This window comes from Uranotaenia lowii, chromosome 1 (assembly GCF_029784155.1).
Source record: "Uranotaenia lowii strain MFRU-FL chromosome 1, ASM2978415v1, whole genome shotgun sequence".
NCBI classification, from domain to species: domain Eukaryota; kingdom Metazoa; phylum Arthropoda; class Insecta; order Diptera; family Culicidae; genus Uranotaenia; species Uranotaenia lowii.
The window spans coordinates 114,084,097-114,154,781 of NC_073691.1; the positions used below are offsets into that span (position 1 = coordinate 114,084,097).

The window sequence follows — 70,685 nt, forward strand, 5'->3', positions numbered from 1 at the left end:
GTGGGATCAAAGTTTGTAGGAAAAGATCTGGAAGAACACCCACGATCAAAGGCACTCGAACTAAATGCGTACATACATATATCTACGTAGCAATCAAGTACGGTGGACACATTCATTTTGTGTATGAGAAAAAAAACGTAAGGTCATAAGGGCTGAGCATAATCAGCAAACATGCTGGAGAAATAACAAACCCGTTGAGTGTTTTGCTGGATATTTAAAAAAAAAACTTAGTCTCTAATAACAAAAATATTATAAGAAGTTTTGGGTATTGAACATGATTAATCTTTCGTGCACATTAGGAGATCGGGAAAAGTAGGCTTTGATTCCCATTTCAAGACGAGTTCTCGCTTTTTTTTTTTTTTGGTTTTGGTTAACAAAATTATGAATAATTTTTCAAAATTTCAATCAAAGATTGGTAATTGGGAGTGAAATTTTCAGCGAAAGTTGTGCAAAGTGAAGACTTTTTCAAGATATGTTAACTTGTATATATTGAGTTTTGATGGATAAGGTCTGATACCACAAAAGAATCTCGGATCAATTTTTCCAGGAGACAAGCAACAAGGATCCAGCATCCAATTGATCGATTTGACAAAGCGGCCATGATCAGATGGGACTTGATTGACTTTAAAAATTACTGACTTTAATGAGTAGATCAACCTTTGTCATTCTTGAATAGTTATGTAAAATCAAGTGAACTTAATCAATTACTTATAGACAAATGCTCTCAACGGCACAGAGTTAAGCTCGTTCAATAATTCTCAACACCAATAACTTTCTGTAGTGTTGTAGTACCTTTGTTTTTTTTTTTTGTTTCGATTATAGTCGTTTTACCATCTTTATGGCATTCGCAACTCTATCAACGTTGCAGTTGGCGGATCGTTATTGAAAAACTTATCCGGTACACCTGTGTTCGATGTTTACTCTTGGGCTCGAACTCACGGACATCGGCTCAGGAAGTAACAGACTTGCCAACTAAGCTATATCACAAGCCCTACATAGTACCTTTGTGTTGATTGACAAAAGCTCATAAACAATAACCTCCGAACAGATAGCTCAAATGATACGCTACTTCCTGTAAAATACATAGCAGCAATTGTTTTTGGCAAGCATGCCTAGTAGGCCTAGTGAGCAGTAAAACACAACGGCCTACTATGTACCTTCTGCCAACCAATACCTTAGTGATCACCCTGGCGCTATCATCGAATTCCGATCTAAATATAGGCCTACATATGTGCAGTAGAAGCCCGCAAATACACACTATCGTGAGATGAACAACGAGTCGTTGTAGATTTTTTCTTCCCATTTTCCATTCACACGCTCTGCAGCCAGAGAGCAGCAAAGCGAAATGAATTACACAAACGTCCAGCAAAAACAGCAGCAGCTGATCGTTTGGCCGTCATTTGGCTGCAACACTTTTTAATGAATGCACGTGTTGATACGCTGAGCTCGGTACGGTACACCGGCCTCAGTGAGGATCGAGTATTTCGACGCGGCGCCGCCAAATGGGAGTAAAAGTGTCACAATAGAGCATTTCTGTATAAATTATTCACCGAACAAATTGAGGTTTTACACTCGGGCCGTTAGGGATTCTAAATATAGTATCGACGAAAAGGCCAAAAGAAAATATGTCATTAGAGCATTCTACGAAAAGTCAATATGCGCGGCGGCGCTTCTGCATGTTTTCCGTTCAGCAGCTCTTTGCGGAAGGTCCCTCGGCGAGAAAACTGTTACACCGAGTCCCAGTCTCTCGTACATGGCGATCACGCACAGCACCAGAGAATAGTAAATTCCTCTGTCAACTGAGCATGGACCTTTGCTGACGAAATCAATTGGCCATTGCGCCGTGCTCCTCGTGCAAACTTGTCTCGTATACCTCTATAGGATACTTACAGTAGCAAGACGTCACAAGACACGGATCGACACTTTTCGGATCTGACGAGTATACTTAGACGGTTTTGATTAATTTGGCGACTGGCAATTAACCCGCGAATAAATTATGCTACTGTACGTACACCGCCGAAGGTCTAGCTGGTACAATCCTGTGTCCTGCGAACGGACGGACGGACAATGAACTGTGGCAAGTGCGTATTTTTGCGCCAGAGAAAATCTAGCTTGGCGTATTGAACCGATTGAACTACAATTGAGCAGTGAAATTTGCAGATATGTAAGAGCCGATGGATTTGTTCAAATCTAGTAGGCAAAAACTCAAATGTCACCATCGGCATGCAAGAAATTAAGATCAATATTGTTTTGTCCAAGAGCTTAAATTTTAAAATGGTCCAATATGTAAGTTTTTCTTAACAACACTTTGAAGAATAAATCTGTTATAAAACATAATATATAGAAGAACCTATAAGAATACGCAGTTTTAACGCGAAGCACACAGCATTTTGAAGCTAAAAGAACGTAACTTTCTTGTTTCAAATTACTAAGAAAGATAGCTTAAGATACTGTTGTTTATTTCATTACAATACACGTAACCTGTCTAAACAGAAAAATATTTCGCTTCGCTCCCTCTCTTCCCAATAAGCAAGGCAGAATCCGGTTTTCCCAGAAAAACTTCCGACCGAATTCGGAAAAATAAATCTGACGAAGTTCTGAACGCTTTCGTTCAAATAGGTAATGATTGTTTTTCTTTGCCCTGGCACGCTGAGCTACTTATCCCGGAGTCTTGCACAGATTTTCTACCGAGCCTCCCCGTCTCCTTAGAATGTATTGTACATAAGTAGGTTTTACAGGCGGAAGCGTGCTGGCTGGCGTTTGTTTTCTCCAAGAAAATCTCCTCAACAATCTCCTTCAACTTCATTCAAGCTCGTTCGATTTCGGTTCGTTCCGCTATTGAATTCTGCCAAGGCTTACTACGGCGGACGGACGGACGAGAAGCAATTTCTTAGAGAGTTTTTCGCTTCGCTGCCTGCTGCGTGAGTGGATTCCTTCCTGACTATTGAGCCAGCCAGCAGCATTCATTGCCTTGGACGGATGGATGACCCCTTCTTTCCCCAATTGGTAGCGTGTACTGTTCAGGCTAAAACAATAATAACAACAACAATCAACCTTCCGACTGGAAGTTGAATTGAGGAAAATGAAGAAATTTTCCTCTCTGCTGCTGCTGGTATTTTGCTTCCGTTGCTGCTAGGCCGAATAGAATAAGTGGGTAAAAGTTAAACCAACAAAAACTAGGCACCGATGCAAATAGAATCTTAACATAGTAAACCAAACAAACATATTTAAGTGATTTATTATTTATTTTTGTTTTCAATTTAGGGCCACGTCACTGCCAAAAACACGAACAAGCATAACGTCGTCGATTCGGAGCGCTGCGTTGCCGGAGGAAGTGGAATGTAAACGGAAAAAGAGCATTGAAATGAGTGGGTGGATGTGTCATGTAAGATGTGAGTTTATTTGGCTGGAAAAGCTAGCTCAGAAAACTAAGCCGGCTAGACGATTGGATGATTGCGTTCTTTACTTAAAAAAAATAAAAACCGGATTTTAAAAAGAAGTAATTGATTCTAGCTAGTAATATTATTTTATTTTTTAGATGGTCCATCTAATCCGTTAATATGTCGGTGGTGAACCAACCAAGAATTCATTCCTGTGATATGACAATTCTCAGGAATTTTTCCCCGAAACTCGTGTGGAATGCGTTTTAACGTCAGCTCCCTCAAGTTGCCTGCCGCACCACATGCCTCGAGTTGCAGGGCGTCGCTAGATGGAAAAAGCAGAATCTGCCACTACCTCCGTCCGCCCGGAATCTGGTTCCGAGGAAAAACAGAGGACAAACACACAGCATCGTCATGGAAAGAAAAACAGAAGGGACCATGGCAGAAAAATACATGAAAATTTCTTCCCCCTAGAGAGCGCGGCTTAGTGAGGGTGGCTGACTGGTAATTGGCGTCAATTTACTCTTCGCACCGTATTCCACCAAACAAAAATAAAAATAATAATAAAGATAGCAGGGCAGCCAGCCAGCACAAGACGGTAGTCACCACCAACAAAAGCCGGCAACGTTCGGAAAAAGAAGGAAAACAGCCATTGAGGATTGGAAAAGCGGGAAAATAATAACAGCATCTAGGGAATTTTCCCTCTCTCCAAGGCGCGTCGGTGCCAACCGAACCATTCATCCTTACAACACCAATCCATCCGGTACACGGTCTGACATCGAAAAATGCTTGGGATGAGGGATGACGATAATGGGAATTTTCCCCAGGTTGCGTGTACCCTCCCTGCCTCACTTCACCTTACCGTTTCTTGTAGTCTGTGAGGCAAATCCTAGCGCCCGAAAACCTTAAGCGATGCCAACAGCCGTTGTTACTGCTTTATGTGAAAGTGAGAAAAAGGAATCATATTTCATAATTTTGGGTGCCGCGGAGGGATTCCAACCGACACAACACAGCACAGTACAGCATCAGGCAGGAGAGAAGAACCACTTTCACCCGTCGAAGTAATCATTTGCCGCCACCGCCTCAATTGCTGATGCATGCAAGTTATTTCACTCCTCCTTCGTGCGTATATTAATGAATATTATCGTCAGTCAAGGTCTTTTCTTCCGAGCTTCCGAGTTCGAGGGGGTGTGTAAATTTGTTTAGCGAAGAACGCGCGTCAAAAAACGGAGGTTTTAGAAAAATAATTTCTTATTAAGATGGTTTAAATAGACATTCAGACAGTAATTGCTTTCACCGACAATATTGCCAACATTTGAGTGGAATCAACCTAGCCCTACCACCAATCACCAATAGAGAGTGTCATTGGGTAATATGCAAATTGTAGCCCTCAAGAAGCCTTGAAATTGCTATCATATGGATGAATTCATTTAAAACCACTCATTCCAACAAGCTCTCTGGCTGGGGTTACGAAAACCACAAGATACAAAATATGGTAAATGCAAACTTGCAATTAACTACCACAAGAACCTGTAATTTCTGTAATGCTGGTGCCTAGCCTGCCTGCCTGATGCATACCGCTCGCTGGGTTGCAGTCCAGGCGTCCTCAAACAATCAGCTTAAATGTCAAGCTCAATCGACTTTATCCAGATTAACAGCAGCAACAACAACGCTGGCGGCCGGCAACGACGACGACGACATCATCCATCCAGTAGGACCAACAACCGTCACATGCGAGCGGGCAGGGCATGCAACAACTTTGCAAGGGAACAACAGTACTGGAGAAAAAAACGCCATAGCACATGCAACCAGCCAACCAGGACCAGGGACAGTGTGCCACGCCACGCACTGACTGTTTTTGTCACTTTAGTTTACGGTCTCATATTTCACATAATGCATTTTTCTGCTTAATATTCCTCATTACCAGGCTGAGCCGATTGCTAGCAGCAAGACGAAGGCTTAAGCGGTGCCGCTGCTTCCCTGTGTGGATGCATATCTTGGATGCATGACACTCGATGCAAAGACAAGACCTCAGTTAACATTTCGTCCATCACCAAGAGCAATGACTTTTTGCAACCGCTCACCCAGGTCGCCCACTCTGGTGGCACTAAATCGACATTAGGATTTGGACACGTGGCTGGGATATGATATCAAAAGATCACCGTAAACGTAACCGATGGAGGGATTGCCGGAGTGTCCCGTGTGACCGGAATTTCTCATCAGAAGCCAAGTGTAGTAGGTAGGTGCACCGATCATCGACATTATCGTGTGCGTTGTTGCCGATGGGTATGGGTAGGTTCTGGAACAACAATGTTTGGCTGCATGGTCCCTTAAGGTTTTATCCCATGCTATGCGCTTGCATGCTCTATAGATTTTGGTCCAACAGCACTGTAACATGATCTCGTGAAAGTGAATCCATCCGCTGCTACAGCTTTTACATTTTTCAAACTACCAAAGAAAGAATATAGTCCAACTCTCGAATGACGACCGATTCCTCCAGGGAGCATTGTGTGTCGATTTTCGGTTGTTATTCCCTCTCTCGGTAAGTTTCAGCTGGTAAAAGCTCTGGATGCGACATGCGTTGGATTAAAGTTGGATTGAAATTTGATAGCTAATTCTTTCGGAACGTTGTCTCACCCTGTCGGTAGATTTTTGACTTACCGTGTATCAGTGCCAGAACAATAATCATGACCACATATCCGCAGAAGTTGGTCGCAAATGTTCTGTTTGATCCGATCAAATTGGTAGTTTTAAGTTTTGCGAAAACCTTCAAAAAAATACTCAAGAATCTTCTCTGTTATTATTCCAGTGCATCCTGAGTTTACCAAAATTGTTATGAACCAACAGTTCAAACAGTAATGTCTCGAAGAAGGTGTTGATTAATTTCCAAAGCAAGTGTTTTATTCGCTCTGTTAAAATCGGAATGTTTTTTTTGACGAAAAATAAGGCGGAAATGCAACAAGACCACTGGTAAGTGCATAATTCGTGCTACAATTTCTTATCAATTTCTGCCTATCGAACATCAACGATTTTTATTGAAATTTTTGGGGAATGTATAAAAAATCTAAATCTTAACATAAAGGTTTCGAACAAATTTGCTTAGTAAAAAAGAACATTTTAGAACATTAAATTCAACAATAATGTGTTAATGATTGAAATTTTCGGAGACTTTGATCATACACAAAGATTGCAATTATTCCCTTCGGGACCATGATCTTCTGTATTACAGGAAATCACCTCAAAATGGCACTTGAACTGAACTGTCAAAAAGCAAGATTTTTCCTGACCCACGGCGAGATATCTAACCGAATCTTGTGATAATCACTTGATCCTGAATTTCGAAAGAATTCTCTTCCAAATGTTCAAAAAGTCGATCAAATGCAGGAAGGAAATCCAAATCATATGCAGAAATGATAGTTGTGTTACGTTATTGTTTGTTTAAACGGTTTTCATTATCTGAAGGGCCGTAGGTTTCATTAAGGACAACATCGGAAGTGCTCGTACACGATTTTTTTTTTGTTATATCACTGGCTTAGTATGAGGGGCTTGAGATATAGCTCAGTTGGCAAGTCAGTTGCTTCCTGAGCAGATGTCCGCGAGTTCGAGCCCAAGAGTAAACATCGAACACAGTTGTACCGGATAAGTTTTTCCATAACTTTCCGCCAACTGCAACGTTGATAAAGTCGCGAATGCCACAAAGATGGTAAAACGACTATAATCGAAACAAAAAAAAACCTGGCTTAGTATGATTCAAATTGGTGCTTTGGTCTCAGGAGTGGAGCGAAGAGCCAGCCAGTAAAATGCGTATGGCTAAAGAAGTGCGAGTGGCTGCAAGTCGTGCGCGTGGAACATTAGACTGAGTCGATTTGTGGTCATTTTCGAATTTCTCAAACCCTGGGGTCTCAAAAGCTTCGTGTTGGTCCAAAACTCATTCATGATTTTTTGCAGAATTTTTAAGTAACGTTTACATGAGTAAATTTGGACTTTTAGGTTTGTATGGGAAAATTGAATATTTTGTACTGAAAAATCAACTTCATTTTGGTTTCTTCTGTGGAACCGAGCCTGCTAATGGTTTTTATGCCAATTTATAAATTTCTCACAGGAAATTTTCCGCTGAACAACTTTGTCGAAGACCGTAAATTCGTATCTTATTAGACAAAAAAGTTATTAGCTGTTTAACAGGAGTATGTCTTTTGGCATGAAAAGTAGTCATGCAATACCTCGCAAGGCACACAACAGTGGTGTCAATTGAATTTATTGTTTATCAATGCCAAAAGACATACATCTGTTAAACAGCTAATAACTTTTTTGTCTAATAAGATACGAATTTACGGTCTTCGACAAAGTTGTTCAGCGGAAAATTTCCTTTAGGAAATTTATAAATTGGCACAAAAACCACCAGCTGGCTCGGTTCCACAGAAGAAATAAAAATTATGTTGATTTTTCAGTACAAAATATTCAATTTTCCCATACAAACCTAAAAGTCCAAATTTACTCATGTAAACGTTACTTAAAAATTCTGCAAAAAATCATGGATGAGTTTTGGACCAAAACGAAGCTTTTGAGACCCCAGGGTTTGAGAAATTCGAAAATGACCCCAAATCGACTCAGTCTAGTGGAACATAGTTTGTTTCAAGGCATCAACCGACGGAGTTTCAATGGAGCTCAATTGTGTTTAATATGGCTTATTTCGTGGCAAAGTATCCCTGGAATCAGTTAGATGAACATGGCGCATAACCTGATAGTTGTCATCAAAATAAATAAAGAATATTTACATTGACATTTTTGTTGTTTGTTTTCAGGTAAAATGCCACTCAACATCATCGAACGCCAAGATCAGCAGCCATGTTGATATTTTATTAACAACACTTTTACTAATAGTATGCTCCTCATTAAAGTTAATAAATGATCTATTGATTTTTAAAATAAACATTTTTGTAGTTTTCTGCATAATTTCATTCCAATTTCAAAGTAAACATCGGAAGAAAATAGTCCTGAGCGAGCCTACAGGATGGTTCTAACTCATTCGACAAATCACAGGAGAAAACCGTTGCGAACCTACAGGACAATTTTACAGTTGTTTTCCTGAGCTGTTTTACTGTCAGTACGTACAAATGCTAAAACCACCAACCCACAGAAAGAGTTTAATTGAATTGATTACATGAACTTAAAGGAGCTGTTTGCAGTCAATCTAATTATAATGGGTTCATAAAATTCAACATTAAAAACACTATTTGGTATTGGGAATTTTAAATAATTCTAAATTTTTAATAGACATATTTCAGTTTTTTTAAATCCTCAAATTTCTTTACTTGCAAATCGCAATCTCGATCAGTTAGCTCACATTAATATTAAAAAAAAGAAAACTTTATAGCTATTCTGAGCAGAGTTTGAAAGAATCCACGTCAACAGTTGAACAAATGTAAACTATACATTTACCCAAAAATCGAACAATGGTATCTTGTGTCATGTCTTTGTAACAACTAGGTTTTCGAGAAAAAATTTTTTTAGTTTTCCATTCATCACAAAAACTTTTTGACTTTTTACGATCAAGTTTTATTGATACGTTGAAAACCCAGAAATTTTGAGCATTGAAACCTTCCAAGGTACTGTTCAGTTGTTCCATTTTAATGCGTGATGCGATAAAAAAGACCATTACTATCAAGCTGAATTTTTTTTGCAATTCCAAGATTTTCAAGTAATGGTTTTGAAATTTTTAAATATTTTTATTGATCTGAATTTCGATCCATTCCTTTTTGAATTTTGGATTTTATGACTCTCAATAGATTTTGTAAGGCAAATTGGAACCAAAATCAATTTAAAAGATGATATATATACTAATTTATGTAATCATACATATGACCACCATAAATTTCGGGTTCAGTAATCAAAGGTGGACGTCAGTAAACAATCAAGTTATTCTCAATCAAGATATTCTGAATGTCGATCAATATCCCAAGCAACAACTAGATAAAAGACATTTTTTTACGTAATCAACTCAATTTAGGGTTCTATAGTGTCATCAGACTCTGGAAAACCCCCCAATTTTAACCTTCTATAGCTGTTCGGGTTGATGTTGATATGACCCGAAAAGCACATTCAAATCATCTTAATCGTCATTCAAATATACATATATTAAAGAATTGAGATGTTTGAGGGACCAAGTATGTTCTATGAAAATGATCATCAAATTAACGAAACAAAAAACTATAATTTTAGTTTAATAAATCGGTTCATTGAAAAATAAGATACAGTGAAGCAAATTCAAAATTTGTTGTTATTTTTCTAAGTAAGATTTTTTTCTCCCGGACGCTTTGAAATGCGTTATGGATGCTTGGAATGTACCGAGAATTTATGTTTACCGTACCTACTACTACAAATGCCGTTAGATACGTCATAACTTATGAAACTTTTCAAGGATCGAACCGTTTCAAACGCACACCTTTCATCAGGTCAAAATATTTTTCGAGGGTTGTTAGTGAAAAGTGAAATAAAAAAAATAAAAAAAAAAACATCATTATTGAACTGCTTCGCCGGTAAAAAGAAATACGAATTTTATAAGCATTGAAATTTTGTAAAGAGTAAACTTTTGTTTGATGAAGTCAATCTCAAAAATTCCAAATTCAGGAAAATATAAGCGAACGCTATCTAGCTTTCCAATTTAATGTTCGAGTGATTGTGGAATTTAAAACTGAGACTCTAAGAGCATCTGTATCCGTGGTCTATTCTTGGGTCTAATTTATACAAGAATTGAACCAACGAAATAAGATCCAATCCAATCCTGTCAATCGGTTGGGAACTGCGTCAAATTGGAATCAATCTCATCTCAGTTTTAGATCAATCCTTATACCGGTTCTAAAAATGTTGAGATAAAACTGGTATAATGGAACACGGATGCGGTTGCTTGGGTCGGAATTAGAGTCTAAACCGGCTGTTTGGACCACGGATACAGGTGCTCTAAGGGTATCGAACGAGCTTTAAAATATGGGTTTTGTGGGAAAAAAACAATATGCTTGTCAAGTTTTGTTTGTTTATGTGGCATGCAGTTTCCCCAACAATGTATGTTTTCCGGCCTACTGAGACCTGGACAGTAACTAAATCTTTATGTGAAGAAGTTACACAAAAATATTGAATCCTTGATCATTTCTGTTACCACTATTAATGTATGACAGCTAGACTCGAAATAATTATCCTCGGAAAACTCATAATTTTCTTAAAACAGCTGGTTTTAGTCCCTCAGAACTTATAATTTATTACTGTTTTCTATTAAAAACTTTCAAAGTGGTGAAAGGATTTGTAAACTTTTTCTTTCCCGAAAAGTCAACCAGTTAACCGAAAACTTTACATCCCATCAATTGAATCAAATTGAAAATTATGCAAATTTTCAATCATTTTCTTCCGGTTCCTGCTGTTGTTGTAACATAAGGAGGATGATAAAAAAAAACCCCGGTCACGTACTGCAGTCACCACGGGAAAAATACCGGGAGGCAACTTTTTCTGCAAAACATTGATTTTAATGGCGGGTTGCGTCTTACTCTCATTCATCCTTGCCGGATATCCCACCACACCAGAAAACAACGGCCACTGACTGCTGCAGTCCAGAGAACACACCTCCACCAGACAGTTAGACAGACAGACAGACATTCAGCCGGGGACGGGGATTTTTCCAAAGCCAGGAGGAGCTATGAAATTTCTCTCCCGGGGAAACATGCGCCATAAAAAGTGCTCTAAGCGGGCATTACATTTGAATAAAAATTACCATCCTGACTGCTGCTGCTGAATCCGAAGCTGAAGCGTTCATTCGTTTGTTTTGTCCGTATTCTCACGCGTCAAAAGAAAATCGCCCTCAAATCTGTGGCCGCAGTTTTGTGGTCTATTTTCAAAGATTCGCTCCCACCCGGATTGGAGTTTTCGAAGGCCGGGGATGGACGGATTGAAAACGGTATTCTAGGCGTTCTCTGTTTTTTTTTCGCAGTAGCAGCAGCAGCAACAGCAGTTTAGTTCCAGTTTCACACAATCGTCACAATGCCTTCACAAACACTCACATCATCCATCAATGAGTTTGCCTCGGTGACGTGTGCTCTCTATTGTGCTGCCATTGCCATTGTTGGGTGCCCCAGGACTCGTCTCGTCATCCTAATCCGAGATGACGCACACAATGCCAAAGACGGAAGGATGGCAGGCAGCCTTGTGGTGGGATCGAGAAGGATGACTGCAAACCGATGAATTTATAATGGAAACTGTTTGTTGATGAAACAAGAATTAAGAGCGAAAATAATTTTCCGAAAACGGGTAATCACCCCACGCGGGTGGTTCTCACACACACGCGGTATTTAAGAACCTTCCAGTCACATTTGGCACGTGCTGGCCTTTATATTCTCCATGTCCTCCGCGTGTTTTGTGTAGTTTACGACGATTGTATTTATTTCCGCTACGGTGCCAGGCCAAGGATGATGATGTTCTGCTGAACGCCGAACCACAGCAATAGCAGAATTAACCAAATAATCCGTTGCCCTGATGCTGCGTTGAATTTGGGTAGCGTGTGTTGTTTGCCTTAGTAATTGTTTTTAAAACCAGAATCAACAAATAATAATCGACTGAAACATTTGACCGCTAAATTTTCCCCAACCCCAGTAGGCCTCGAGGCATATTCGGTGATCAAGTTATTCGTAGTTTACGACGAACGAGTATTTGTTTGTTATTTTGGCAGCAAAATTTGGAATTGATTGTCAATCAATGCATTCTTGATTGTATTATTTTTATTTGTTTTTAGTTTTGTAGGGAGATGTGAGCATGAATTGGTAAAAAAGTTGAGAAAATATCCGATGAAGAATTAGGAGCAGTGAGCAGTGAGGATATTCTCCCGGAAAAAGTCAAAGACGAAACTTGAACTGGAAATTCGATAGAAGTATGAACCCGATCAGGATAGCATGTAAATAATGACTTGAAAGTTATGCAAAGTTGATTCTTAACTTTGATTTCTGGATCTGAACTATCTGAAATTTACTTTCGATTTCGATTTCTGATTCTGAATTCCGATTCAGAAGTTTGAATTCTGATTCTGATTTCTGGTTTTGAATTCTGATTCTGAATTCTGATTCGAATTCTGATTTATAAGTCTGAATTCCAATCCTGATTCTAAATTCTGATTTCTCATTCTGAGTTCTGATTCTAGATTCTAATTCTGATATTGGTTTTGAAATAGGTCTAAGAATATACATTTCAATCGATATGCCGAAAATAAATTTACTAAAATAAATTAAACGATGGTTAACTTATCTTAATAATTCTGATTCTGAATCATAATGCTGAATTCCAATTCTTAATTTTGATTCTATCAAGAGATTAATTACCGTTATTTTTGTTTGTCTGATTCTGATTTCTCATTCTGAGTTCTGATTCCGAATTCTGATTCTGAATTCACGTTCTGATTTGGAATTCTGTTACTAAATTCTGATTCTGAATTCTTGGATTAAGTACCTACTCTTGAATTTGAATTTGAAATCCGATTTTAATAATGTAATTTGCATTCGGAATTTTTTTATATTTACACCTTAAATTCATCTAAAAGTCTTTCTTTAGTTAATTTTTTTTCAGCTCAAATAATATGGCGATCTTCGAAGGGCTTGCGCCATATTGTAGCACACAAAAGTAAGGAGAAGAAATATGTAGAATTTTTCCCGCATATGTATGTTGTACGTTAAGAGGCCAGATGAAATCCTTTTTTTTTTAAATTATTCTTTTTAAAATTCGTAAGTTGAATTCAATTTAATAAACCTTGACTGAACCTTGGCTTCATCAAGAAACCTTTTTAATTTTTTAACTATTTCACAAACCATTATAAATCTACAGGGTGTCCATAAGCGTTTTCCGATTATTGATATCCGTTGAAGAAAGTGATGTTCCCATTCTTGAGACTGCTATCGATGCTCCGGTGATTTTTTTTTGGCGATCCTTTCTCTCGTACATATGTACATATCCCAGTTATCTACACATTTTATGGGACTGCAGATATTCATTCAATGAAAAGACACTAGACACGCGTGTTTATATTTTAACAACAAAACATTTATTTTGTTAAAAAATAATTCATATATGTTCAATATTTATACGTTACTACTGAATGAGCTCGTGTGTGGTTCGAAGAACACACCACCCGCTGCTTATTTTGTGAATTCATCGTTTTTGTTTGCTTGTTTTAAATTTTGATAAGTTAGTTTTTGCCTTGTATATTAAAATAAAAATTACAATAATCAATAGACAATAATTCTCCAATAATAATAATAATAATAATCATAATAAAAACAGCGTGAACACTAACTTAAAACTTTCTACACACCATCGTTCGGGTTTACAATATCTGAGCGTTTTACCATTTTTGCTTGCTTTTTCTGTTATTCGAGTTTTCCTGTCTGAAAGGTGAAAAAAGAATAAACCGTCACTTGTTTGAAAAATTTAGATGTTTTTTTTAAACATTATAAACTAGTTTCCGTGTGAATTTAGTTTAGAAGTTGTTTTTTATATTCTTATTTTGAAATCAAGTTTAACTTGGATTTTGTATGATAGAAAATATTTATGGAGTCAAAATCTGGATTATTTAAAGAAAATCTAATGAATCGTCATCAAACAAGTGCCGGTCTTTTCTTTCTTTGCTAGCTGCTAATCTAATTTTACACTTATCCTTTTCCTTGATTTTTTGTTTAACTGGAATAAACGGAAGCTTACTATCTCAGTTGTTTACCTTTTTCGGACCTCGCTGATCGAGTGTTATAACAAACACAAAAAAGAACATACATGATTGCCAAACATAATGAAAATTGTCTAAACATCTGTTCACCAGCGCTTGTTTTCTAGCTGTTTTTTCTTGTTTTGAAATTTGTTTGTCCTTTCTGCATTATTTTTCACTAATATTCTTTAATTACAATTCTTACGATATAAAATAAAATCACAAATTTTACTTTCTTGTATACTGAGTATGATTTCTTTGCATTTATTTTGTTTTTTTTATTAATTAAATTATTGTTTCCGAATCTGGTTGATTTTGATATTTTGTTTTGTTTTTTTTTCGTTTATTTTATATTTAAACTTAAAATGCCCATATAGCTTGTTTATCGTACGTTTTTTCCCTAATCCAACAGAACTTTAATTTATTCTTTTTCTTTTATGTTGAATGATCGCCGGAAGCGAGTTTAGCTAAATTACCTTCTGTGTTAATTTAATATTATTAGTTTTCCTCTGGTTTGTCTTACTTTTCATAGATTGAGTTAATTTAAATATACCTTTCTTTAATTACATACTTACAAAAAATATTTTGTTAATAAAATATTTTTGTTCTTTTCCATTGGGTTTTTTGCAGGTTTTGTATGTTGTTTTCATTTTTTTCTTCGTTTAAATATAGTTCGTATACGCTTTTCATCGATTTTGTTTTTAAATTTTATTCTTAACTTATAAACTATCTACGTAAATTGTATATAGGGTTGGATGCGTGGTTGTTTCATGCTTACTAATCGTTGAATTATTTATATAATTTGAGAGACATTGGTATGAATTTTATTCTATCTTGTTAATTTTTTAATCATTTTAGATGCGGTATACTGATGTTTCGTTTGGTAGTTTTTTTTCTGTTTCCAGCATTTCTTGAAAATCTGCTGCAATTTTGATTTCTATTCTTTCTTCCTGCTGAAGTCTAGTGGAAATAGTCAAGCTTATCCGTACAACAAGCCGGAAAAGCTTCTTTGCTTTCACGTTTCTATGGAATTAGCTCATGATTGATTAAAAATGCGTAAATGCTTTTAAGTATACATCATTGATCACGTTCGGGTTGCAGTTTGCTCCAGTATACTATGTATATCCAATTTGCTGGTTTTTACTCAGAAACAAAAGTCGAATGTCATATTGCAGTTTTGTTTTAATTCTCAATAAATTGAAAAAAATTACTGCTCTGAAAATGGCATTCGACTGCGGATTTGCTCCGTTAAAAATCAAGCTATAACGACCTTGGAATAGAGGTGTGTGTAACTTTGTCAAATATCAAAGTCTTACGTAATTCAGGATTTAAAATCGTATACATAATTAGTCACCACCCGCTTTACACCGTTAATAGCGTATTTTTTTTATTGATAAGTGTAGTGGGGTACATTTTGCCTAGTCGGGTTAGATTAGCTTTTGTTTTTGACCAAGCAACGCCATCGGACAAACTTCATTGCTCAGTGAATAACTATTTTAGGGTGAGAAAGGAATTTCAGTCATATTTAATTTACGTATATCGTTTGTTTTGTCCTTGAATGTTTGTTTACTTTACTCTTTCGCTAAGCTTGGTTTTTCCCCCAAGAGCTGGAGGCAGCAAGAGCAAGGATAATTTAAGTAGAATTCAATAAGCAATAACTGAAACAACTAAAAATTTCTGCTAGTTTTTTTTGTTTTAATTTTGGGCCTTAAAATCTACCTTTTCAAAATGCTATTAAAAAAAATATCGAAGAATTTCGATCGAATTTGCAAGAACCCAACCGTTTGTGCTCTTTTCGTTGGAAGCAAAACGAGTGAGTTTGAATAAAATATTTTTGTTTGTTTTTGGTTTAAAAAAATTCAAGTTTCGTTGGCAAGAGATTCTTGTTGCTCGAACAGTATCGCAAAGAAGAAAAGTGATCACAAAAAGAAAAAAGTCAACAAAAGAAGCCCTTTGTAGCCTTTTTTGTATATCATTTTCGCAATGGTCATCGGCAAAGCGGAAAACCCGTAACAAAACGGACGTAGGGGAAAGATAAACAATAATACTACAAATATTAACTGAAAAATATATGTGTTTTCCAAAGTAGAAAAAATAACTAAATACATCTATACATGCAAATACGGAACCATTTGACAACAAAGTTAGTGTGCACTCTTCTACGCAATAGAAGAGCAAATGATTCTCGATCGATATCGATCGCAATTCGCGTAGCTGATATTGCTTTTATCAGTATGTGAGGTCAGTAGAATACTGGTAGTAGGCGCTGAAAAAAGTGACAAAACTCTTTTGATGGGTCTTCATTACATTTTGTTACCTGTGCATAAACCCAATCAATCAATCGCGCGCACATACACACAGACACAGGTACACACAATGTTGTCAAATCGTTCCGGATAATGAGAAATTGGCGAGCTATATGGGCCTCTTGCAAAAACGAAGTATACTTGCTACTTTTTTCTTCTTTATCATTTCCTGGTTTGCCATAACAGCTTGGTATGCTTTGATCTGCTTATTACTTGTTTACTTTTTTTGTTTTGTTTTGATTCATTTTGAAGTAAAATTGAAATGATTTTTACTGATTCAAATCCTTACACTTTAATTACGTATATAAAGTTGCATTTCTTTATCCTTTATATTCTATACATCAGATTCGTACATTTGTCGCATCATTACTGGTTTTGTTTTGTTTTCTGTACTGAATGTACTGTTTTTTCTTCAACAAATATAACTGATCTCACGTTATATTGACTATATGAATTTACTGATGACAGTCAGTAGTTTTCAGTATGTACAGAGTCCGCAAATCATTGAAAAATTAACGATTTGTGCATATTTAAAGTTAGCTCCGTTTCTTTTAATTTTTTGCTTGCTCAGCTAAGACCACAACAGGACTCACGGATCGATGCATCATCGTAATATGCTAGATGAAAAACGAGATTATACATACACACAAAGGAAGCATTGCACCCAAGAGCAAGAGGTGGTCAAGAGTGGTGTGGTGTGTGATTGTTTGCACTCACTCACAGACCTGCTCGCCATATTCTTCTTGTTCACTGTGTCTCCATTGTTTGTGTTGTGTTCTCTCCGTTTTTCTCTTTGCGTTTTACTCACATGCACACGAGCCAGTCCCTGTTTGTCTCAGAAGAGTGGTTGGGTGTTTTTATCCAGACGTGTCTCTTTTTTCACATGGACTTGGAGCGAGGTTTGTTGTGTCCTGGAATGTAGACATGGCTTCTGTACATACTGCAAACTTCATTAATCATCTCAATTCAGCGCTGGTAGCTCTCTAAAGATATTAATGCAGATTTTGTTATGGGTTACTGAGTGTTTTTGTTCTTCTGCTGTTTACTGCTGCTTTTTTTTTTCGAAAAATGACAAATTTGAAACAATGCTATGGTTTTTTTTGCTTAATTTTTGGTATTTTTGTCTTATTTTTAATTTGTTTGTATCTAAAGTAGTACAGTTTTAAGCATAGTCAGCGCGATCTCAAGCGAAGTTCTGGCCATTATCCCAGGGCATTGTGAGCACCCGCTTCGTTTTTGCAAGAAGGTCATAGTCGTACTACGAACATGGGTGCACCACCGCATTGTAGCTCGCCAATATAGGACCATGTGCTCCCGCGAAGGGGGTACTCACAACGTCTGGTGTGCTAGCTCCATCTGTATGTGATGTTGAATCTGCATTACTTCTACCCTCGCCATTGGCACCGCCTAGTTCTGGTGGTTTGGTGGTGTCCCGTTCGTCAATCACTAAATCTATTGGCATTTTACCTTTTAAACATGAAATATATCGATGGCAGAAATTATCGCATAATTCGTGCACCTGAAAGAGAAGGAAAGTAGGAATTTGTCAGTCACAGCGGGTTGAGGTGTCATTCATTGGTGTAATTTTTTTTTTGTTGAATTAAGCTATGTAAATGTGGTCCAGTCTTTTGCGTCTCTTCCAGTACGTATTCTTGTCTCTCACGGTGAAAATAACTTAGTAAAAATATAGGTACACACAGTCACTGCACTTGGGGTACGTGTATGTATGTTTACAAACTTCTTTCACGCCTGTGAACCTTTTTCCTTCCTTGAGCGCAAGGAAGGTACAGCAATACGAACAAACATACAGTATACAAATCGGACAAACATATTTATTGTGTGATTACCGACAAAAATGTACCGTAAGTCATGTACGGCGACGCTTCGAGTACATCCCACGCGTGCACTACACACCAGTACAGGAGATGCAACTTTGTGTGTAGGCAGGCAGGCCGCATTGTACAAGTCACTGGTCCTACCTACTCCAATCCCAGCAGGCTGAACCATAGTTTGCTGCTGCACCGATGCGCTCAACAACCAGCAACAGCCAAAACGACAACGATATGCCACCGCTCGCTTGTTCGCTTCAGGTCGCCGTTTTGCGAGTGGCGTTCGGTCGTGCCGTACCGTACAATGCACAATTTGCTAAAATAAAGCTAATAATAAAGTTGATAAATATGTACCTCTTCGCCATGTGTTGTTGGTTGTCTCGATCGCAGCATATCGCGCTACTAGGCAAGGGTACTTGACTCTCGGTTGTTGTAGTTGCAGAAAATTTTGCATATGATTGGAGGAGCGATTCACAAGAGCCCTTATAAACAAGTGCCTGCATGCCTGCAAGGAAGCAAGCAAGCAAGTGTGTCACTGTGAAGGTCACACAAAAAGTAAGACATCACTGCCGGACTGAACTGTTGTAGGTAATGTTCTGGTTGGCGCATCGGTGTGCTGGCTGAGGCAAAGTGGTTAGTTAGAGGTTTCGTGTGTGAGTTTTTTTTCCCCACATTCAACCCGTCGGCAGTCGAACTGTTTGTCTGTCGATACGTGTCGATGTTATTGGTTTTAGCAGCCCCTTGGACAAAGTCGTCCCCGGTGTGATGGGATGGTTAGGTATAACAAGCGCACTCGTCAGTCAGAAAATCACAAATCAACAGCAAGCAACACGACTAAGAAGTAATACAGGTCGCAAGTCATGCTGCATTTTAAATGATTATCACCACGCAAATATCTTGTGGTGGCTGTTCGTCATTTGTTTGGGGATCGTACGGAAGAAACCATTCCACAGTTAGTCAGCGCACAGTCGGCACAGTCAGTGGTGGGCTTGATGGGGCTTCCGTGTGCTGGTTGGCTGGCTGACTGGCTGGCCGGCAATAAGGTGAGGTAACTTGCAACGCTTGCATTTGTACTAGCAAATAACGTATGCATTAAAAAAAATGGAATTTACGCACTTACAAAATTTCCTATGTAGCGTCTATCATAGTGACCCATGTTTCGGGGGATTTGTGAGCAGCGATGTCATATTTTTGTCTGATAATGATAATGTAATGATTTTTTCTGGTATCGCTGTTTGTGAGCCATGAGTCAACAGTCAAAATATGACACCACTATCATTCAAACTTGGTCTGTGATTGCGAAAACAGTGAAGCTACTCCGTTTTGAATGTGCGCGTTCAAGTTAAGACAATCTGCGCGTCAAAAACAGTGGACCTTATGGCACTTGGTGGATGCCGGATACGTCAGCTTTGACATCTACAACGTCTTGACACTCTAGGATAACAAGCTGAGTATCGAAAAAAGGCCGGTTCCGGATGGCCGATGACCCTGAGATACAAGCAGCTTCAAAGGATTCTGAAGAGGAAGACCGAGGGAAAAACTGAAATAATTCTTCAGGTACTTGGCCAGGACTTGGCCAAACATTCTCTTCCACTGGTCTTGTAGCTACAGGCAAAGTCGCAGCGGCAGCGGCTGAATAAAATGATCAATTTTGGCGTAAAAATTAAGGAAAAATTGAAAAATTGAACGAGGGAAAATATTCCAAAAGACGTTTTCACCCATGTTTTTGCGCAATAAACAGAAGGTTTCGGTTATCTGAATATTTTGGAGGAAATTTCGATCGATAGCTCTCCCGATATTTCAGTAATCCTTTTCAGAATGACAAAGACTTAGCTGCACATTTCGATGTGCCTTTTCCTAATCTAAGGTTGCCAGAATTTTTTCCACTCCCATCCGGGCCTAGCAATTCCGGGCATTTTTTCAAAAAAACCTGGCAAAATCCGGGCATGGATTTCAAATTTTCAAATCCAAAAACCGGGCAAAAACCGGGCAAAATTTAGGTGTAATTATACATAAAAGTAAAGAAAAAATGCAAAAAAAATTGAAATTAATATTTTATTAATGTAATTGCAGACTTCCAAAAACTTATTGGAACACTTAAATATTTAAAGGTTTATAAAAGTAAATCAGCTAAATTATTTGAAACAACAGTTGAAAATGTCCATACCGTTAATCGATTTTGCTGAAACTTACTCAAAAACTTTGATTTGTTTGGTTTCTTTGTGAAAATTGTGAAAAAATCCGGGCAATATCCGGACTATTTTCACGATATCCGGGCAACCGGGCCGGACCGGACTTTATCGAAATTTTGCATCAAATATCCGGGCAAACCCGGATAAAACCGGGCAATCTGGCAAGCTTATCCTAATCGATATCAAACACTTCTTTTTCGGTCGTCCAACTACTGGTAGCCACTAGTTTCGCTTGTTTTGATAAAATATTAACGGACGAAAAAAACAAACGTAGTGCGTAACAAAATACTAGCCCTCTTACTAAGATACTCGGTGAAGTCAATCTAGGATAACGTTTTTCGAAAAATCAATAGCATGAACGATAATTGTGTGGAATTTTAACCTTTTCCGCTACAGTAAACGGCCGAATGAATCGAGCGTGTAGCAAGCTAGGATAATCTTTGAGAAAAAATGTATTCTTATATTCAAATATGCTCCAAAAACCGGTTCACAAGGTGAGTAAACTGGTTGGTTGGTGTCTCTGGGCACAAAGAATGATCTTCCTTCGGCATTTTTGTCTCCCTCGCGGCCGGCGGGTGCGAATGCTTCTGTCATGTTGTAGTCGACCTGGTGGATGGTCGACGAAATCCAACAAACAACAACAAAAAAGGCACAAAACCTGAAACCATGCGTCGTCGTCGCCGTCGTCATCTTTCGGTAACAGCGGCTGGCTGTTACTGTGGACTTAGTTCACGGAGGACCAGCGTTGCCAGATTGCAAACCACTCAAATCCGTAGGTTTGACGAAAAACGGAAAATATACTGATTTCGGTAGAATGAAACATGATAACCTTTTTTGTGGTCGTCAGTTAGAATTTTCGTATATCCGCAGAATCCCTATTATTCTTTTCGATAAGCCGTGGGAAATCCGTAGGAAATGCTCAAAATCCGCGGATTTCGAGGATCGATCCGTAGATCCGTAGAATTGTTAAAATTCGTAGATATATGGAGAAATCCGTAGATTTTGGCCACGCTGCGGAGGACTTACGCGTAAAGGCCCGAAACTCGCCGCCGCCGACGACAACGCTCAACTCAAGTGGAGGAATATATTTTCGTCTTCTTATAATACGGTTTTTGTTTGCCTCTTCTTCTTTTTTTTCTACTGTTCATCTCCCCGCGCAGCCTGTGATGAAAGAACACTGTGTATAGATTAACCTTGCTTAGGTTTCGTTTCGCCTTATACGCCGCTTTAATTTTATCTATTACAGATTCTAACATTTTAAAATGAATTTCTTGTTCACTCTGATTTTCAATTCTATTTTTCATCATTCCTTGTGTGGTGCTGTGTACCCTGCGGTTTCTCAACCTGCCTCACACTGTCTTCTGCTGGGGCGCAGTGTCAGATTTTTAAGGAGATGAGAACCAAATTTATGAAAGGGAGAAATATTTTTTTTATTTGAATTTATTCAACGCTCGCTCGCTGAGAGGCAACGAGCTATTCACATGCCACGCGGGACAGAAATAAAATTAACGAAACTTTAATCGTATTTTTTTTTCGTTTTTTTATATTCTCAGTTCATTCGTTACAAACGATTTTTGTCTTTCCTTTTTGGCCTTAAGGCAAACGTAGTTTTTTTTCTTCTCCCCATATACTCAGCATCAGCTCGAGCAGGTTGGGATTCTGCGATCGACCAGAAAAAGAAGAAGAAAAGCGAGCGAGGGGAAAGACTAGTACTCAGATATAAGATATCATTTGAATTTCCCATAAATATCAATATCCACCAAATTCAGAAACCCGTCATTATGTTTCTTCCCAAGTTTTTTTTTCTTCTTTGTAATAAAAAAAAACGCTAGTGATCAAGAAGAGAGAAAAAGACTATCGAAATAGATTCACGACGACTGGATGTATACGAAATTTACGAGTTGATCTTTGACAATTTTTCAAAAATAAAACCCCAATGTTTACCGCTGCGTTTTGAGCTACAGTTGAAAAACTAAATCAATGGTGATCCCGGTCTGTCGGCTCCATTGCCGCTTACTCAGTGGACCGGCTGGGTCTCGAGATTAATTCGGAATCAGTCGGTATTTCCCTACACTTGGGCGCGCACACCGTTTTCTTCTTCTTCTCCCAAAGTGATAAGCGAGCGAGGGAAGCTTTGGATATACCTAAATGAATCACCTGATGACAAAAAAGCGTTCAGCGCGCGATCGATTGGACGTGGATCGGATCGGATCTATAGGTAGATGATGGCGGGCGGGCGTAGAGGCAAAGAACCCGACGACGAAGAAAAAAAAGGAAATTAAGCCGCTGAAATTTATGTTCCCCGAAAAAAATGACAGGAAAATTAAAATCTCGTAAATGTGTGTCCCTAGGCTGCTGCTGAGCGAGCGATGTAAGGAGCTTTACCATGGCAGAGAGTCTCAACTTCACCAGCATTCACGTAATAAACCGAGCTATTTTATGATCTTTCCCACTCTTTTGCATCGGGAAAGATTTGTTTTTCTTCTTCCGCCCGGCCTGGGTTGCATTTTTTCGCTGTCACTCGAAAAAAAACTAATAGGGCACCGCCACCATATGAGTTATTAAATTTACATCAAATTAAGACCGATCGCCGTTCGGAATGATGTATCAACTTCCTGGCGTGAGCTTTCATTCTTTGTCCGGGCTTCTACATAGTTTATGTTAGTATGTTGGACCACAAACCCACGTGTATGCAGATCTGATTTATATCACATAATTCTTCTATCGGTCAGCCTATTTTTTCATCGACCTTCATATCTGGTAAGCGATCTTCATGGATCATAAAAAGATGATCTGAAAGACAGATAAAATTTTCAATCTGATTTTAACAGGTTGCAATCGAAACACGGATCTATTGCACATGAACTGCGTTTGAAACGTTTCTGGTCTAACATGGGGAAACGTGGTTGCGTTGCGTTTTCCAGTTCTCCGGACTGTGATCCAATTGTACTTGTCAGTCGCTAATTTTTCATTTTTTTTTTGTAGAGGATATCTTTTTGAGTAGATAGTGTTGATACAACGGCTTCTAACAAGTTGAGAAAAGTCATCCATATTACAACTTGGTGTTTCGAGTTACCGTATACAAGTAGTAAAAGAAGATGATAATGAGTTTCCCATGTTACATAAGGAACTACATCAATCAATCTCGAAATGAGAATTGAAGTCTGATCTTTAATCACTACCATTTCATAAACAATAGCAAAACCTTTTATAACTTCGACTTTGACTTGCGTTACAGTAAATACAATTTTGATTTACGAGACTTTTGCGGTCTTACAATGTTGTTACAAACAACAGTATCCGTGCGCCATACATAGTTTGTTCTAATTGATTCCTCTTCTAATGGCTCTGCACTACCCACCAATTTACCCTTCGCTCAAAAAATTAACGAAACATGGTGTGAAACAATTATCTTTCGACCATCATCAAATTGCGTGTGCGCATTCTAAAACAGACACTCACACGAGGTAGGTAGTTTCGTTAGAGGAGCCCAGCTCACTTGGATTGCACCGCGCACACTTGATGATAATTCATGTTATATTAATACGATAAAAGGGATAATTATAACATTGGAAATAAATTAGCTCTAAAATGAAAAAAAAAAAACTAACGTCGTCGTCGTCGGTGGAGAAAGTTGGAATCGTAGCAGGCCAGCTGTCCCAGTCCGTCTAAAACGGACGGGAACGTCCCTCCAATAAATGGACGAGCACACCTTTTTTCGAGCCCGCCAAGTTTTCCCTCATCGAAAAGAAATGTTACAATTTAGTCAATTGGTGCGGCGAGCATACAACATTCTATTCCTCATTTGTGTTTTGATCTTTCTGCAATCGAAATGAAACCGGTGGTCGCTCCCAAGAAAGAAGGAAAAAAGGAAACGATCCAATAGTGATTCGGGATAAAAGATAACAATACAAACATCCAACCACCCGAAAACAGGTTGCGGAAATCGAGCATTCTTTTCAGTCGAGCATTTTTTGTTGTTGTTGTTTCGGGAAAAGCATACCTGAACCCGATAAAACATTTTACGTATCATTTCTTTAATATATTCATACATAAAACTGCTTACCCCCTTCCGTTGGTTGGTTAGTTGGTTGGTATTCCTGTTGTTGGACTTCTCAGCTCAACTCATACACAAACAACACATTTCGTTCTTGCTTTTGGCAACCTCCTCTATTGTGGTGTGTAGAGCCTTACCTTCGCATTAAAAATATTATACCTACTCTCTCGGCCTACTGCTCAGCCAGCCAGCAGCAGAGCAGTCGAATCGCTATTGGCGAAACTCATGACAAATTATGCTAATCAGCAGCGTTGATGAATTAATATATGCAAAGGGCACATATTATTTTTGCCTTTTCGGGCCTCTTATTTCTGTGCGCTCTTCTTTCACTCTTGCCTTGCTTTTGGGTTGGCTTGGTGGTGCGTTAGTTCACTCACTACCTCTCTATTCCATCCAAATGGATTCGCTCCACCTCGCGTACATCACGCCGAATATCAACAACAACAATACACACTGAAGAAGGAACCACAACAACACTAATGGCTGTTGTTGGATGGAAGGCTCTCAGACCTCACACCATAGCCGTATACCATATTTAGATTATAGCCAAGATGGAGGAAATCTTTTCCGCAAGTGTTCTTGATCTTGGTTTTGTTTTCCAAAAAAAAAAAACGAAAAACTAGCATATCAAGACAAAAGAATGTTCCTCCCGCGCCATCTTCTTGCTTTGGTGGGGCACACCTTTCCAATCTGAAATCAGGAATCAAATTCACATCATTTGTCGTCGTAGGCCCACAAAACAGAAAAAAAGCTAACTAACAGCAACAATTAGAGTCTCCGTTTCCATTGTGAACCATTTTCCCTCGAAGCAGAACGGGTTATTTAATTGTATTATGGAAAATCATATCAACTAACAAAATAGTTGGGATCAAACAAGAAGAGAAATAGTGGGGGCCATAAGCTTTATTTATTGCCGGCATTCACACGTCACTGATCTGTCTTGAGAATTTTCGGGAGCTCATCTATCCACCCTAGCGAAAAAATGCTAATGGCTAACAACCAAGTGATTAGTACCGAAATTTGTAATACTAAAATTAATTTGCATTTTTATTTTCATGAAAATTGACCTCAGTTGAGTTTTGGGCCTCTAATCTTATTCTCATGTGCTCTCTCTGCTTTTTTTTTTGGAACCGGCTCTACCTAACCGAAAAGTACGAGGGGGAAATCGGCTCATCGCACCTGTTTTCCGTTGTTAATCGAATACATGTCCACGGTCAAAGCGAGGAGAAGAAAATGTTTTATTGATAAAGCAGATGCACTACACTAAAAACAAACTGGCTCGACGTATTGACCGGAAGAGAGCAATATAAAATTTCAACATTCCAGCGCTTTTCCTACCGAATTTTTAAGCAAAAATAAGACGAACAAAGCGTTTGGGCAACAGTTTTCCTATTTAATTCAATTAGTGAAATGAATTTATTTGCCTACAACAATATGCGTGGTAGGTTATACGCGCTTTACGTAAACATTGTAAACAAAGGCGCGACTAAGAAAGTTGTACGGGTTGTAAAACTTTATGACATTCTTCTCTCTCCCGCCGCACGGTGTAACCGTGGCGTGTGCGCGAGCGTCCACACTGAACTGAACCACATTATTGAAAGCCTCTAAATAAGAGGCTTAGTCTCGCGGCAACATTTATATTATTGGTTCGTAGGTTCAGAAGAGGAGGAATCGGGGGAAGAAAACGGGTATCAGCTTGCATTTTACCTACTACTACAAAAGCTCATTTAAATTCCTTCTGTCAATGGCTATTAATTTGTTAATTACAGGGTCGTCATTGTCGTCATCGTCATTGGTAAGAGGGCTCTATCATTCCTGCCTATCGTAGCGTTGCGTTTTCTGTCATACAAAAATATAGAATTTACAAGTTTTCCAAAAGTGTTTCCTATACTTACTTTTTCAAGTTCTAAAAGGTGAAACCGTAGCACCTGAATAGCTTGCACCATCTGAAAAGTGAAACAAAGGAAAAAAAGATTAATATTCAAAGTCTATTTTCAAGGGTTTTACACGATTCCAAACTATGAATCGCTGGATTCAATAACAAAACAATAACATTTAAAATCGGTTATACTTACTAGGGAATCTACTTCAGGGTCTGCCACGTAATAAGGTTTTTCTTGCCGTATCTGGATGGGTGAGAAAAGAAACAGGTTCACATATTAGTACACTTTAACTTATTCGTTATTGATAATTTTGTACATTTTTGGACAATCTTTTTAATTCTTATTTTCTAAGTTGATTTGTAACAATCTAAATTGACTTCTCAGGAGCGTAAACAATCACGTGGGCTTCGTTGAGTCAATGCCTACTTTTACCAGTAAACTGCTATGATCAAAATTAGGCGGCTGCGAGAAACCCGTTCAAAATTTCATCGCACTTGAAAACTGTTATGTTAAATGACCATTTTCAAACCATTAAAAAAAGGATTTATTTTAACTTTTCAAATAAAAATCTGGAATTATCAATTCAGATGCAGCTTTCAGATTCAGATTTCAGATTTCAAATTCAGATTTCCGATTCAGAATTCTGGTTCAGATTTCTGATGCAGATTTCAGATTCAGATTCGTTAATAAAACGTTCAAAAAAAAAAAGATTATAGATTCAGATTTCAGATTTCATGAAACTATTCAATCGGTCAAATTTTGTATTCTTTGAGAAAAATCCCAAGAAAAGTTGTTTTAGGTTAGGTTTGAATGACTCATTACTAGGCAACACTATCAGCTTATCGGAGAAAATTTTTTGGACCTTTCAGCGATGTATCCTTAGTTTTTCGCTTAATAAAAATTAAAAAAAGCTGATATGAGCATTGACTTCCCAGATTACTCTTAACCGTAGTTGCCGATCATGTGCTTCACTCCAATGCTTGATTTGAACTTTGTGGACATTTTTGACAGTGTTTCCATACTTTTCCACCACTTACACACAGTAATTCTTTGAATAATCAACGGTTTTGTCAGCTATCAATTTAATAATGATGTATTTGAAGGAAACTGTGCAAAATTATTTCAGATTCAGATTTAAAATTCATCTTTCAGATTTAGTTTACAAATTCAGATTTCAGGTCAATATTTTATCAATATTTCATTTTGACTTGTGATTTTAGATATTAGATACCTTATTAGGTACTAATGAAGAAAATTTAAAATTTTTAGAAACACAACCAAACATGCGTGTTTACTCGCCGAGTCAGCGCCTACTGCTATTATCAAAATTATGAGACTGTAAATCAAAAATTCATAATTTAATCGCAGTTTCTGTGTTCAGAATCCCTCTAAATGTTCAATAACAATAACTTCAGCTTGAAAGGGTATTTATGTTTCATATCCACATTTTCTATTTAAAATTCAGATTTTATACAGACTTTCATCGGCACTTTTTCAATAATTACATTTATTTCATTTGACCAAAAATTATAATATATTAGATAACACTTATAAATGATTGCTTGAAAATATTGCTTCCTTAAACGACTTCTAAAAGCCTATCAAACTGATAGTCTGTGCTTTAAAAAGTATGTTATTTTCTGAAGGGCACATTCGGCGAGAGCCTCCCCGCCTTTTTTGGAAAAAAATAGAAACGATGCCATGCTTTCAAAGTATGCATTCGATAAACGATTGGGCGCACGTGACAACTGTCAAAAACAGATCCCGAAAAGCAGGCGCAGGCAGACACAAGGCATGATTCGCACAAGAGACCGTCGTGATACTCCCCTTTGATTTTCAGCTGGGTGAAATAATTATACCGATGGCTAACCTGCTATTAAATTGTTCCACAGCTTTATAGCTATGTGATTACCAAATATACACAAAATAAACATATTTTCCTGCCGTGGCATGCAATGGTGCGCTTCGGATCACCGCCATTGCTATATGTATCTTTCTCTCTCTCGTGAGGGCCCACCAATCATTATAAAAATATAAAAAAAAATCTCGATGAATGGATAGCCAGAAGAGCGTTGCGCTGAAATTATGATTGAATGATGATCAGTTATAATGACCCACCATGGATGGTTGAGAGTCCAATTATAACTCTGGAATTTGAACCTTTTGCTCCGGTACGCCACCACACAAGCCTCCCCCCGTCTTCTGGTCGGGTCGCACGGAGCCCTGTTTCTCGATGCTCGCCTGAGCATTTTCCACGAAAGACAACATTACCATCAACCAGACCGATCGAACGTATCGTCATCGTCGTGGATGAAGTAGAGTAAAGTTAGAGCAGAGTAGAACAACCAAAAGCCAGCGTTGAAGAAAAACGTGCCACGCGTTGAATGAACCAGAATGGGAGAGCTACAAAAACAAATCTCTCAAGATAATTTATGGTTGCTGGTTGATAAATATTGTAAAATCTGCTAAAATTCTTCATAATTTATGGTCAACTTTAAAGGTCTGCTGCTTCAAAGGGGAAATTTTTTGAACCGATCGCGCAGCAGACTGACTGGCCCAGACAGTTTGACTGACAGATGGAACTTTACCGTACAGAATAGGAACTGTATAGAGAAAGAACAGAGGAAGATGCGAATTTTCGGTTGTGGTTAATTCTTGAACCATCCAATTCAGATTTTTTTAAGGGTGGATGTTACACGAACTCTTTTGTTTGAAAATGGCAATATTTACGTACTTCAAACATTTGATGTAAAACTGAGCATTAGAGAGCACACCGCTTAAATATTTTTTCAATCAATTGCAACAAAGTATCACGACGTTGTGAAAATACTTTGAAAGAAATAATTGCTTTTTTTACTGCCTCATGCAGAATCGTTTACGGAGAAGAGAAACCCACCAGTTGGCCCCCAATTTTTAATGTCTTAGCGATGCTTTGTAGTAGCTGAGTGACTCCTCTTGGTCGGTTGATTTGTTGTGTGCCCTCTTGTTTTACAACCATTGATTGCGAATCCTCAACATATGCAAGACAACTTATAAACTTAAATCAAGAACAGTGTGCCCCGTTGGTTTTCCCCTTTTGGAAACGATTTTCAAACTAACACCAGTTAATTTGCAAAGAAAACTCAATTTTACGACCTTATTTCTCCGAAAATCAAAGTTAGAAAGTCACCTCTCGAATTAATAGCCGGAAAAAGCTTTTTCAAAAACTACCACTTTATAATATGTATGCTTCACAGATCTCTTCTTGGGGACCCGGGACGGTTTGTTTTACTGTTCACAAGTTAAATAAAGCAATAAAATGCTGTAAATTGCCCAAAAAAGATAATATGCGAGAAGAAAGTTTTGGTGGCAATAAAACAATTACATATTTGGCTTCAAAGAAAAATATTCGACCTAGCAGATTTTATTTTATTGCAAGTCGAAGATCAACAATGATTTTTTCCTCCAATAACATTCTATCGAATATAATCCTCAGCAGTGGTCCTGTGGTAGCAAAATAACTAGCTAGGGGTAGGTTCAGGTAGACCAACGAAGATATTTTATACCATTCTTCAAGGACTATCGTGTTCACTTGTATGCTATGCTAAACCGATGCGTGCATAGATGCTCGGTCAAATCATTCCTTTAGAGAGGCTTATAGAAAAAGGGGCACTTCAAGGTTTCTTTTCACGTTGAATTTTGTTGTTTTCACACAGCCCCTTTCCAACTAAAACTCTGGTTGGCCAATGTCTCCTGGAACCAAAAAAAAAACAATTGTGCTCTCTTTTCCAAGAGTTTATTTCAAAACGATTCTATGGGCCTACAGCTACACACACACGAAACGCCGAGTAAGGCAAAATCGTATAAAATTTCAAATTCCGATAATTGAAAAGGTTTCTCCGTACTACAACCGTCTTCCTATTTGGGCCTAGTTTCGATAGTTTTGGTAGGTTTAGGATAAGCGAGATGAAGCTACGGCGAGCGCACAATTCCCGGTATTGGGTTTCTAGTCTGTTTTCCCCTGTTCCATGATCATCACTGAGCTATGCTCAAAAATATCCCAATCATCCTGAGTTTAGAGAATTTCGGGTGTAAAGCTGCTGCTGCCACGAAAAAAAAAATGAATCCCGGTTGATAATACGATTGTGTGACAATACGTTCGTCGTCATCTGCATTTGTTGCTCGCTTTTGAGCCGGAATGTGTTTCGTTATAGCTTCATACAACACCATGTGTGGTGATGATCCTGTCTCGAAATCAACATTTCTAAACTCGACATTACAGCCACATATGACCAATATGCCCTTGCAAATAGTTTGAGACTTGAAAATCTCGGTTGAATCTCATTGATTCAATTTCGACATTTTCGCAACATTAACAACCAAACATAGCAAGCGTCGCCGTGTATGCTTCTGTTGATTGATGCGGGATCAACAACGACCACCAGAAGTAGAAGATGTTTTTCGGGTAGTGATGATGGTCGACAAATTTTCTCATGCTAGAAGTGAATATTTTCCTTCTAAAATTTCACTTAGTTTAAATGAAATAAATACTAAGCACCAGAAAAAGTGAGGTGATTGCTTTTGCTCGAATGCTGCTTGCTATTCGGTGTCATTGGAATTTATCTTGTCGATATAAAATCGAAAAATTATCTGGAAAGTTAAAATCAGTTTCAAATTTTACGAGATTCACGAATTCCAATTGTTTGTTCATGTTTTAAAACAACAAATCTAGTCAGTTCCGATATTTGAAAATGTTCTTAAAAGCTGCTTCACTTATTTTGAGAAACAGACACCCGGGTAAAAATAAGGCCAACACAAGGGCCTGGGCCATTTTTGTGGTTTCCCTGCCTTGACCTATATGGTAGGCAAAGAGCTATGGTGTGAAGGAAAATCTGTCTGCTAGAACTTATCGGTAAAGATTTACTAAATGATTAACGCTGGTAAACTCGGTAGGATCCAGTTGTTGCCGGTTACCGTACTCCTCGGTACCGCTAATTAATCATCTGGAGTGCGCACACTCATATGTGTATGTCTACCTAAATTCGTTCCTGTGTATACACAGTTGCCATGTGGCCCGAGACTAGGATTGGGACAGTGCCGGCCGTGAGAAGTAGTGAATATTTCGAACCATCTGAGCTGTTGACAGATATACGATTGATGTAGTGTTGGAAGACGTTCACCGAATGTTCGTTAGACCCGTTCGCCACCAACAACACGTAAAATATGCTTCCATCAACATCACCATGTTAGGTTGGCGGCATCTGAGCGGCTTGTGGTTAAATTACTATACGCTCATGATAAATTTGCCTACCTAGGGATTGTCTAATTCGTAGTATCATCTGTTTTCCAGTCGGTACCTACTACTTGTGGGTGCATGCATGGGGTGGTCAGTTCTCCAGATTTATATTCATATGCACAGGAACTTCTCCTCCGTCCGACCAAATTTCCAAACATTGGACCGGACCAATCAGAAATTTATACCACAATGTTGGTTGGCGTCAATATTCGCGCTCCAAGATCGTTCATCTTGTTGGCGCCTAGTGGAGTATAAAATACAACGATGTGATCGTAATAGCAGTAATAATAATTTTAATGCCATATGAAAGTGCTCGTTCTCTGCCCTACTCGAATCTTTGCTTCCTCGTTCCTTCGAACCATATCATATATCGACGGGTTTCCCTCAGTCCGTGCGCACACTTATGTATGGCGTATGGTTATGATCCCGCCTATGAACGAGTTTGGCTTCTTTTGACCGATCCACGAGCGATCGGTCGGCCGTTGGTTGGTTACATTGGAAACAAATAAACAAATAAAATTTAATTACATGCTTAAACTAATCGTCCGAGATATGCGCCCGCCCCGGAATACCTCACTTTGCTGATAATCAAGCTGAGATTTGAAGAAGAAAAACTTCATCTCCTTAACCTAATGCTATATGGTATTGAGGTTTTTAGAAAAAAGTTTTATCTAAGCAAAGCATTGGCTCTAGAACTTCAATTCTTTTTAATTTTGGTTATTGTGTTTATGGAAAAATCCCATTTGGGCGAGAAAAGGTTAATTAAATGGAGACATATCTTTCAATCAATAGGCAGATTGTAAACTCGCAAAACACTTTCACCACTCTAATCACATATCGTTTAATGTACATTGTAATGCCCAACAACAACAGTAAATAGATATACCGGGCAATAAAGAAACAAATCTAACAGCACGGAGTAACAAACAATCGTTCATAGTAAATACAAACAACAATGTGACTTTTTCCGTACAGAGCATGTGACGGACTATTATGATCGTAAATCAAAACCCCTGAACCCAGTGACGTACCTACTGGCTTTCGTTTACCACACTATAAACTTGGCGCGGGATCGGAAACGGATCGAGGTAGCGGGGGTGCTGCTTCGATATCAGTTCCGAATGGCCCTGCACACGTACTACAGAGTTAACATAAAATGTGGTGAAAAAAATCAATCCAACAAACGGTTTTATTGGCCTGGGGAAATTAACATATTTTTTATTGGGGGCCTAATAATTGCCAATGTTTAATATGCACATATATGAATCATTTTGTCGCTTCATCGAGCCAACCCGAACGAACCGGCTACGATAACGGGTGGTGGTTATCGTTTTTTCGGCTAAGCGCTCGAACACACTACTAAATACCTGTCTATAGGTAGATAGATCCCAATCCGAATCCAATTTACCGCCTTGGCTAAGTGACTGCACCGGCTCGAGCTTTAAGTCGATTCCGAAGAAACGCCTCGCAACATTTGAAACGCAATATCGCATGTTGGAATGCAAAATTTTGGAAACACTCTCGTGTGTTTATGGTTTTTGGAGCAGCCGATGGTGTGATCTATCTAAATTCGAAGGCGCAGAAAAGAAGAACATTTTAGATTTCTAAAGGATACCGCCAAGATAAGGTGTTCCCTAGGGCAGTTGATAAAGCCAAGTCAAGAGTTTTTTTTCTTCATAAAACCGCAGAGTTCAATGGCAGATTGATATTTGTGTCGACATGACACTACACTTTCTGCCCGAAGGAAGAATTGCCTGAACTCTTAAAAAAAAAATTTTTTTTTCAAATTCAGTTGTCTTGGTCCTGGTGTGACTTTATAGATTTAACATGTTCTATTTTTCAGCGTTTTATCGAAAAAGAACCATACTGGATCTCGGTACATGACGAGCTCGGCGCTACAGATCATCAAGTAAAACACTATGCATGAGTTTCGATTTCACACTGAAATGCTGGTCCATTCCCTAACAACACGGCAAACACGGATCTAAAATAATTCCAACATGTCTTTTGAACGTTTTTTTTTCGCACAGTGGGATACACGTACAGTTTTTGGTATTTCAAGAATGTTTTCTCATTTTTATGTGAAATCCTTCGATCAAACATAAATATTTGTAATGACCTTTAAAATAATATTTTCAAAGGGCAAAATGAGATAAAAACACTTCAGATTTTTTTTTGTACCATAGTCTCGACCTTCCCGCGAAGACGCTGGTTTGATGATAATGAATCTCCCGTTTCTAGTCCTCACGGCAAAGCACTTCTGCGATGATACTTTATACATACATGTCTATGGCAGACCACAGGCCGTCTCCTACATGCGAGAAAGCGAACAAAATTAAATATACGGTTTTCGAGCACATCATCATCATCGTTACTGGTTAGGGGAGAAAAAAAACCTCAACTGTAACGAGAAAGGCATCAAATATAAACCAACCATCCGTCAATCCATCTATTAGAACCCAAGTGCGTTTTGAACAACTTTGTACATTTAGGAAAAAAAATATTTTAGGTAAAATTTTAGGCGTTATTTCAAATTTCACTCGATGTAAAGAATATTCTTTTTAAAATAGTTCAAAAAGATTACAATACTTGTTCAATCGACATTTAACGATCGTGATCTGATACAGAATGGTGGTACGTTTAAATATGATGAGCGGCGGCGCGGTAACATAACTTTTGCCTTTTTGCTGCTGCCGCTGACACGAAATGATCTCTGAAGATCGTGGTTCTATTTTGGTGAAAATATTTGGTAGAGTTGAGTCAACAGCCAACAGCCAACTTAATAGAGCTCAAGCAAAAACACCAGAAACAAAATCCGACGAATTCCTCATCCAAATAAGTGGGAAAATACAGCCTTTCATGATATTGTACGTAACGTGTACCTATTAGTAATCTTCTTCTAACTATTGGTGCGTCTTCTTCCACTCCACGGAGACCATTAAAGCACACGTGAAATTAATTCAATTTAAATTATATTCTTGACACTCTTAGGTTTAACTATCATTTTAATTTAAATCTCTAAAACAAACACGTGCTACGAGGAATTACGATTCATAAAATGTGTGTGAGTGTTAATTTTTACGACAAAGACGCGAGCGCATGATCCAGGCGATTGTAAACATAAAACGACGATACCGCGTCGTTGCTAGAATCGGTTGGTTGTTTTTTTGGTTTGGACGTCTGCGAATGAACATGAAAAAAAGTCCTACATCAAGTTAGCATTGATATTTGTTGATGAACTTTCATTCGAGTTAGCATGTATGTGAACTTTGATTCAAAACAAAGTCAAGAGATTGAAACTTTTTTATAAAAAAGTTGTAGTCAGCATATTACTTTCCGAATGACTTATTGAAAAACAAACTGAGTATATCTTGAATTATGAATGAAGAAATTGCGTTCGTTTCTATCAAAACGTGATTTCAAATTTTATTTCCCATAAACAAGCAACAAAATTGGTAAATCGAAGCTCGGCAATAAAAAATAGCCCAAAAAAAGAATTACACTTCACCTAGCAATGCGCTAGATTGCAGTGCTCACCTCTCCCTATCAGTGGAAATGATAATCACAATAACATGAATCTAATATTTGAAAAAATCCAGTGATTCACAGAACAAGCGATAAGAAAGTACAAGGACTGTTCTTTATCATTGTTAGTTAGCGTTGACCAAAAAAAGGTGCTATCGTTATCATCGATTTCGTACTCCAAAGTACTGCTACCATATTTTTTGATAACATTCGGTTGGTGCGTCGTGGCGACGAAAAAGAGGTAGAAAATTGGAAGCTATGAGCCCCCGAATCGAATCGAATCGTACCACAATCGCTCGGTCACCATGGAAGTCATCGAGGTGAACAATATCTGTCCTATTGAATTTGATTGATAATGGCTTTTTTTATACGAAAGCCCCAGGATTTGTTGTGACGAGATAGAAGAACCACTATGCAGCAACACTATGATATTTAACATCGACATGTCCGTCCATTGATAAAAGTTTCGGGGACTAAGTTGGATCAGAGTAAACAGATTCATGAGTGGCATGACGTTGTCAAACACGGTTCATGGCACACTTATTTCGCCAGTATTTAAAACAAAATTCAAAGCCTACTTGTAAACTGGATTTATTATCTTTGCAGACTAGAAAGTCGTTGAATCACAAAACAAAAATTATACCATTCTTCCAAAAGATGGTAGGCAACACGAAAATCAAAAGGTAGGGAAGAAGCCGGCTCAATATGTGCGTCTATTTAGCGGAATACTGATTTAATAAAATATTACATCGAATATGTGTACAAAAACTTTATACACATGAGCAGGCATCTGTTTTCTATACATTGGAGTATTTTTTATGTTGAAATGTTCTTCAGTTTTCGAGAAAACGATTTCATTATAACTGTTGTCTAAAATGCCGAACATCAAACCTTACGGGCTAAATGCGCCAATTCATGTTTCGGGCGAAAAACATGATGGGAGCATACAAAAACACTCTTTTATTCCACTTTTTTATGATTTTTTTTTGTTTCGATTATAGTCGATTTACCATCTTTGTAGCATTCGCGACTTTATCAACGTTCCAGTTGGCGGACAAATATTGCAAAACTTATCCGGTACAACTGTGTTCGATATTTACTCTTGGGCTCGAACTCGCTGACATCAGCTCTTTTATGATTATCAAAACCTTCATAGAAGCTTAAATTTGTTTAACTTTAAAAAAAAGTTCATTTGAATAAGAAACATAAACCATCCAAGTTTTTGTGTTGAGCTGCTTTTCGTGTAATTTTTAAAAGTCAAAATATTACATGAAAAGATATCGAAACCTTGTATGAATTTTTAAATTATTTTGTGTTGGTAAATTCATCAAATTTTTCAGACGCATTTAGGAAGACTGTCCCCTGAATTATGACTGAAAATCAATAGCATGAGTGGTTGACTTCGAGGCTGCGCTAAACACAGGGAAATCAAAAGCTCTTGATATATTTAATGCAACAGTTATCACCAGTCAGTCCTATTTTTAAAACATGAAAATAGAATAGGGGTTGCTGCTGCTGCAAGTTATTGTTTTCCTACCTTTTTATGAGTGTTTTCATAACGATCCTTCATCTTTTCTGCTCATCAATGCCACTAGCAAGCGAGCGATGCTTGGTGGTAATGATGGCGATGAAACTTTTTCCTCCCTTGTGTACGGGTAGTAGTAACCCACGACATCTGGCCGGATCAAATCGGAACACTGCGCGGCGAATCTTGGTATTTCTTTTTTTACATATGCGTATCACGAATCTGGCACTTTGAGGGTTGCGATATATTGTTATTTTAGTACCAGTCGTCAGAGTGCCAGGGAAGCGCATTATCCGTTCGAATTGAAACGACTCCAATTATGAGGATAAAAATAATAAACGTTGAAGCTCTCTGGTGCAACAGGTTTGGAGGACAGATACCAGCATAATTGAATTGGTGGACACCGCATACAGTTTTGATGCAAGTTTTTTTTCAGTGCAATCACAAATGGTTTATTTGCGTCAAGCATGCTAGCAAATTTAAGTTTGGTATTACAGAAGATTTCGTTCGAATGACAGAGGTTTCAATTAACAGCTCGTTGTTCCGGGGAGTTTTTGTGTATGGGAGAGTGGGGATACTTGATCCCATTTTCTTATTTTCACGATATCTTTTTGAAAAAAAAAATATAAACTCACACCCTTTCACATTTTCCGCCAACGTGTAACTTCAAGTTTCTATGCTCCAAAAATTAGAACGATACTCGAATCCGTAGATGAACTAGAAGTATTTTCGTGGGAGTAAAAAAAATTGCGATATTTTTGAAGTTAAGGAAGACTTGATCCTCTATTGAGCGAGACTAGGTCCTTTATACAGGAAGCTCTTATCTTTGGAAAGAAATCAACAGATCCCCAAAATAAAATGTCAAAGGACTATTTTGGTCATGTTTATTCTCATATCTCAATTTATAACTGTCAGAAGAAGAAAATTCTATAACGTTATCTCAACCCTATTGACATTGCATACTTAAAGGCGCTATTTTCTATAATTAAGAGAAAACTTAATTATTTCAGCCATTTTCTTCAGGCAGTGTTGTTTAAATATGAGTTATTGGATAAATATTAGTAATCTCGTAATCCGCAATGATCACGATCCATTCAGAAGAAGAATATACCGTTTTGAACTCTAGGGATCAAATGTACCCATAATCAACATTTTAGAAAACTTTTTCTGAAAAAAGTTGAGAAAATATGGTATAATGAAGTTCATATTATACTCTAACGATTGATATATTGGAATAAATATTTTTGTTATAATTTTTTCATGTAAGGAACATTTTGAAGCGATGAAGAAAGATCTTCTAGTCACATTTTCTGAAATTTTTCAATAACTTCAACAATTATTGTGTTAAAATTTTTCGAGCTTTAAGTATTGTTGGCTTATTCCATTTGGCATATTTTTCCAGAAAATTTCATCTTTGTAAGATATTCCAGTTACGAAATATAGCTAAGGAATCAAATATTCCCAGGAATATTAGAGTATATTAGAGAACTTATATAAATAACTTCATTAGGCAGAACTTTATCGGTTGATTTTAGCTTTTTAAGGCTTTGCTGAACGATTTACGACAAAGTTCGAGTCATCTTTTAGAGTGACGGCTAGTTTAAATTTTCGCTCTTAAAAATAATTTACAAACGAAATGTTTAGCATTTTCCCCTTATGTTTTTTTTCCAAAATAACACGTAACAACTTTCCCGTCACTTCGTAGACCGTTTGGTGGCGAGATTATGTCAATCGATTATCGAATACCGCACTGGTCCAATATCGTTCGTAAATATTTCACGTGCGCTTGCTTGAATAAACAGAACGAACCAACAACTCCAAACATTGTGGTATCGATTCTTATCAATTATTCGTTCCAACGACAAAAAATCGTCCATAGTCGTCGATATCAGTGAATACATCCATCCGATGAATGCGGTGTGATAAGTTGCCATGTTCCCCTGCATCCAATCCAGAGCAGAGCAGGGCCTGGTTTGAGTCCAGAACTTACCTGTTTACTGAATACTGCCACATCTTCGCTGAAGGAATCTGACGAACAGACATCACCACCTGCCACACCTGGTTCTCGCGGGGTACACGTCGCTAGTTCACACTTTTCGAATATCAGTGCCAATAGCGGGAATAGCGGGTGACTGGAATTAGAGCGAGAGAGAGAGAGAGAGGAATAAAATCGTATTGATTACTAACGTCGAAAAACAATAGATAATGTGTTGAACGAACTGTGTAATATACCCAAAAACAACGATACAAGCTCCTTTTCAACTTATTTCATAAAAGCCCTAGAAACAAAAACAAAAATGGTTATGTTTCAACCATGGAGAGTTCAATTAAATGAGCACGCGTGCAGATGCCAGGGGCAAAATTTAAGATCGGAATGCCGCGAACTATCTTTTCTAACTAATCAAGGAAACAGCATTGAGTGTAGAATAAATTTCAATGATATCCGTTTGTTCAGATCAACGATAACAAGCGCCTTATTCTCTATTAAGATATTATAGATAAAAATACTAGCACGTAGTAGGTGTTCCGGCTAAGTTACAGTTTAAACATCATCCCAGACCTGTTCATAATCAGACCAGCAAACTGTTTTATTTTTCCAAACACTGAAATCATCAGATAGGCTGTGTCTTTCTCCAAGGTTCGGATTCATTCAAGAATGAAACCCAACCAAATCACTCTGGCGCATTTCAGAGTAAACAAACCATTCCAGCCGCACAACGATGTGGATACGAACCACAAAGAAGAAGACGACGGGCCTAATATAAAACAAACTGACGCCAGGATTTGTAAATATTTTGGTAATGTCACTAAATATTGTACTTTTACCATATGTTTACGTAATTTGCGGGATGGTTTCGTATAAATCCCAGAAGTGCAGTGGTCTTCTCGTAAAAAAGATGCCCAGCAATGCAGGAAGTATGTGGATAAAGAATAGCATTCATTTATAGTAGAGTGCCGGAATAACATTTACTCAACACAGCAGCGGAGGGCGAGAAAAAAAAACCAGCGAAACTGTTGTCTGCTGTCTGGGCGATTGAAAGCATCAACAACCTTACATACACACACAGACAACGTCTTAATAATTTCGGTGGCGTCTGGATGCTACCGCGCGTTGCGCATCAGAGCTTATACCTAGTAGTTAAGGGTAACTTAGTGACAGAAGATCCAAATCCACGTCACTCGGTCAGCGCCTTGATCGAATTTACATCTATTCCCATCGTTATTCTTCAGCGGCAGTTGTCTCAGCTTGACAAACAGCTAGCGCGTGATGAAATAATTGATACCATAAAATATATATCATCTCATCTCGTTAACTGTCGTGATTAAAACAAACAATAAAACTATATGATCTCTCCACCGCTTGGGTCTTGTTCTTGGTCTGTTCTTGATTTTATGGCATTTAAAATCGAGCCAGACGGTCTGCATGGGACGATTGTAATTTTTTTTAAAGGTGAAATCTTCCCATCCCAGCCAAGCCGGAACAGCTGCATTGTTTGGCTGGCCATCTCCGGGAGAACACCAAAACGGACCAAACAATTTTCATCTCTATATCTCGTTTACGAACTGTCTCAAATGACGTTAAAACATTCGATATAGTTTGACTGATGTTTTCTCCTCTCTGTGGCAACTCGAGACTGTTTCAATGTGCAGCAGCATTTCACAAGAGCTTCAGATGTACATACTGTCTTGTCCTGTATCCGACACTCTATAGGACTGCACGATCCCGTTCTTCTACTCTCGTATGAATTAAAATAAAGCGATATACACCGGCAAGGCAAAACACGCGTTAAAACAATGATCGTAAAAATTTTATTACCATTTTTTTACTCCTTCAGTTTTACAACGCGAGGATGCGCCCTCTTACCGTTTATGTGGTTTTATCTTAAACACTTCAACCGACAATACACACACATCGGCCGGCAGGATGACGGCTTTGTCCACGTCTTTTCGCGCCCAAGCTATTTAACTGGTGGAAAAATCGGTCACGGAACGGAATGCCCCGTCGTCGTCGTCGTCCATAAAGGTAAGGGTCTTTGAGGCTTCTCCGTCCGTGAGACAACGTTGAATGGAAATCGCTTACCACACTACTTTCCAGTAGCCGACATGCAAAGATCCAAACAAACCGTATCAACTCGAAGTATGGAAAATTAATGACCAACTACTAATGAGGTGGTAGTTGAAAATACAAGATTTTTCAAAATAATGTTTCAATGAAAATGAAGTTTTTTTTAACTATGTCAGGGTGGCCAGCGAGTTTCCATTTTCATATACTCGATTTTTCCCGGTTTTTTTTATTGAGATTTTACGATGTTCCCAGTTTTCAGGGTTCAGGGTTTATTTTACCAAAATAAGATTTTTTTTTTTGAATTTCAAACGTAAGGTTATTCCTGTTTGTTGGGATTTCTACAGAAAATAGTTTCAACAGATTGAAGTTCAAAGGAGTAAGAAAATAATTGAAGGCCTTAGAATCAGAGGGGGTAAAGGTGCCAAAATAATCAATTCTGAGTTAAGTACCTACATATACCAATCGATTCTTCATATCTCAATCTACATTTGGTACAAAACTCTGATGATTTTGTCAACATTTTTTCGAATGACTTAAAACGATGATGTTCCAATAAAATATCGCATATAGAATTTGACTATTAAGCTCTGGTTTCTCAATGCTGAAATATAATCATCAACAATTGATTTCAGGTGGATTACGGATCTATAAATCAAAACTTTACTGTAAGCTTTGATTCATAATTCGAATTTTATTTTTATTTCTTAATTCTATTCCGCTTAATATTCTAAAATTTTGTTTTGATTCTTGTTTCGAATACTGAGTGAATTTTTTTATTGAGTATTATAAAATTTATGTATAACCTGAGTTCTGGGTGCTTGATTTTTAACTTGGCATGTTTATCTAAATTCTGAGTTTGAATTTGCAATCCTTCCAGAAAAATTGAAAATCGTAATTGAAATTTTAAATTTGAAGTCTTATTTAAAATTCCGAAAAACTTCTAGGACTTGAGTTTGCTTTTCAAATTCGCTTTTTTATGTGATAATTTCTTAATGTGATTCGTAGCCCATAGAATTTGACGTTCTGGATTTTTTTTACATTTTATTTAATGAATAAAGAAGGCGATTACCAGACAAAATGTATAATAGAATCAAACTTAAAATTGATATCTCGATCTAACTTTCGTGGATTTAATAAATGAATCTAACATGGTGGACACTCATTTTCAATTTTTCTGTTTTCTTGCATTTTTTCCCGCATGTTCTCATGAATTTCCGACTTTCAAAGGTTAAAAATTGAATTTAATTGTAAAAATATTTTTTTAAATCATATGAGAGATAAGTTTTTCGCGCCTTCGCCGCTTGTCAAAAGTTTTATTTTTCATTTTTTGACAAATTTATTGAAAGTGTATGACACATTATACAAACCAAAAAAAATGATTTTATCAGATTATCATATCATATTAGATTCAATACATTTATTTAGGGGAAAAATAATCTGTCAAGAATTTTCCCAGCTTTGATTTGGAATTCCAGGTTTTTCTCCGGTTTTCCCAATCCAATTTTCAATTCCTGATTTTTCCAGGTTTTCTCGGTTCGCTGCCCACTCTGCTATGCCTTCGGGATCTGTACGGTCTATCACCGTTTTAATTGTTAACATTTAATCGATCCAAGCATGCCGGGAACGTAGGTTTACAGACGAATAAAAGAATTTCAACCATTTCAAAGGGCTCGTGATATAGCTCAGCTGGCAAGTCTGTTGTCTTCTGAGCAGATGTCCGCGAGTTCGAGCCCAAGAGTAAACATCGAACACAGTTCACACAGTACCGAATAAGTTTTTCAATAACGATCCGTCAACTGCAACGTTGATAAAGTTGGGAATGCCATAAAGATGGTAAAACGACTATAATCGAAACAAAAAAAAAACATTTTAAATGATGTGAATGTCTACAGGACTCGAGAGGGAAAAACGGAACCCGTCAAATGGACGGTTTCTCGTAAACTAAGCCTGCCAGATTGCCCGGTTTTATCCGGGTTTGCCCGGATGTTTAATTCTAAATTTGAGAAACGTCTAGTCCGGTCCGGTTGCCCGGAGTTTGTTGAAAAAAGCCTAGATTTTTGCCCGGATTTATTCACTTTAATTGCCAAATGAAACAAAAAAGAACAAATTCTGCTAAATGTTTTTTTTTATTTATTCGTCATATACTTAATTTTCTGAGCTTGTTTTATAAAAATTATCATGAAAGAATTTTTTGAAGCCGTAAATGCCATTTAAAATTTGCCAATAAGTTTTAATAAAAAAAAAGTTCTAGTTCTATTTCTTGGTTTTTATTGAATAATTTCTGGGTTTAACGAAATTTTTTTCCAGGTATTGCTCGGATTTTTGGTAGATAATTTCTAAATAAAATGCCCGGATTTTGTCAGCATTTTAGACATATCTCCCTCTGAGATAAGCTTGTCAAATTGTCCGATTTTATTCGGAAAAGCCCGGATATTTAGTAGGTACACATTTTAGGAACAGTCCGGCCCGACCGGATTGCCCAGATTTTGTTGGAAAATGGCCGGATTTTGCCCGAATTGTTTTCACTTTATGTACAAAAAGTCAAACCAAGTAACTGTGAATTTTCATTTTTCTGATCAAAAACGAAAATTTTTGGATTAGTTTTGTCAAAATAAAAATGAACGATTCCATGGAAGCCTAAAATCCAATTATGTGTTATGATAGAAATATAATGTTTCAAGTGGTTATTTTTTCTTGATTCTTATTCTTTAATTTCTGAGTTTTTTTCACGGATAATGTCCGGTTTTTGAGTTGAAAATTTTAAAACCAACTTGCCCGGATTTGTCAGGGCCTGATACTTGCGGGAAAGTTTATGACAACCATACTCTAAAAATGCGTTGTAATTCTACATACAAGTTTAGGAAATCTGAGTTTCCCTTAATAGACCCCTTAATGGATAATGATGGACCACTAAAGAATAGTAGATATACATATGTCCAATCACATCCTTACAAGGGTGCAAAAGCAGTCAACACGAATCGTATCATCCTTCATACGAAATTTACAACCGAAATGAAGCAATATAGGTACTCGAAGTTCAAACCTATTGAGACCGGAGGTACGCTTCTCCAGTAAAAAGTAATGCGTAAAAGTTAAATATTTGTTGACATAAATTGGTCACTTTTGAGGTAGGCAGGCAGGCATATGTTTGCTTCCAAAAGCGGAAGGCAGAAATCTCGAGAGAGAATGGAGAATAGAGAAAGCGAAGTCCAGCAACCTGAGTTTGCTCGAAAAAACTTGTATCGGCAAAGAAAATTCAGACTTTTTTTTATCATAAACACGGGGACCACAAAACAAATATCGAGGCTTCGGAAATTCATCTTGGGTATTTATTTTTGTTTTATACACCACCACCAAGCGCTGCACAAACATGCTCCCGTTGTTAAAAGTCAAACATCTAGACAAAAAAGAACAGTCGAATGAGCATTCATCGAACCAACAACCAACGACGACAACAACAGGGGGCAATAAAGGTTTGTTTATTCTTATTAATTTTATTCCGAAAGGTGTCACACATGGGACCAACAAAAAAGTAAAAACCTTAAAGAAGATTCCCCTTACACATTGTGCTCATTCGTCTGTCGTCCGTCTTCTGCAACAACCTGACGACCTGTTCATCGACTGCAAACGAAAAATAAAACATGATAATAGCTCTAATGACTGCAGGTCACTCCCCAATGTTTTATTTTATTTCGTACTTTTTCCGTGTGGCAGAATGCAACACGAGAGAACAGTTGCAAGAAAGTCCAACAAAAAAAGGGATGATGATTGAATAAAATTAATGGGAAATAAAATTACGATTATCCCGAACATATTGAGTGAAGTTTTGGACTTTTGTTTTTTCTGGCCGACTTTCAGAGCGCAAAACTAAAAACGCGCTATCGATTATACCTGGCCTGGGAAGGAATACAATCAAGATGCGACAGCTGTTCCACGAGAGCTGTTCTAAGGCCTCCTCAAAAAGGCAGAGTACAACAGGAAAAGTCAAAAAGGGCCAAACTAGTGTCAGAGGATTATAGCAACCTATCATCAACGCGTGGTAGTCTTTAACACACCAGAGTTTGTAGGTATACCTACATATTTCTCCCAAAAATTGCACACAGAATCGTCAAAATTGTAAGGCTCTATAATTAATGTTAATAGATTGATCACAGTGTTAGATCTCTCTCGCTTGCGGTTTCACCAACGAACTTGACTGACTGGCTGACTGACGGGTTTGCTTGACTGCATCTCTTTCCCTTCGACAGTTTGACTGCTGTCCTTAATTTAATATCTGTTATTATGGTATTTTTGGATAATCGACTTTATCTTTTGGGTGTGCACGAATCCCGATTTCATCTCGCAACCGTTCAAAAAATGGATCCACTGAAGACTGGTCGGGGTTTTCTTTTTTGTCTCTACTAAGAGGCTAAGAGCGGACCATTCAATTTAAGCGTATCCTCGGCACTCAAAAGACTGTAATTTTATAAATTTTCACAATTTCTGGGCTCATAATTAGAAGTGCTGATGTTTGTTTCTTGGTGTGTTTTTTTTTTTACTGAATGTGTATTCCAGGCGGCAGAAATGCAGTCCGGAAACAAATGATTTATGGGTTTTTAATACGTTGCTTAGCTGCTAACCAACACGACCTGCATTTAACCGAAAAGGACACCGAAAGTTTTGTGTTGGAAGAAAATGTATGCTTGTCGCTTCCAGAGCCGGCGAAAGGAAGCAACAACATCAACGCGAGCTAACGAGGGGGCGGGCTTGATTCGTTTTTATGGGCAGTCGCGTTTATTACTGGTAAAAGAGCGATTAAGAATGTCGATAACTTACCCATAAATAGCTTCTTTATCACGTTTATGCACATCTGGCTGAACTGCGCCCATGTGACTGGTGGCTGGTGATACATGACTAGAGGTTCCATGATAACCGTGCATTCCGACTGATGCAGCCGCAGCATGGTTCATGTGAGGTGAATGATGTGGAGGTAAACCGGACAAACCCGGCGGCCTGTGACCTGCGTGAGGGTCATACATCGCTGCAGCCCCACTATCCATTCCGTAGCCGTGTAGGCCATCGTCGTACTGTGAGGTGGAAAAGAGACAGAGAGAGAAAAAAATACGTTTTGTTAAGAATAATTAGGCAAAAACACATAAGTATGCTGTTTTTGAATTCAAATACGGCTCTCGATAAAGTTATTAGAAAACAAAAATCGATAAAGTAGAAAACAAAAAACTAAGCAACTTCCCCAACACCATATAAAACTTCTCACATTCAATCATATCATCGACTGAATGTCAACCACTCTAAAGGTAGGAGGAGGATAATTGTATGCACAACTGACAGCGTTAATGATCGATAAATACATTTTCCGGCATTGCTCCAGCCAGTGGATCTCGTACTTTACCGTAATCTGTTCAAACTGGATGGCTCGATACCTCTGTCTGAATCTAACGACGCACCATGGCAAATGGCGTTTCTGAAAGTGGCGAGGCAAGTGGTAGTGGAGACAAGTGAATGCTGCTAGGCGCCAAATACAGCACCACGGGCACATGGGCAGGTACACACTTATCTCAGCATCGCACCTAAATTAATTTTTCTGTCATAAAACTTTATTGCCCCTTTCGTGTGGGTATGACGGACGTTCTAGAGATGTATGTATGTGTGTTTGGTTGTCTGTATATGAATCTCGCACTAGACCTAAAGGGGCGCCGCGCCATAACTGAAAACAGTGCAACTCTCAATTTAACCGGGAGCATAAAGCTGTAGTAGAATCCATCATCTTCGTTCCGTGCCATCACCAACAGCATCATCATCATCGTCATACACTTTGATGGCAATAACTGTTAGTTTTTTTTTGTAATTTTGACACTGAATTTCACGAACAACATTTATAATTTTTGATAGAAACTCTTCAACGCAATCTCACTTACCGTAGAAATTTTAGTAATATTACAAAATCACGCAGCCCGCATTCTCTTTATCGTCTACTTTGTCCGTGTAAGAGAAAATCATTGGACATTCCTAAGGTTAATTGTTTAGTTATTATTATGACCGTTTCTCGAAAAATGGTCTAAATTTGCTTTTGCCATTTAAACAAGTCTATATCATAAAAGTGGATTGAACTATATCCTATTGAGTTATATTCGATTTCGATATCCTTTCCTGATCGGGTCAATGTGGGCATATCAAGAATCCATTTCTTAAGCCCGTTTGACATACTACCAATGTGAGTATGGCATAGCTGCTATATTTTGGATCATAACAAATGGCGGCGCATCAGAAACGATCAGTGATGCGATTTGGCCGTTCGTTGTCGATCGCCGTACAAGACGACGACGCTAAAGCGGCGTGACATTAAATGGACCTTAACGGAACGGAACGCATGGTACCAATGTATGCAAATAAATTGGCTCCCAATCCAATGCGGGCTGGCCTCATTGAAGTGTCTGCTGATGTGTTGTGTTGATTTAATTAATTTAGCAATTTATCCATCCATCCAGCCTCCCGAAGAAGTAGGTGCCACCTAATCGAATATGATGTTGTGTCTTCGGATGTATGCGAAAAACTGAAACTGGCGTTCTTCGGTTTCTCTGGATGAAAAAGTTTCTGTTTCTGCATCCAGACGATTGTGAACAATCGATGTTCTAAAAAAACACAATTCTAACAAAACTGCTATATAGCTAGCAGGTTTAAGTTCATAAAATGTGGCGCAGAACAGAATTGTCTTAAATACACGTTTTAAAATTTTCGCTTTCAATACTTTGAGGATAAATAACTCGCAAAAAATAAAATTCTAGAAAAAAAATCGTCTTCAATTTCAAAATGTAGAGCGTGAAAGTTAAGTTTTTTGTTTCGTTTTCATTTGATTCTAGTTTAAAATTACCCCTTAAAGTCCGCAACAATTCGGTCGTCACTTGTACCAAACCATTGAAAAACCGTTCATTTATTCTTATAAAAACATCACCTACTAGTCGAGACCGCAAGATGCACATCTATGAGTTTGAATCAGGATTGAAAGTTTGCGTATCCATTGTACATTTAAAAAAATACTTTGATGACCACATCACAGCCAAGTGAAGTGTGGAATTCACAGGAAACGTAGAAATCATTGAGGCACAACACATTTGACGCTATTGACCCAATTTACATCATATGAAATTAACGACATATACAACACGTTTAGTGCCAAAATTCAAAGGTACTGTTTTAAAAACTCTGAACTTCTCAAGACCAGATAAGAGGGATATTCTTGCGGTGTAGTGCACTGAACTTTTCATGAATAATGGCGAACAGAGAGGGATGTGTCATTGTGTGTGAGTGTGAATACGTCAGAAACCCCTTCGTGCTCATCCAATTGTTGATATAAAATGGCGACTAACCGTCTCTTTGCTCTACCTAGAGCAAAACCCTCGAAAGCACATATAGGAGCAAAGCAAAAAAAACCCATCGCAAGCCAAGCGGAACTATAAAATAAAAGTTGAATTCGTGTATAATTAGTAGGGAAAATGCAAGATAGCGACCCAAATGTAATGAGTGAGAAAAAAACAACACAACGTTCTAGAGAAGACACGGCATTAAGAACCCTTCTTTTGTAATGTACGAAAACTCAACAAACAATGCGAGAAACACAGGTAAAACGAGATTGTTGAACTGACAATGGCATGATTTTTCCATTTTGTGCTGCGTATACCTTTTGATACAACTTCAGCCCAAGCGTGTACCGCCTAACATCATCGTCGGATTCAAGTGCATTTCACCGTTGGAAAATGGCGCTTGAGATTGGTTTCCTTGCGAGAGGGTAAAGTTATTCAAATTTACTTTTGATAATTTTATTCATTCTTTTTTCCACGGATGAATATCACAGAAAATGTTTGATATAATTTCTAAACTTGCGTAATCCATCTGGAATAAAGTCAGCGCTGCACTGAATTTGTTTTACGAAATAGTAATTGAATCATGTTCACTTGGCCGTATACAGCAGCGTATATCGGCTTTCAAAGTATCGTCAACAGTTTCGCTGTCTTCCAGTTAGCACTTCGACCCGAATGCGATGCGGACACTCTACGAAATGACAATCAACGACAGCGATCATTTCAGTTCAGATGACTCCCTATTCTCATTCAATCGCACGGACGACGAAGAAGAACCCGCTTTAGGCCATTGGACCTTCTCATACTCCAATTGTTCTAAATTGTTCAATTCTCCAATCCAATTCACTTCGGCCGCATCCCGTGCTCGTGATTCATTTAGCAGCCAAATCATGTATAAACTCCGATTCACGCGGTCTCTCGGCTCGGCACCCAGAACTAACAACCAGAAAACGCACACCATCCCACCATAGTAGGCCATTACCACGCAGTAGGTCTCGCCGGCTGTGTTGTGCTTCGTCCGCTGGCTGCGCTCGTGTATGCCTCCTTTGATCAAATAGATGAAAAATTTCAATTGATTTTAACAATGTTCGAAAACTGTCAAATCATTTCACACTATATCATCGTTTTCATCAAGCGTCGAAACTAATCTTTGGATCGGCACAACTGAACTTTGGGTTTATTGATTTTACTCGGACTTCATTTTACGCATTTTAATATTTAAATATAAGTAATCAGTGTGCTGCAGCGGTGGAAGCTGTAAATGGATCGTAGCTAACTTTTCAAGCAATTACCAGCTGAGATTTGTTTCTTGAGATGTTCACGGATAGCGTTTCTTGGAGTAGAAAAATCGCTAATAAAAGATCTGTAACGTTGTTGTTGAACAAGCAAACTTCATAACATGCCGTCGCAGAAAAATTGTTACCGCGGATATTCCCGCCGCAAAACAAGGACAAAACGCATGCGTATGTTTTCGTTTAGTTCAAAACTGGTACATGTAGACTACAACTGACTGACCCGTCATCGAACCATGAGCAACAACAGAGCCGTCGCCAATGAGCATAGTAAAAGCATCAAAATGGAAAAAATAAACCAACGCCATAGAAGGCGGCGGCATACGGTGTTGGCATCCCATCGCATCGCACCATAGTCTACAGCTAGTAGAGTAGAGAGCGCAGAGTACGAGGGATTGTTGTGAAGAGCCGCGACAGACGAGAAAAGATCATTAATCAATTTTACTATACGGCCATTTTGAAATTCATCACCCAGAAGTTTGAGGAAGGTTCATAATTTTGGCAGTCTAAACGTTCCATGAAAATTGTAGCGTTGACGAGAGTGCTGAGCTGGCGGGACAAATTCCCATCGACATGGATTGTGTTGTATACACTGATTAGATTAATGCAATTGCCTTTGTTTCACAGAATGAGGTTGGAAGAGTTCAACAATTGACACATTAAATCGAATGTTTCCGCCATCAAAAAACTGTACCCTTGAATACGTTTTTGACGTACTACTTAGAACTTTTTTTTTTATAGAAACTCAAGTTTAAAACTTGAAATGATACATGGGAACTACGAGAATGCGTCATGAAAAAATCGTTATTTATCCAACCTACAATTGAGTTGAGACTTCGGATTTTACAACACATTAGATAAGATTGAACAAGTTTAATCGTATACTTAAGCGTAAAACTACGAGACAATGAATTGATGGAGCGCAAGACGATTTAACCAGGTCTAGCTCTCAATATACAACATTAACAGCTTTTAAGATGTGAAATACGTACGTACGTAGCATCGTCACACCGACTTCGAAACAATAATAGCGGGCTCCCGACGGAGCTTTGTGGCCGTTGTTGGTTGAATGCCCTTCGAAAGAGGAGACTCACTCAGTGCTCGGTGGGATGATTCATCAAAATCTGGCATTTCAAACGTGGAAAGAAACGTGTTCCAATAATAATAATAATACGGAGATAGGGGAAAAAATCAATAAACTGCTTTGACCGAGAAATTGAAAATTGAAATTTTATGAATGCGAACAGTTACAGGATTGATTGAAAACACCAATCTTAAAAGGGAGAGAAAAAAACAACTGTAAACTAAATGGATTTTAACTGATTTCAATCGAGTTGCATTGGTGTTGGATTTTATGGTTAACTCTCTGATCAAAATAAAAGAAACAGTGTACAATCAAATCAGGTAAAACAATATTCAACAATCCCTTTAAAGGTAATTTTTGCATGGCTATCACATGTAACCTTGTGATACTGTGGGTTTAATGCATACCGCTTTATATTCAGAATATTTTATCAGTGTCAGAGAAGCTATTTCAGGTGATTAGAACATATTGAGTTGAGGCTGTGTGGAACATGTGGAAGAACGTTAATCGAAAAATTATCTTTCGGAATTCTCTAGTCACACCTCAGCTTCTGGGTTTTTTTTTCCAAAACTATTTTCAACCAGTTCACACACCGAGATTTACGACCCTTCTACTAAATATGATTAGTAATGCGCATAAAAACAGTTCGACACCCAAAACAACTCATAAATCTATCCCTTGAAAAAAGGCCCATTCTTGTCGCCAGCAACATCGATAAAAATTGTCACGTGAAAAGATGTGCACAAAGTAGTTCTTCCGCTTCATTCCACTCAGCGCAGCATTTTCTAGGGTAAATTCAATGCGTCGGATTCCTCATTCACAATTAAAGAAATATTTTTTTTTCTACATCCCCTAGCTGGTAGACCAGTGCAAAGAAACAGAATAAGCCTCGAGGAAATAGCAGGGTAGCTTTAATCGATCGAGCTGGAAAAGCGCACATCGAATCCTGCATGCCTACAGTGATTCAAACTGGAAATTCAAGGGATCCGGGTTTCTGAGCAACAATGCAGGAACCGAAACACCTTGGCACCGATGCACCGATGGGCTGGGATACATTTGAAACCGTACGACCGGGTCTTAATTTTTTTTTCTTTGGGGAAATCCGCACAAAGGACGAACAAAAAAAATCTTATTTTTGCTCATTTGTTAGAAATACATACAGCAACAACACACATTTGATCTTTGGGAACGCAGCAAAAAAAAAGGTAAAACCAAGACAAAAGCAGCAAAGCGAAAAGGGATTAAATGCCTTGCCAAAAATCGACATCAGAAAACTTCTCAATCTGCTCTTTTGTTGCTGATTTTTGTCTGTTTGCTGCTATAAATACACACAAACCAGCAGGCAGTTGTTGCCATTTTTGAGAAAACTGAAATTGGATTTGCATTTTTAAATAATGGAGATTAAGCTCCGGAATCTTCGGGCGCGCATTTGGATGTGTCGGGCCGCGCAGCTTGAGACCTTCAGCATATTCGAGAACGATAATTAAGAAGATTGAATTTTCCGTCCGTTTTCTTACTCCACGTCCACCACCTCGGCCTGGCTGGAACAACGCTCGGTAAGCTAAGCTAAGCTATAAGCGCTTAGTCGTATCGAACGAAGGAATGTTAAGTTTGAGTGAAACTCAAACATTTTGTTTCGTTGTTTTCGCCTGCTGGATTCTTAATACTTAATAGGCACAATGATGCAAAATTTGTATTTGTACCCCAACGTAGTTGAGACTGAAAAAATGTGTCTGAACCCGATCGCTTATCGTTAGTGGTTGATTCATCTGCGAATGGTTGGAACGGCATGTCATAAACTGCACAAATCAAGGTCAAAAAGTGTGATTTTTTTACCTTATGGATCGGAAACTATGTACTTTTCTTAGCCAAATTTGGGCTTTACAGACTGTATAAGAGTGGACAACTTATGATCAACATTTAACACCCAGTACCGAGAAGGGAATCGAACCCATGCCACCAGTATACCAGCGATTACCGTGTCACCGAGTAGGCGTTGACCTTTTGTTGTGAGTCAACGCAAGTGTTTTCATTTGGATATGGGAAAATCTTCTATAGGTCTCTCGAACTTTCCACTAAAAAGATCACCAACGTTCAACAGAAGACTGCAATCGTTAGTCTTTGTGATCGACAGAAGTGAGTTTCAACTTCCACGGTCCCGATTGAATCACAAGAAAATGGAAGACTGAAAGGAGCGAAACTGTCCGTAAAGAAATTGTAAACCGAAAATCAGGAAAAAAAATTCTTTAAAACTAACTATTGAATGCTTGTTGAGTTTAAAGGTTGGTTTGGTAAATAAAACTTCATTATCAAAAGAGTATAGGGCTTTTGCACAGTGCTTTAGTATAAGTAAGCTGTTGAGCAAACAAATGTGACAGCCTCATGTTAAATGAATACAAATAAACGAAAGAAGAATATTTTTTGAAGAATTTATGAAAACTATTGACAATTTTCTTATGTACGACACATTTTTCAAATGCTAAAACATTTTTTGACTGTTTTGTGATTTTTTTCCTGATTTTGAGTGAAGTTCTTTAAAAAAATGAAGATTTTTTACAGGATACGTGCGTTTTTAGTGGAAGCAGGACAAATATTGCCCATGTTTCTTTATCAATTTCGTGACGAAAATTCTTAACTTCATTTTCCTGGTTCGAATTTTATATGAATGACCCGTGAACAAAGGATTTGGAAGAACCGTTTAATGTGCTTTACAATGATGATTGGCTTATTTTTCATTTTGTTTTGCTTGGTTTCGCACTGATATCCAATAAAATACTCACAGCATCGTTTCCACTTGTTTAATTCGAAATATACTTTATGAATGTTTTTTTTAGAGAAATTGAGGAAAAACCAACATTTCAGTTAAATTTTGCTGTTTTCGCATATAAAAACCTCTGATGTGTGCCCAACAGACCTCTTGTATGTGTGTAGCAAAAGCCCTATTTACAACTGTCTAAGCCTAACAATAAATCAGTATGATATAACACAACTTCGACACATTATTTTTCACCTGAAATAGACATCGTATTGAAATCACCTAAATTTATTTCAATAGCTTTGTGTTATACAACAAACAATACTTTTGTAATAATTTTGGGAAATTTTCCCTAAAAATTTGGCTAGTTTCTGGAATTGTGTTTCCAATTTTTCTTCATAAAATCTGCCAATGATCTAGCCAAATACAAAATCATCTATAGAAAAAAAAGGATAAGAACACTTGACACTTTAATTTTTTATTGGAGAACATCAGCAGGTTTCAAATCTTATTTGACACTTCCAAAAAAATTGTTCTGATGAAATAAAGTCACTTCATTTAATTTTTTGTTCAATTCTGCTAATATGTATTGTGAATAATGCCGGGCATAATCCAGGCATATTTCAACGATATCTGGGCAACCGGGACTGACCAGACTCCTTCCAAATTTTCGTTTCATTATTCTTGCAGTCCCAGATAAAACTAGAAAAACTGGAATTCTTGAGGCTATAGCATTATTTATGAAAGATGATATTAACCCGATCGGGAAAGCATATCAAAATTTTACCTCTAACATTACTTTTCTATCAAATCTGGTTATAATTTTGTATACAATGTTTTTGAACCTGTTCAAAATGTTCAGTAAAATATCATTTGTATACAAATATTTTATGTTTTGAAATTTTTAACGACAAGACAATTTTCAAACCCTATTGATGAAAATTCGTGTTTATTTTAACCGGGAATTTCATGGTTAATATGGACATCTGTGTCAACGTATGAAAATGGATTGCAATAAGTTTGTTAGAACAAATTCTTATAATTTAAGTTTCGGTATGGATCACCCCAGTAGTGCAGCATCATAAAGTAAGCAAATGATACGAGTTTTGAATATTTTATAGTGAGTTCGAGATTATAGAAGAAGAGTTTTGGCCAAGCGACACGAACATCATTTGGAACTAAATTTAAAAATGGATAGAATTTCACATGTAAAAATTATTGAAAATGATCGTCGTCCCCTCTATCATCTAAAAAATTGAAAGAAAAATATATAGCCTCTGTTAATGAATGAATGATAAAGATTTTCAGAAATCGTTTCATTTGTGACTTGATTGTTATGATCATAACCGGTTTAAAAAATAAACTTTTACAATAAAATATTCTATAATTTTTAAATTGATGCTTTGAATAACTCTAAAATTTTAGGCAAAATTAATAAATCAAAATATCTTATTAAGATAACAAAAAAAAAATCTTTATTTTGATCAGGAGTTTCATTAGAAAACTTAGGCATTTCAGGAGATGAAAAGAATCGGTTTCAAGTGGTGACATCACTTACCAAAGTGATTTCCAAGCCACATCACCTTTACCCTCAAACACTCAGTGATCTGTGGAAGGATGGCGAAAACCCGGTCTTTGCAAAACAAATCATCACATGTGTGCTGCACTTCCTTTCCTCTATGGACTAGTAGTCTATACGGACTTGGCCGGCCTCGTTATGCGTTCAAGCACAGAACATGCACAGTCAATTTTTGCCTCATTTTCCAGCAAAAACGAAACTGTTGGAAAACTCCAGCAATCCAAATTTTTGCTGGAAACCAGCAAACATCCTCCATCTTGCTAATATTTCCACCACTTGAACTTCATTGCTGAAAACCAGCAATCGATCTGTCAAACTCGCTTTTGTTATTTTTTTTGGTCTTATTATTTTTAGCTAAGCACGATGTGTTTGACTCCATGTTCCAGCGATGAAGCACTTAAACCAAATGTATATATGTACATATTTACGAAGCGACAAAGTATTTCGTTAAAGAAACCAATAATTTTTATTCTTAGTTCAGGTGGAACATGCTGTCCAATATTTGGCGAAAAGCGGTCAACCCACTAGCAAGTATTATTTAAATTTGTTATAAAAATTTTCATAAATGTCGCACAAAAAAATTAACAAGCAAATTTCTTTTTATCAATATGAATACCATGGGGGTTAAAATTTAAAATATAACTTAGAATCCAAGAAATTCCGGTTGTTTTGTGAAAGTTTTAAGTTTATGAAAGTTTGCTGGAAACCTGCGGGACAACATTTTGCTGGTTTCCAGCCAAATAAAATTTGCTGTGTATAGACGGCAAAATTGGCTAACTGGCAAGAACCGCCTGGGTTCTCACCCCAACGTAAATATTCAGATATGATAACAATATTAGAAATTGACTATATCAACGAAGAAACGAAAGAATGCATTTGAATCACGATTTTCAGATACTGTCAAAAACCGTATAAGAGTATTGAAAAAAGAACTGCACTTAGTTTTTTCTTAAACCAGGCAAAATCCAAGCAGTTAATTTTAATATATTCAAATTCAAGCCCCGGGCAAATTAAAGAAAATCCAGGTTTAAAACATAATCAAAAAAAGTAAGTGAAAGAGAGTTTCTTTTAAATTATTCTTTTATCTAAGTATATCAGCAAAGTTGAACCCAAAATTCCGTTGTTGGACACACAAACTTAAGAATAGTAACAACATATTTGGGATTTTTAGTTTGTTTTTGCAAATAACGTGAACTAGTCCGAAAAAATAAATTTGTTTTCACCGTTATCTGGGGAGATCGGGGTTTCCAAAATTTGCAATTGGCACGCTCGTATAAATCCGGAAAATCTTGAATTCGTAAACTTCACTGAAATTGTTATTTTTAAACTGTTGGAAGTTATGATGACTAACAACAGTGCCATAACACTTCATTAATAACAAATTTTTGCTCTAAATCCGAATATTGCCTGCCATCCAACAGAAATCGTATAAAGGAGAATGGACAATTTAGTTTCCTGGTGTACACGGATGTGTTACATGCGGTTCGAATGATTTTGACGAGAGTTTGTATAGGGCCAAGTAAATCTACCGTGGGAGGAAAAAAAATATGAATTGAAGAAGTTGTATTATTCCATGGAAAAAAGTGTCAAAAATGTTCAGCTTGTATGTCAATTTCCAAATCCAATCGATTTTGATTGTCAGCTTTGTACTGATTTAACACCAAAAACATCTTCCTTGTTTCATAACTATTTTCGCACACGGTAGATTTTTTTGATCCCATAGTGGCTTTTTGTTGTGTCGTCAAAGTCTCTCAAACCGTATATTGCAAATCCGTGTACACCAGAAAACCAAGTTTCATAAATTGAACTGAAACATGTTTTGAATCAATAAATTTTTTTAACAGTTCATGTTTTTGTAAGCCGGTAACATTTCTTTGAAAGTTTTGGCTCACTTTTGACACACCCAGGGACCTATTATTTAATACAGTGTAAAAAATTCCAAGCGATCTGCCGCTGGACTTGCAATCGAAGTGATTTCAGAATTGGAGTAACAATGAAAACGATCTATTTTTAACTGGTATTTTCCACAGCTTTTGAGCTAATGTGCATTCGAATTTAATTTTTTCAATGGATTTAGTCTTTACAGATTGAATTGACAATTTGGGACCAACGTTTAACAGCCAGTATCTTGATGCGAATCGAACGCATACCTGCAGTGGACTTGTGATTACCGTCGCACGACGCTAGCCGCACAGTTACCGAGGCGTACTTGCGCTTGAGTGCATTGATATTTTGCTGTGAAACACAAGCGATATTTGTTTTTATCAAAAATCTGATAAAATTTTGATTTTTGATTTCAAATATGCAATCCAAAATCCGGTTAAAAACATTTTACATTGAAGCAAATAATCATCGCTCAAAACGTATATTTTTTGTGACTTCCAACTATTACTCGATGTTCATTTTGATGAAACAAGGCTTTCGAGGAAATTTACACATTTTTTTTTAATATTTAAGTTGATGTATTGAAAACAGCATTCAGCAGACTAGTATCCACTGTACGATCTAATTTTGATTGCCGTTGGTGCTTAACACAACAGGTCATCCAGAGACTACATTTTGCTGAAACTAAGTAGGTAAGCAATACTAACTTATTCTACCAATAGAGGGGACAAAAAATCTTTTAAGAACTACTGACAATCTCAGTTGGGAATTGAAGTAGAGGCAATCGGTTAATTCACCCGACGCGTGCGAACTTTACCAAGTTGAAAAGGCAGGATTGGTTTTCTAAGGAGAAATATTGAAGCCAATCTTTTATCATTCGTTTCACAGCACATGCGACGGGCAATATCGACGAAAGATTTCGGCAATTTTAACAAGTTTATGAATTTTGGAATTGGTGCTTGAACTACATGGTGCCATGTTTAAACTTGAGCGCAATTTTGCTTAAAGTTTTCATTACCGACACGCGTGCTTTGGAAACGTGTAAATCATCAAACTTATAAGCAAAATATACGGCGTATGGGAAATTTGATCATTCATTGATTTGTTCAATCTTTAACATTCAATTTGACGTTAGTTCTATTTGAAAATTATTTTAAATAATTACATTTCCTAACATCCTCGATACTTGGTAACATTCGAGAATCTTTTCTTCTTTTCTTTTTCTGGGATTTTCACCTGTGCGGATGATTCATCCCTTAACATTCGAGAAAGCATTCCGAGTTTCATACAAGCCGTCGCGTAGTAAACGCAAATAATGAGTTGTCATGTTTAGTATGGTTTTATTCGAAGAGATACATACCCTAGGTTGCGCCATCAGTCTCTGTGATGCCAGCGGCAGACGAACTTAAACTAAAATTCGCCGTGACGAATGTTTAAAAAAAATCACTCACTAGTTTACACACTATATTCACACTTTTCGATATATCTCCACTCTCTTGCACGTTATACAAATTGTCTGCAGTTCCCGCAGTTTGTATTACCTTCAATCAGTTGTACGATTTTCTACGATACCTATATCGATCCCTCAGAATCATAGGGAACCGCGCGCTTGCTTCGTTGTTATATTCATTTGGGGAATTTCAGATACCAATTCTAATCATAGCAAACATAGCCCATCTCATCGATGAAATTATGCTGTGATATTCATCTCCTAGCAAATTTCGACTTCCGATCAGCCGAAATTCACACTCATACCCGTACACGCACGCATTGACCAAAAGTTTCCCAAACTGAGACTAGCATAAATGCTGTGCTCAAATTACGTATATTTTTCGTTTTCAGTGATTGTTGCAATCTTAAATATTTTTTCCCTTTGTTTTAAATCTAGAATCACAGTTTTCCCGTACCACACTTACGGTAGCAAGGTATTCTTTTTTCTCTATTGGGTTACACTTGCCACTTTTTTCCGTACGCGACGCGACGAACGAACAAACGAACGAAAATATTACTGTCTCTCTGGTTTGTGACAAAACACGCGAAAAAGTGTTGTTAGATCAATAGTTATTGCAAAATGATACACAAACATCCCACGACGGCCACCGCGCGACACACGAGTTTTTCAACATCCGAAAAAAAAGAATATTAATTACTTGCATTTTGGTTCAGCGATCGAGCAGCGAAGAGCTCTTTGCACAATGTCGTCGGCTGCGCGTGTGATGAGCGAGAAATGATTTATCACACTTACGCGAAAGACTGTCTAGGTTTCACACTGGAGTCTTCACTTCACTTTCGATGCGCGCCTTTTCCACAACCTCCGAGCGAGAGTAGTATGAAGAAGCAACGAGAGATTGTGTAGATGTGTGTGGGGCGTGTGTGTGGAGCGACGAGGACGAATTCTACCACATTATAGTGGAAGCATAGTAGGATCTGTGTATGCTTTCTCTCTCACTCGCACACACGCTAGCGCTGTTTCATTCTGGCACCGGTCTATATTTCCTTCGTTTGTTGGGAGCAAGCGACGGCACGGCAGTGATAGAGTAGATCGCGAGTTGACCGAAAGGATAACAACACAGCGGCCTACTAAGTTACGACGGGGGTTATCACACAGGCAGGGAGCCCTTGGATCGTTTCAGAAATGCCTGATGAATGAAGAAGCACAATTCCTGAGACGATGAGTTTCATCCACGGACTGCACTGGAACTGGAACAACACACTGCACAAGACCAACCACAGCACTGACACGCTAGTTTGTGCAACTTATTTTCTCTGGTGCAATGCTTCTTCGCATTGATAACCGGTGTTTCGTTCTCGGGCTCTCGGCTCGACCGTGCCACTATCTACCGGTTTATTTTCGTATACTTGCCGTAGTAACTTTACCGTTTACGCCTCGCGATGATGGAAAAGTATTCTTGCGATGCTGTTAAACCCGACGACGGACAGATATTAATTTTAATAACGATTTATATTTGTCTAAATTTGCCGAAGTGAAGTAATAAATGACCAACGAAAGCGAATAAAATGATTATTGGTATACTATTATTGTTATAATAATTTTTCTTATGGGCGAATATATAAAGAGTGAGAGCGACGCCCGTGAGCACGTCGTACGCGTTTCGAAGGCAAATATACACTGTCTTGTCAATCAACATTCATCTACTCTGCTGGCGGGGATATACGAGAGAAGAGGTAAAGACAAAATTTATGAGCCCGCCTCTTTTATGGTTGCGTTGCCTTCACGCAGCAGTAATATATTCTTCTGCCGACTTGCTCTTTCTTATGGCGTAGTGCAGGTTCAAATTTGCGCACGCAATAACTCCGCCTATTCCCATACAAAATGTGATAGCTATATACAATTATTTATATGGGCGATTGAAATGAAGAATGTCTTATAGGATAAAATTTTTTAAATTTAATACACACACAAAGCACTTCATTATCTCTCTTTCCTGCTCTTTCCTCACCAATACTTGGTGTAGCATGGGTGAGTAGTTGTACTTGCAGGCCGATTGACGTGATGATATTCGTGGAATCCAACGTTTGGCGAAACCAACACACCCTTATCAAGTGTCTGTATTCGGATAGGATGCGCATGGGTTGTTCTACACCAATGTTGTGTCTCTTTCAGTCCAACGACGGGATATATGCTACAATGGTTTCGAGCAGTACTCCTTGAACTGAAACACAGTGATGACCTGTTCGAGAGTATTCGTTCTGTTGAGTCAGCCGGTTGGCAGATTACAAACATTCAACGTCGAGTTAGAGCTGTGTTTGCTCTCTCGCAAACATTTAAGGATGTTGATGCCAAACGATGGAAGATCTGAAACTTGCAGACCATTCAATAACACCAGGCAAGTCCGTGAATCCTTTCTGCTGTTTGTTGTCCATCCATCGAAAAAATTAAAGAAAATCCAATGGAATTTTTTTATGATTTCGAGCCAATATCCTTGAAATGAGTTACTCCAGACAGCGAAGAAAACGACGTCACCAGCGCAAGGACTCGTTCTTCTGGGTCTGTCTTATCAATTCCTGACAGGCGAAACTGATCCCCTGTATGTTGCAATACAAGTGAATACAAGTCATCGTCGGCTGTATTTCATCGCAAGTGACTTTTTTTATTTCATGGATATGCTTAGTTACAAGTGCTATGGTTCACGATTTTGGGAATTGAATACATGTGCCAGTGATTGTGCAAATAATTTAAATAGCCTTGTTGCATTCCGTTTGATGTAAATTTTAAAATTACTTTTTGTAGTGTGATCCTTTTTAACCTTGACACTTCAGATGACAATTTTTTTTTATAGAGATTTAACCATAATCTGCATTTATTGGGGTACGAAGCTGTGAGAAGAGCAAGGCTTGTATTTCGTATCTAATGCTGATGTCTTCGAATGCCAATGTTGTTGACAGTCAAGTGCAATTTTATAATTTGGGGACAAATTCACTTCTGAATGTTAAGAAATTTCTCTCGATAAATTATCGGTAAAAAGTTCATATTCACAAAGGTTGGACAATTGTTAGATTTTGTCAAACCGAAAACAAACTATCATGAAGCCGACGCAAATCTGGGTTATAAACCGAAGAGCAATTTTTATTTGAAAGTGTATTCGGAACAAACAGATTGTAGTGTTTTGAGCAGAGTTCATCATTAAAACGTTGAAACGCTTGTCACAATTTCAGTGTTTGCGACCAAGTGGTTTTGCTGAATTTCAATCGCGCCAACTGATATTAGAACAGCGACGCTTTTGTTAGATATCGCTAACTCAAGAGAAGACTACATTATAGTCATCATTTGATGACGTAGTTGTTCTGAAAATTAGCGAGCATTGTACCAAATTCTTCAGTTTTTTTTTATTATTTTTTTTCAGGCCAGTAATTTGTACACCACTGTCCCAAATGCATAAATTCGTTTTGTTTTCCTAGATTCATGAGCTTCTTGGAAAAATACGATTTGATACGGCAGTTCAGAATATATTTAAGCTTACTTATTTATTAACTTAATGGTTTCGTGTTGATTCTCCGGCGCTTAGCGCCGTTGTAAAAGACCTCCACTGTTGAAGATCCGGATCCAGCGTCTTCACTTGGTCCTAGTCAAGATTCTCTTCGACAGTTCGGATTTCGGCGGCTAGGCATCGCCGCCACGAGTTTCTGGGTCTGACTCTTCTTTTATGTCCTTCTGGATTCTATTCAAGCGCCTCTCTGCAAATCTTGTTCTCAGTCATAAAATACATCCTTTTCTCACTTTTATAGTTACCGGGATTGGATCGGACAAGACACCATCGTGCTAGATCTTGCACGAAAATACCTCGTACTGTGCTTCGATGTGATGGACTAGTTTCTCTGGAACTCCTCTTTGCCATAGAGCCGCGAAAATGTTTTCGTGGTTCCGTCGGTCGATGGTTTTTCGAAATTTACGAACACAAACAGAAGTCCAGGAATTCGTTGATTTGCAGGATGATTGCAGAATACCCTGCATCCAGTCAGGCGGGAATGCTGCAGTATCCCTGACATCAGCGAAAAGACGGCGTTTCCGAGTTGACGCCATTAATGCGACTTGCTGTTGGCGCTTCGAGCTGCGGGTCCTATTGGCCATCGCTATTCGTGACTCGGAAGAGTTGTTCGAAGTGCTCAGTCCATCGTTTGAGCTAATCTGTTCGATCGGGTAATAACTGACCTTCTCGGGTTTTTAGCGGCATTCTAGCATTAGTCCTTGCACCACCACAGCGGCGGCAATGTCATACAGTAATCGTATATCTCCATTGGCGGCGCGGCGGCTTCTTCTCCCTCTTCGGCTAGGGATTTTGTCCAGGCGCTGTTGTCTTGTCTACAAGCTCGTTTAACTGCCTTTTCTAGCTCCGCATATCGTAAGCGGGCGGCTGCTTTGGCTGACCCTTCACATGCCTGCGCAATCCCGAATTTTGCATTTCTCCGATCATCGACCATCCTCCAAGTTGCATCCGACATCCATCGATTTTCTTCTTCTACAAACTTTACCAAGAATACCATGGCTCATCGTGATAACTGCATTCTTGATTCTTCTCTGCGCTTGTTTGTTGCTGATGTCCGCAGAAGACGGTAATATCAATGCGGGAAAATCTAAATTTTCGTGGAAATCATTATTACTGGAAACTATTTCTTAGCATATTGTAAGTTTATAAATAGAAAATATCGCAAGATGACATATCTGACAGTCTAGGATCATTGAACACGTATGTTTCGAGTTCGTTAACAGTTAAATGTTGAATTGATAATTCATCTTTACTCGCAACCATTTTCTTCAGTTTTGGAATGATTCCAAGCTCTTTATTCAACGTGTTTCATACGCAAATTAATTGTTTTTTTTTTTTTATCAATTTTAGTCTCTATATACTAAATACTGAAGTTTTTTGAGCAAATGACGTAGAACTAAGATTTAACACTTAACGTACCGGAGGGGGTTAAATTACATTTCACTATTTTGATTTGTCTTTTCAATTTTATATTTTTTTCAAGTTTGTAGATTTTGAAAAACGTATGTGATATATCTTTTTATATCGCCGGGTCAAATGACCCTTAACATTTTTTCCGCTAAGACTCTCTTGTTTCTCAACCAATTTTTATAATTTAGGAAAGCTTGTAACGTGACTCAAATATTATTCTCAGACAATATTCAACTACAATCATTGATTTTAAAGTTATTCAAAGACTAAGAAAAAAATCCATAAAAACATACTTCGGAAAAAGGCTGTAAGATAGTTTTTAAGTGCTCGATTAAAAATTCACCTAGTACCTGAGAAAACTGAAGTCAGAAACTATATGTTGCACATATGGAAATATTCTTTGAATTTTTTTTAAAGTTTTTTAAATGTAAAAGAGAGGTGTGAAACCGTATTTTCGAATGAATCAACAGCCAGAGCTGTTTATTAAAAAAAATTAGACGAAATCGATTTTTTAATCAAATTTGAAGTAGTCTAATAAATTTCTGCAACCATGTTTTACGTTTATAGAAGTCCAGTACTGGTTATGAAACACGCCACATTCCCCTTAACAGAAAAAATAATCGAGACATATTGAAAAAAGTGATCAATCTTACGCCGTTTTGCGGTATAGCCGTATTGCTTAAATCTTGCGTTAACATACTTAAAATCCAATACAAAGCCGAATTTATATGTTAGAAAAGTCTCAGAAAATGTAGATTGATAAAAAATTATAAAAACAGCTATCTTTAAATACCCGTCAAGAATTTTGTGTTTCGTTTTATATAAATCTGAAGATTTCAAAATGTTACAAATTACGTCAACTTTCTAATTCACTTTCTTCAAAATGTTCTACTGTGACTGGAACAGCTCTGGCGGTTGATTCATTAAAATGGACGGTTTTAACACATTGACATTATTTTTATGACCGAGACATGGCTTAGTGAAGTCATCAACGATACTGTAATAACAATTGACGGCTACAACTTGATAACAAATGATTGAAACAGGAATGGAGGAGGTATTTGCATTTACTTCAGAAATAATCTGAAATGTAAAATTCTACTGGAATCAGATAGTAATGAAGGTAATTGTACTGAGTTTATTATCATGGAACTGTTCTTGAATGATACTAAACTCTTGTTTGGTGTTTATTATAACCCCTTCCGAACGCGATTGCTCTGAGCTTCTTCTTAATCATGTACAACAGTTTGCTTAAACCTATCACGCCTCTTTTTTCATTGGTGATTTTAATGTGGACCTTTCAAAACATTCTTTCATAAAACACCGATTCAAAGACTTCATGAATTCAACCAACTTCAGCTGCATTAAATAAAAGCGAATCCACCTTCTTCCATTTTACCGGCTGCTCTCTACTTGATTTACTTTTATCAGACTCACCTGATAGCATACATCGTTTAAGCCAAATTTCTTTACCAGACATTTCTCATCACGATTTGATCTTTTCTTCATTGCAAAAGCTAATGAACCAGACGGTTACTGGTTTCGCGATTATAAAAACTTTAATGAAAGTGCTCTTTTCCCAACTCTATCTAATGTTGACTGCAATACCTTTCTAAGTATTGAACATTCTGATATGCTTGTTGAGTTGTTTAATAGCTTTCTGCTGAATATTCATGAAACTATATTTCCTCTTAAATTCAGAAAACATCGTAAGAATGTTTGGTTCTCTAATGAGATAAATCATGCAATGATAAACAGGGACTTGGCTTACAACACTTGGAAACATTCAAAGTCAGTTGAAGATAAAAATAAACATAAAATATTGCGAAATAAAGTTAATAATCTCATTTTAGAAGCATAAATGACGCTTGATAAAAGACGATTTAACCTGGATGTTCCAGCAAAGACTTTCTAGAATAATTTGAAAAAAATGGACTAAGTAAATCACAAGGGAACACTGATGCAACCAATTTTTCTGCTACTGAGATTAATGACTATTTTACTTCGAATTTTTCAAGAAATATCACTGAACAATTGCTTTATCCAAATAATTTGAACAGTTTCAAGTTTAAAGCTTTCGAAGAGTATGAAATTATAAATGCGATAGGAATGGATGCTATTCCTATAAAATTAATCAAAATATTTCTGCCCTACATTTTACCTGCTATTAGTCACATTTTTGATATAATTTTAAAAACTTTCAAATTTCCATATCAATGGAAAAAATCTGAAGCTATCCCCATTCAAAAAAAGGCTAAATCACACGACATGTCAAACTTAAGATCTATCAGCATATTAACCCATTCGAGACGGAGTGCACACCGTGTGTGTAATGACTTTCCGAGGCTATGACTGATTGCACACCGTGTGTGCAATGGAAGTAGTTTTAACTTTTTCATGATTTTAAATAAACTAGTGGACCAATTTTCATGGTTCTTGAACCAATAGAATCTTAAAAGCATATAATCGTAATTTGGCATTGGTTTCACTGTGTATGGAAATGTCTTCAAAATATCTGAGGTTGAAAATGACTTATAAAGTCAAGCACCGCAGACAGAGTTTCGTATCGTCGATACAGACAGTAGATCATTTGCATGCTATTTCTGCTGTTTTTATGGAAGTGTGCGTCGGTTAAGGTTATAGTGAGGGGAGAATAATTGAAATTGATATTCATCTAGGAGCTGATGTATAGCGTTTGTGAAAATTTCGTATTGTTAGGTCTTAAATTTCTTAAGTTAAATCCTGAAGCTTTAGAGCGTGCTGTTGGGTTCTCCAGCCCTTGGCGAAGTAATTTTAGTAAATTCTACTTTCACCAAGGTGAAATCTGTATCTTATAGTTGAAAACATTATGAATGGTAGCTATTCAACTAAACGTATGATCAAATAAAATTTAAATTATTGGTAACTTTTAAACAATTTATCTAAACAAAAGCAAATGAAATAAATTTCTCCTGTATGATAATTGCTAATAATATCATCATGGATTTTTTTCATGGAATGTATTCAAACAATCATAACATGATTTTCTAGTAAATTCTTGTTTGATTTTGTATTGAAATTTTTGAAATTTCAACGTTCCGTTCGATGTGCCTTCATGAAATGTTGGGCGAATCACCCTCCTTTCATGGTGCTATTCAGTAGAATATACGCAAGATTATGTGACGATCATTAGATTTTTCGATGTATATTTTTTAAGAAATTTAGATCTAAATTAATTAGCCGGACTTAAATAGTTGAACAACTTAAATAGTTTTCAAATAGAAAAAATCCACAGGAAGACACAAGAAAAAATTGGGTCAAAACCGACAAAGTTGAAAACATGGTTATGAATCCCAAAAGTAAACACATTTTGAAAAAGTTGAAAAAAAACTTATTGTTGGTTTAAACCACATTACATAATATATTTTTGCATTATATTTTTTTCCTTTATGACCAGACAAAAATTAAACGGATGATGAACATGTTTAAAATGATGTATTTTAATTTTTCTACCCATTGCACACCGTGTGTGCAATACGGCTCCTCGAAATAATTTTATTTCGAGGAGCGGACTGCACACACGGTGTGCAATGGACATTTTTCGTGAATTTACGATTCAAATTTTGGAAATTTCATTGAATTCATGTTTTTCAGATAAAAACTGATCGAATCAAAGAAAAAATTTTTTTCGCTCCTTGGGGACGCGTTCGAAAAAAAGTCGCGGTCTCGAATGGGTTAAACGCAACTTTTAAAATTTTCGAAAAATTGATAAAAAATCAGATAACAGATTACCTAAATCAAAATAACATACTATTCCAATTTCAGTCTGGTTTTCGTTCTTCCCACAGTACTGAAACTGCGCTTATGAAAGTGCATAACGATAAAGCGCTCACTTTGGATAAAAAAGGTATTGCAGCTTTGCTTTTGATTAGTTTTGCAAAAGCTTTCGATCGCGTATCGCATTCTAAACTCATCCTTAAACAGAAAACTAAATACAATTTTTCAAGACCAGCGGTGGAACTCGTCCAGTCGTATCTTGAAGGTCGTTCACAGGCCGTATTCTTCAACGGTTGTTTTTCTGAGTTAACTGCCATTGAATCAGGTGTACCTCAAGGGTCGATTTTAGGACCACTATTTTTCTCGCTTTTTATAAACGATCTTCCATCTGTTCTACAGCACTACAGCACAGCATAGCAATTCATCTTTCTTGGAACCGTCAGATCAATGCTAAATGCGGTAAAATCTATGGTGCACTCAAAAGATTAAACCTAACGACAAATCATCTAGACGTTTCAACTAAACTTAAACTTTTCAAGACTTATGTTTTCCTCTTGATTTTCTTTATTCTAATGTTTTAGAAAGATCCGTAAACAGAATGCGCATTGCTCTTAATTCCTGCGTAAGATACGTTTTTAATTTGTCGCGTTTCTCTCGAGTGTCACACTTGCAAAAATTACTCATCGGTTGTTCTTTCGATAACTTTCAGAAATATCGCTCATGTGTGATAATGCATAGGATTTTAAAAATAGGAAAACCGCTTCATTTGAAAACTTTACTAATCCCATTAAGGAATTCCCGAACTGGTAATATTGTTATCCCTCCGCATAGTTCGACTTACTATGGTAGATCCTTTTTCGTTAGAGGTATTGTTAGTTGGAATAATCTTCCTCTCAATTTAGAAACAATACAAACAAATCAGAGTTTAAAAGGTGTTTGCTTGAAGAATTCGTGGAGTAGAACGGCATTTAAAACGTAACGAATTAGGAACGACTAGTTATAAGTTGTTATGGAAGTACCAGAAAACAACCGACCACATTGTAACAATTAAAAAGATTGTAATCTTAAATACGTTGGACGAATGAAATAAAGGAATAATAATAATAACACCACTTTTTTAACATTTTTCGTGGCCATGATCTTAAGAAATTAAAAAAAATATTTCCATATGTGCAACATATACCGTACCGTCAAACGGGGCATCATGCAACAGCGGGGTTGAATGCAACATTTATATAACACCACACAGATTCAATTTTTAATTTAATTTAATGAGATAAAGTTATCTTTTAATGATTACAAAATGATGATGACATAGTTTCTTGAAGCTTATAATAGTTTTTTTAAGTTTTTGATTTTCATATAAAATTTGAAAAATCGAACAATGAATGTACAATTTTTAACATTTTTCGATGCCGTAAAAAACTTTACCCAGTATGACGGATTGGCTTGATAATATTACCTACAAACTTTATACTGGTTTCCTCATCTTATACCAACATTGATCATGTGGAAATATTTTTCGAACAGTCACTCAATTTTTTTAAAATAAATATTTTTATAATTCAGTTACCCGTCTGGGGTAAAATGCAACAAAATGCAAATCGGACCTAAATCTCATAAATCGCGTTTCCATATGCTGGGATATGATTGTTTTGCATTATGCGTTTGTTAATATTAAAATTTCATCCATTCCTAGATTTATTGTCATGATTTGAGCTAATAGAATATTTTAGAGTACTTTTTACCCCTAAATGTGTGCAGAAGATTAACATTTTTTTCTTGAAAACATTTTTGTCAGAAAAAATTAAAAATTATATTCGAACAAAACCAAAATTTACTGCAATTGGTGCTTTATGCGTTATGACATCACAAATGTATCAAAAACTATGAATTTTCAATCGTTTTCATTTGATTTTTCATAAATTAAGGAGTTTGTTGCAACTTACCCCTTTTTCTCAGTAGGGTGAAAATCGCATGTTTTTGTGAATTTAAAAATAACTGGTTAAACCAATAATTTTTTTAACTACGTCAATTTGGTGTCCCATCAACCTTAAAACTTTTGATGTACAAGAGGTACGATTATCTGTAAGCATTGAGATTTTAGAAGCCATTGAAGTTGAAAATTGTTGCATGTTGCCCCAGTTGACGGTACCGTTCATAATTGTATAGAAATTGGAAGCACGCCACTGTCACTTCGACTGTGAACTTCCCTAGCTTTTTACACTGATGATATTTTTTGATCAAATTTCCTGCGAAAGATAGATCAACTATCACACTATCATATCTCCAAATTTGAGCTTTCTAAAGTTTGTGTGGCCTAAGCTACAGTAATTCTACGAAAATCGATCTTTTGGACTTTTACTTTATACTTTATATCAGAAACTACGCTTTATTGAAATTTTGCAAAGTGATTGTTGAAATATAAACTTGGCATGTCTGATGTTTTTGAAAAGTTCTATCGATGAGATAAAAAATACGCTAGGTAGAATATTTCAGGCATGAACCGCATGAATGCGATTTCTATAGAATTTTGGACGAATGTATCATGTTTTATGTTCAACAACCAGTAAATCAATTTCATTCAAAAACTCAAAACCATATCGTGAAATTCTGATTTCAGAACACAAATGGATCATTTATTCCATTTTTTCTTTTGTTTATTGCTTTTGTCAGACAGTTTTTGACTGATTTGTGGTTGGATATTGTTTTCACGTTTCGTCGAAAATTCTGTAGAAATCGCATTTTTAAGTTCATGCCTGAGATATTTTACCCGCGTAACGTTTGATCCCATCGATAGAACTTTTCCAAAACATCAGACATGCTGGCTTTATATTTCAACAATCAAATTTTGTGATATAAAAGTGTGATATTTGATCTATATTACGCAAAAAATTCGATCAAAAAATATCATCAGATTAAAAAGTTATGGAAGTTCAAAGTCGATGTGACAGTGCGTGTGCTTCCAATTTCTATACAATAATATTTGTAGCTTCTAACTCCAGCTTTTTCAGGCACTAAGTTTTTTTTTTCAAGCACTTAATTACAACTTACAGCCGTTTTCCCGAAGCATGTTTTTTCGGATTTCTTTTTCTTAGACTTTGAATAGCATTTAAATTAATAATTGTAGATGGATATTGTCTGAGAATCATATTTGAGTCACGTTACAAGCTTTCCAAAACTATAAATTTTGTAAAAATCGGTTGAGAAGCAGGTATTTTTTGGAAGAACGAGTCAATCAGGTGGGCTAGTTTACTTACAGGTATTCCGGCATCCGTGTATATACCTGGCCAGTTGGCAACTGATTAAACATTCTTATATCATATAGTCAGTTATATGAGAAAACACATCTTACCCAGTACGCCTGGCATACCAGAACCAGACTCGAGCCAGCCTATCCACTAGACCACATCGGTGCTATTCAAAATCAAAAACAAAAATATAAAATCGAAAATTCAGATTTTGTTTTGTTTTAAACTGAAATTTTTGAGTTGATGTTCTGTCTTCATCGTTAATTCACAGCTCTAACCATGTCTTCTAGGATTTTTTACATCGGGATTGAGATTTGAGTGAGCATTAAAATTTTTTTAACTTTTGCTCTAATTCCGATAAAAATGTTGATCAATCAATGATCAAAGCCAAATTTCAAATTATTTGAAAGAAAGGTTTAAGATCTGTTCCTATCGTTCTTTGTAGTAGGAAAACGATAAGATGATGATTGTTATTAAAATATTAATATAGCATGGACCGCCCTCTTTAAACGCACAACATAACATGTGAAACCACCCAATAACCACTGA

General features: G+C 37.3%; 1 protein-coding gene across 1 annotated transcript; it reads right to left on the reverse strand.

Moving 5' to 3' along the window:
- Nucleotides 1-13,426: 13,426 nt before the first annotated feature.
- On the reverse strand, nt 13,427-59,831 carry LOC129739023 (homeobox protein homothorax). The gene is made up of 6 exons (XM_055730396.1): nt 58,074-59,831; nt 45,580-45,830; nt 38,689-38,830; nt 26,566-26,616; nt 26,386-26,436; nt 13,427-17,931 (listed from the first exon to the last, which is right to left on the reverse strand). The coding sequence occupies exons 1-6, from the start codon at nt 58,086-58,088 to the stop codon at nt 17,671-17,673; spliced, it is 771 nt and encodes a 256-aa protein (XP_055586371.1). The 5' UTR covers nt 58,089-59,831; the 3' UTR covers nt 13,427-17,670.
- Nucleotides 59,832-70,685: the final 10,854 nt, after the last annotated feature.

Bases quoted from the DNA above. Each gene is read 5' to 3' on its own strand.
- LOC129739023 (XM_055730396.1), bottom strand. The intron at 38,831-45,579 runs GTAAGTTATCGA...CTCTAATTCCAG, and splicing joins GATAAAGAAGCTATTTATGG to TCACCCGCTATTCCCGCTAT. The intron at 17,932-26,385 runs GTAAGTATAGGA...CTTCTCTTTCAG, and splicing joins ACCTTTTAGAACTTGAAAAA to GTGCACGAATTATGCGATAA.